Raw genomic sequence first — 69,896 nt, forward strand, 5'->3', positions numbered from 1 at the left:
ATGCTTATTTCAGACAACACTGTAACTAAGACAGAACCCGTTCAGAACATTTTTCCTTCCCATGAGCCTTTGCACAGCTTCAACGCAGAACAGTTCAAATGACCCCGCCCCTCCCACACAGAAACTTAGTTATCTCTGCTTAACATGATCTGTGCACTGCATACTTCAGCTGATTATTACAAACAACTAATGTGGTTTAGTAATGAATATGGTTTTTAACCCCTAAAAATTACATCATTACAACTGAATGTGGGTTTACAGTGAAACTGCAACATGGCAACCCAAAATATGCCCTTATTACAGTAATGGCTTAAAATTATTTATTTTAAACCCTCCATGCATGTTCCTGTGATTGACATTCTTCAAAAGACAGCCTTTCTAAAAAATAACACTTCCTTACTGAGACAAGATCAGAATCATAAAGAGCTGCTGAAGTGCTGCCATCAATGGAAATTAGTTTTTCAACACCATCTTCATAGAAGCATGTCCCATCGTGGTTGAAAAGCTGTGCAATCACAATTACTTCTTGATGTGTGAATGCAGTTAGTTATAAAATGAAATAATGCTTATTAAAACGTGCTGACTAGCTTGATCTGTACTACTAAGGAAGAAGACAATGCATTATTGCATGGTGTCACTGTGTCTTGAAATGGAAGACAAACCATAATACTGAATGCTGTCAACGTTTCCTGATGCATCATGTGATTTCCCCATTTCTACACAGCCCATATTAGCTGGATATAATATTAGAAACCGGTCCTGACAGATAAGGTGTCTGGTTGAAGGTCATCGGTGCCCTCTTGAGTGAACATAAGAGCCTTTTGTGGTTGGGTTAAATGCACATGACAGGCTGTTGGAGCACAATCACCCTTTTTAATTGTCATGTAACGGTTTCATGTAGAGCCAAACTGTCTGCAACACTTCAGTGGTTGGAAACCAGAGCCTGGTCACACAACCACAGATGTGGTTAACTGGGCTTTTGCTGGAGGAAAAAAAAAAAAAAACCTGGAGAGAGATTTGTGAACACAGGCTTGGAAGAAGACGCAGATAGCTAATGCAACTGCAATTTATGTTTAAGGCCTTAATAAACCCTTTATAGGGTCGCAATAAAAACAGATTTTTATTTGTAAGTCTTTGCAAACTGTGTTAAGGTTGCAAAACATACATATTGCTTTAACGCAGTTGACAAATTGGCCGCTAAATTACTTTTTCTTACAAAACAGCTATACGATACAGACAAGAAAACTTCAACCATTTTAATGCACACTCAAAGAAATCAATTTTCCAATTTGGCGGAAGCCAAAGATTACAGTAAACAAGGTAATTCACTGTAGACCCAACAACAAACCCCCGGCCATTCTCCACTTTATGGGCTGTAATTATGTCCCAAAATGAATGCCATTTCATATTAAGCTGCAGTCATAATCTAACGTCAGAGATGGACTCATTATCAACAATCATGGGAATTAGTTACATAATTTACCAATCCGAACTAATCATTTCCAGGATACCGCAGAAGCAGATAGACCCATTAGAAAAAATTGGAGCTCTTAAATAGAATAATTGACATCTATATCTTCTCTGCTGCTTTGGCTGAAGGGCTGCAGAAATTACATTAGTTACAATTGAAAATCTGAACTGAGGGGGGGAAAAAAAAGACATTGCTTAGACTTTTGCAGGGCACTGCTCTGCGTTCACTGTTCTCATTCATATAATGCTGAATACTGCATTAAAAAGGTCTGTGTCGCATCCGACTCCATCAGCAGTGTAACAGCAGCAGCAGATCAATTCAGCGATAATGATGAAAAAGTTGTTGGCCCACTGAAAGATCTCTGCCATTACATTTGTATTTTCTATTATAATAACTTAGTTCAATGTTTATGCATTAAACGTTCTTTCTCTGTAAAGACTTCTCAATAAACAAGTTAAAAACAATTCAATCACACAGTAACGCCATCAAGATGGATAGTACTTCGGCCTGATAAACCTGAAATTACAACCCAGTGTACTCAACTGATAATACACCATTAAAAAAATCTAGAATTGAGCATCATGATCATTTTATTTTAGCGTGTGCCTTCGCCCTCCTCCTAACAGATGCAGACGGATCATCGAGTTTGGTTTAGTTTTTTCTCCCAATTTCCCCCAATAATAAAGCCAAATCTGGTTTAGGCCGTAGACCTCTGATGTCTATCCACACAGGTCACCGTCTGGGGGCAAGTGGAGCCCTCGGCAAGATGAGCGTATCATCGCTTTCCCTCACCACATCAAGAGAACAGCCTCTTCTGCCCCGACACATTTCTAGCATTTCTCAGGATTCCGTTCGCAGGTTGTACATGTGACAAAACTTGAGATACAAGTGGTTTTATTATTGCGTAAAAGTGTCAAACTCCTATCAGTTTTACAAGACTGATTCAAGGACAGCTTAAGTGAAGTGAGAAGTAACTAGAGTCAGTCAACAAATTTAAAACCAACGATACATAGTTGATGACTCCAAAATGACCACGTAGAAATGTCTAAAAAAAAAAGGTGTATACAAAATACATTTTAGTCAAGAAAACAGCTGGTTATCATAACATACATGAAACAAAGAAATATTTAACAAGAGACACAAAAGAAGAGAAAGGTTATCACATAAATTACTTACAAGAAAGAAAAAAAAATTGGAATGGAAAGAAATGAAAGCAAACAATATGGTAATGGTACACACTGGATGCCAGCAGATAACCCAAATGTGATAAAAGGCTTCATACGCAGAGGGAACCATTCCAAGGCGGACTTAGGTTGACCTGTAAACCAAAAAACAGGAGAGAACGGATACAATCAACTCAGGAGCAATCACTGAACTAATGCATGGGAGACAAGTGATATCCCATTCACTGAATGTTTCATACTGTTAGGTTCAACACAGTCTGAGTAAAACAAAAATCTGCAAAAACAGATGTTTTTAGCAGTTTATTACACTTGGATCAGGAAAAAGAAGGTAATTTAGTCCAAAGTCGCTATTGTGACATAAGTGGGAACATTTTATTCGGACATTACAACAAAATTCATCCTAAACATTCTTGGAAATTCAAGTCAACCGCCACAATTTGAGTGAAAACCATTTAACCAACATTGTGTTACTGTTTTGAGTCCATTTCATACCATATACTCCATACAAACATTTTAAAAATAGGTATTACTATAGTTCCTGGTCAAACATGGATTTAGTTTCACAAAGATAGTATTTATTACAGGACTATTGTTGTGGATTGCATTACATTGTACAGCAGGTTTCCATTTGTCTGGTCATTGAGTGTATGTTTACCACAGCATAGATACACAAACTGTTTTTTTCAAGGTCTCATCTGTCTATCTTTCAACTGTCGGATATTGAAAAGTGGACAGGCAGAGATACAGATCGGCGTGTGCTGCAGCTGGACGTGCTCCTTGTAAATGCAGCTGCATATATGATTCAGTCATACTGAGGACGCAAGAGGTGAGGAAGACTCACTTGGGTTTCGTCTCAGCATCCGTGACTTGGCGGATGAAGATGGCGTCTTCGGGGTGGCTGATGTCTCCCCTCTCGTGCATGTAGGAGGAGGCGATTGCAAGCATGGTGCCGTCGTTATTGAACGCCAGTGAGGCGATGCTGGTCGGGTACCTGTGGAACTGACACAGGCGCTTCTTGTTGAACGGGTCCCAGATGTTTACAAAGCCGTCTGAGCCACCTGGAAGAAGGAGAGGCTCAAGGTTAACCACAAAAGATTCAGGCCGTGTTCCTGCTGAGATATGGATCTATAATAACTGAGTGTTCCTCATGCAACCTTGGCAGCTCAATGCTAAATGTTATTGGAAAAATCTATGAGCTTTGCCCTATTACAAAAAACAAACCACGGTAAATGGAAGACGAAACCAACGTTGTCTTTTGTCAAGTACTAACTAGCCAGTCATACCTGTGGCAAAGGTGTTATGAATACTGTGGAACGAGATGGCATTGACGGGGTAAACAAACTCAATTCCCTCCTCCTTCAGCCTGTGGCATTTGAAGGCATACTTCTTCTTCTGGACCTCCTGGCTCGGGTCCAGGTACTCCACAGCTACACGTCCCTCGATTGAACTCAAGACGTAGCCCTGGAGCCAAGACAGAAAATATTCAGTTACTATCCGACTTCTTTTCATGAACACAGTGTCTGTATCTTTCAGCAGAACTGTACACACTTTAATTGATATAAAAAAAAAAAGTTTATTCTAATTTAAAGTGTACCTGTTTGTTGGGGAAGGCTCTAATGCAGCGCGTCTGATACTTGAGACTGGACTCTCTTCTTTGCTGTACGTAGCCCATGTTCCTCAAATCCCACACCAGGACTCGTCTTCCAGCTGTGCCAACGATCAGCCTATCTCCAGCCACAGAGAGGGTATACACCTTTCACAAAGACAAGAGACAAGATGAGAAAAAAAACTGAGACACAACCCTAGCAAAGGTCTTACTTGACACCTATACAAACACATGTAACAAGTCAAACACCTGTCAAAATGAACACCTTCACCAAAGTAATATGCAACTAGTTGACTAGTAAACAAAATGACAAGGTCTACAATTCCCTGTATATATATATTCAGGCCAAAATCCATCAATTACAGTACTTTCTCAGAATCAGTGGATCTTCATGGCTACCTCTTTGTGCACCAGTCATAGCTGTTCTTGAAAACACCTTGATTTAAGCAAAAAGCTTCTTTTTTTTGTAATGGTGTTCCTGCAGGAAAGTCACTCAGGAAATAATGTACACCTTTACAGGATTCATGCGCATTTTAACCAATACTTTTCGGCAAATTTCCATGACTATGTTTTCCTGAAAATGTCAGTCGACATTATACAATAAGAATACAAATCTGTGTTAAAGTTTTCCCCTTAGAGGTTTAACAATAAAATGAATGATAATTTATGTGGTTCATAGTGGGATTCGTAATATCGCGCCCCGAATAGAACGTTGAGGTTAAGACGACATGAAATACATTTATTAATCACATATTATGCTGTGTTTAAAAAAAATTCCATGACTTTTCCAAAACTTTCTGGGTCTTTTTAGGTTTCCAAAACCTTTCCAGGCCTGGAATTTGCATTTTTCAAATTCCATAACTTTTCCAGGTTTTTTTCAAAACATATGAACCCTGCTTTAATAAATTGTCTGACTATACTGGGTCTCTTTTGCTCTACCTTTTCAGGCTGGGTAAATGTGCCAGCATTGCAGGGCGTCCTTGGGTCCCAGAGCCGAACTGATCTGTCCCAGCTACCCGTTACCATGACATTAACCTCTGGGCAGTATTCCACACAACGAATGGCAGCATCATGCGTTCCAACTATTGTATCTGTTTAAGGATAATTTGAAAGAGCAGCATAAAAAAACACATACAGGGAAAAAAATTGCACAGTTATGAAAATCTGCGACAGGTTTAGGTAATACTGCCTGAAACCTTTTATTAGTACTTAGTTAGCAGGTTTGTGACATACCTTGGTCTGTGTTCAAATCGTGAGTTTTTAATTGTGCATCTAAACCTCCACTCCAAGAATGTGTTGGGTCCTGCAAGTAAAAGAGGAATGTTATGTGTGCAGCAGACTTCCAGGCTTTGACAAGGAAAAATAAAAAAATCTGTGACCTACATAAAAAGCACAGTCCAAAACTGGAGCTGTGTGCTGGTATTTCATCCGCATGGTGTTGGCTGTGACATCAAAGAGACGAACAGTGCAGTCCCAGGAAGAAACCAGCAGGAACTGGGCTGTGCTGGGGCTGAACTTGACAGCAGAGATGCCGTCCTCTGGTCCCTGGTTTAGCTTGTACTCGTTTGAGCCCGTCATCTGCAAAAAAGGAAACATATCATAGGTCTGAAATTAGAGACAAAGTGATGCTCCAAGGTGACTTTAATGAGTCTAATTTATGCATAAATGACATGTTCAAATATAACTATACTTCAATACAAACAATATGGACACAGCAACATAAAAACCTTAAAATAATGTGCACTCTAGTTCAACACCAGCACAAACTAGAGCTCCAAAAATGTCCATAGAGTTTAAGCAACACCTCTTTGACATGGCTGAAACAGTTATTTACATAATATGGTTCAGGAAAGCAACAATTGTTGCAGATACATAACATTGAATTCCTACATATATTGTTATTGTGTTCATCCCCTCTATATTATTGGTATAATACCATCCAAAACCAGATGAGCTGAAACTAAACCACTGCTGCCACTGGCAAAACAAATTCGTGGCTATTATTATTGGATTATAGACAGGATTATTGACTGCTAAATGTTCAAGACTCACATTCAATTACTTTAACAGTCATAATGTTAGATTAAAACCATAACACACGTTTGTAATAGCAAGTGGCTCCCTCCTCATCTCTGATGAAAAACGTGTTTTCTAAAACCTTGCCACATTAGATCACGTTCACTTCATTGACTTATGAAACATGGGTGTCATGCAGTTTTTTCTGTCTGAAAACATCTCTCAAAACTAACGTACGTTTTCCCAGGGAGTAACCCTCACCAAGGCAAATTCCATGTAGTTCCACTCATATACATGTCTATGGTTACACTAACTGTGGCAATAAACGGCTTTCTGATTTTAACCCTTAAGCTTACGTTACTGGCATAACGTAACGTTATTGGCATAATGTAACGTTACTGGTGGATCACTGGCTTTCCAGCTTGTTATTAACGTTAGCTAAATTAGCTCACTGACAGTACCTGTGGATTAGCTAGCTAGCTAGCTAATTAAACTAACGTTAGCCACCGTACTTAGCTTGCTAACATACAAGCTGAATAACATGGTTTTCTATTGCGAGGGCTGGTGGAATACCTTTACTTTGTGTGTTTTCGATCATTTGTTCTTTTTCAAGCTGACAACACGACTTGTTCCGTTAACGTTACATCCAGCAACTACACTAAGCCCACTTCTACTACCCCCGGTGTTTGCTAACGCTAACGTTAGCTTGTAACAGCAAATATAACGCAGCTAACGTTACAAACCCTGGTGTTAGCCATTTCACTTTACTTACCGCTTCGGGTTGGTGTCCTTCTGGGCGCGACTGATTTTTTTCTTTAACGAACCTAATTATTATGCCTTGGTTAACAAAAAAATACAGAATATATAACGTGGAGATATGCTACAAAGCAATGTGGCTGCGTATCCACAAGCGCCGCCGAATCCGATGCTCCAGTGAATAGTGGATGGTGATTGGTTGAGACGAATGTTCAAATTCCCGCCTGCGATAAGATTGGTTGATTCAACCCATTTCCGTAGTCTCAACGCAGATCACGAGACACAGGTCGGTCTCTCTCTCTCTCTCTTTCTCTCTCTCTCTCTCTCTCTCTCTCTCTCTCTCTCTCTAGATAGATAGATAGATAGATGGATAGATACATAAAAAATAAAAACGCTATAATACACCAATTTAAAATAAATACACATCAGCCCACAGTGAGATTAATGTTGCCTACTACAAACTATAGGAAAACCTTACAATAAGAGTATAAAGGGATTTGTCATCAAGTCGACTGGTGATATTGAACAAGACTATGACATTGTATGATATAGCCTACTTTATCTGTAGCCTTAATATTATTTTTTGTGGTTTGAGAAGAACTTTGCCCACATAGGTCCAATAGCCTAGGCCCTCACAGTCTGCCTAGTGCTTTTCTCAGACTCCAACAAAAGAAAAGAAAAATAAGCTTATTTAATAAATCAGCCTCCTTAACATAATATCAAATCGTTAACATTTGGGAAAATGTAACGACTCCTAGACCATCTCATCCCTTGATTTTGCCGTGTAATTGTGACTATGGGCTAATCTATCGTTTTGCACAGTTAGCTATTGATTATTTAAAGAAGAAGTGTTAGTGTGTAGTCAAATAGTCTATAGGCCTAAAACACTTTCAAAATTCCAGGATAATGGTTCCTTAAATGATGTTTAAAATTAGGCTACCATTGCGCAAAATGTATCAAATTATCAGATTAAAAATGACAGCCATCATTAATTAACTGTTAAAATTATCCAATTTTAATATTTAATTTTGGAGAGCACGATCTCTGCAGACCCCCAATGTGCCTTAACCTCGTTTCAAAAATTTAAAAAGATCACTCCATCCTCACAAATGTTTGAAACATAGGCTATATAAAGACACATTTCTTTTTGGAACGAAATCTTTACTGAGTGTAAGACCATAATAATATACATAATTTCAATAACAACATCAGAGAAAAAACATACACAAAAACAGAGGCTATTTTTGGCTCTTGCATGGCTTTTAAATTACCGGCAAAACACCTGCAGTTTTTCGGGGATTGTTTTAAGGATCACATGATTGTCCTCACTATTACAAAGAGAAAAATGTTTTGTTTTGTTTTTTCTGAAAAAGTGAACTATAGGTGACAAAGGCTGGTAGCCTAATGTGAAGCCAAAATTATTGCACAATATTGGAAAATATCAAAAAATCAAATTCCACGTTTTGCTACAAACACTGACACAAATCTCTGTAAAATACATATGGATAGTCAACCCTGTTCAAAACAAGTTATTTTTTGAATACATTTAAATATATTCACCCACTTTTGAGCATATAACAATTTCACCAATAATAATAATTGCTTTGTCCCTCCTGTAACACCATATGGAGCCGTAGTGACTTGCTCAAGGACGCTTCAGCAGGATAAAGGATGATTATATAATAATAATAATAATAATAATAATAATAATAATAATAATAATAATAATAATAATGTGTGTAACATTGTGTCCATTGAATCTACAAAATTTACAAAATGTTATTCTTGAAGGTCACTCTCATTTAAAAACATACAGTATGTACAGCGCATCATGACACAGTCAGTGTTAAACAGGCCTCAGCAATGGGACCGGGTGGGAATAGTACATGTGGTGGGGAAAAGACAGGAGTGACTGGCTGCCCGGTGAGTTTGCAACGGGGCCCCCGGTCGTTTCTGGGGCTCCGTTCTCGTGGTAAAGTATGGGAACCCGCACAATCCTCTGCGCCGCAGCATGGCTGAGGTTGGCCGCCTCCAGCTCCGCGGCCAACTGCCTTTTCCACTTATTCCTCCGGTTCTGAAACCAGATTTTGACCTGCGTCTCTGTCAGGTGCAGGGACGCGGCCAGGCCGGCCCTCTCCGAGCTGCTTAGGTAGCGCTTTATGTCGAAGGTGGACTCGAGCTGGAATACCTGACTCCTGGAAAACACTGTGCGCGTCTTCTTCTTCCGACAGGGCTTCCTCTCGGAGTCCAGCTCGTCCGTTTTCCTCCTCCAGTCGTCCTCCTGGTCTTTTTCTTTCTTTGGCTCTTCCGAGTCGCTTTCCTCCAGCGCGACATCGTCATCGGCGCTTTCCTCTCTGGCATCTTGGTCACTTTTTTGGAGATCCGGTGAGCGCCTGTCCGGTGCCGGGGATGCTTCCCTCAGCTTGGCCTTCTCAGACCCTGCAGGAAAAATATATACTGTATTCAAATTTTATCTAAGCCAACAAACGTGTGATCTAAACTGGCAATGATCTGTATTTTAATTGATTCAGACATTCAGTTTATTGGTGAAATATGCGTTTTTCTTTATTGTTAAAATACTCATTTAATAGAGTTTAGGGGCATAATTCCTCATAATTCGGGGTATATTTCAAATCCCTTATTACCCATCCCTTCAAGATATAACATAGGCCTTTTACTGTAAAAGCATTATCTAAATTCAGATTATTATTATTTTTTACCAGCAGAGTCAAAGTTAATAATATTTACCTCCAGTCCTCAGATGAGTCCCGAGCGAGTATGGGTACCACCAGGTAGACGCTCTCTCCAAATATTGCGCTGATAGTCCAATTCTCTGTGTGGGCAACTCAAATCGAGGGAAAGACAAGTCACCAAACCGAGAGAAGAAGCTGGCTTCAAACACTGCTTTGGATGAGCCGAGGAAGCTTTTGGGCTTTGTGGGTTTGTCTTCGATGTTTAGCAGGTTCTTTATGGAGAAGGGAGAGTCTTTTGCAGGTTGGCGAGTCTCTTGCGCATCAGAGTCTGCCATCACCGTTTAGCCTGCTGTCCGATGTGGATCACCATCAAAACTTATCTAGGGGAAATACCTGAAAAAGATAATCTGGTTTTATGTCTGTTAAAACTATACGAGAGAAAGAGAGAGAGCGAGAGAGAGAGAGAGAGAGAGAGAGAGAGAGAGAGAGAATCAGCTCCTGAGGATGATCAGACCGAAAGCTCAGATCACTGCGTCAAACTTGCGCTGGATTGTAATGATGAAATACAAAAATGCCATCCCACTTAAAACGCGCTCGGTCTCTGCTATTGGGCAGGTACAACAGCAAATGGGATTTGAGATGAAACCGCGAGGGGCTGTGACGAGAATAGACTCCAAAGAAAAAAGGCCGCGCGAGCGTTTTGGCTTCGGGCTCAACAGTACGCACCCACTTATCATCCAATTAGATTAAAGAGGAGAATGTCCCGGGGTTTTTGGGGCGTGCACGAGCCGCAATCACCTGTCACTAAATTGAATAAACGGTCCAGGGATTATCACACCTCAACGTGAAGCTGTGAGCAGCTTGGCCTTGGCACAAATATTGCGCAAATTACGCATATTTTCCGCAATAATGTAAGGCACCCAAAACACATAAAACTCTAATAAAAAATAGTCGATTTCGACCTTAAAGAATTTGTATTCCTTACAGCACAATAAAGACAAATTATTAAAAAAGATGATTGAACATTTTGTTTTTTTGACTGCACCTGTTGATGTTGTCTTTGAACAGGTTGAAGTGACCTGCTGAGGATCAACCTCATTCATCGGTTAAGTCAAATATCCTCTGTTCCACCTGTGTGTAACAGGAACGCAATATGTACCTGCACATCTCCTGTACCAGAGCTCAGTGACTTCAATGTAATTTTATTAGTCAGGAAGTGCTACAGGCAGACATCAAAATGAATGCTTACCACTGTGATAAAGGCTTTTCAAATCAGCTTTGTACAAAAGCCTGCAAACCCAGAGGGACAGCAGGTGATGTAATGCATGAGGATGACACAAGTCTTGTTTCTGTCACATATTATAATAACACTGGTGCTTGGAAGCAGCAAATTATATTTGTATGTGTAATGAGACATTCATATGATCAAGTGTGGTCAGATTAGATGAAAATTAGATAGATAAAGACACAAAATGAACAGGAGGGAGATTGAGTTAAACCGTTTTTCTCTTAATATTTAGGGAACTATATGTTTGAGACTTCACCAGGGAGAGGTATGAGGAATTTTTGAAGCCAACTGCAATGTGCTTGTACATCGCTTAGAGAATCCTAAAGCAAACGCACAAAACCCACAGCCTGTGGATATAGATTGTTTTGGTAACATTTGGCTTAGACGTATTAGTACACCATGGTAACACCATGGGATGCATTTAAGATTCATCATTTATACCAGACTTGAAGCAGATGCAGAGAACCAATCAAACCAATTGAATTTGCTCAACCTACAAACATGCAGCTTGTCCTTTTAGCTCACGGAGCGCTCTCCAGCTCTAAAGGACAACACTGTGTTTTGTGAAAAGCTACTTGAATCCCTGCATAATTAGAGGTCTCATAGCTGTGTTAAAGATGGGGGCGGAGAAAGAGGCTAGTTGAGCTGTGTTTGCCAATGCAAAGTGAAAAGCAGATAGCAGTTTTCATCAGATTATGTTCATTAAACAGAGGCTTGAACAATGGATGGAACAAGTCAGAGTGCATCAGAAGGGGAAACTAAGTACACTCAATCAATGATGCAAAAAGCAGGCCTGTGTTTCAAATTTGTTGTTAAAAATGTCGTTAGTAATGTCTGGGCAAAACATGATGCTGATCTCGTTAGTAACATGTTGTTTTGTCGGTCTTCATTTTGAACCTCTCATGTTCATGTTTATATCTACATCACACATAATAGACAGACTCTACTCATGTCAGATCCCCATGCCTGAATGATACTTTATATTTTGTTGTAAAATATCAGAACAACTGTTGTGTTTGATCTGGTGTCAACAGGTGACCTGTAATTGCCCATTTTTGGGATCAATAAAAAATCTATATATCTATAGTCAGTATAAATGAATGGTTACAAACAATACTTAACAGAATTAGGTTAGACAACATTTAGTTTTTTTTGTAAGCGGAGTGATTACAAAAAAGGAAAATTGGACACTTTTAGCTCCTGTTGGAAAATATTTTATCAACAGAAGGTATCTTTACATATTTGTCAGTATTTCTTTTATAGACCAGTTCACTTTTCTCTGCTCTCTTCTCTGTGTATAGTGTTAAAGACTATAGTTTTCAGGACACCAAAGAGAAAGACAGCTTTGTTATTTCCCTGTTAAAATAAGATATAATCAATGTAATGAAAAATTATACAATCTAGTATGGTAAGAGTGTATGAAAACGCTGTTATCCATTCACTTCACAGGTATCTGAACGTCTACGTATTTGGCATCAATAGTGTCAATATCTACCATTGCAGTGGGTATGAATCAGACCGTTTCCATCCCTGTTAATAAATATTAAGTACTGTCAGTGATTAATGGCTTTTTGTCAAACAGATACCTTGCGAGATTCATTTTTACAAGGGCTCATCATGGGTAATGGCTATTACAGGTCTGTATACTTGGACACAGCTTGTCTGTGTTGTGTAAAACAAGAGACCTCATTTTACACAGCACATGTAGGCTGCGGAAATGTAATCAATCTCACCTGAAAAAGGATCAGTGAGTCAATTATGCAAGACAGGCTCTTTTTATCTGAAGCACCAGCATAATTAAATTGATATAAAATATCATTAGAGGTGACAGGCTGTGAAATGACATGGTAACTGACTGTTCTCTTAATGAGAAGCTGCCTCTACTCAGTAGTGCTGCTGTCACTCTGGAGAAGGCTGCCATCTAGTGACACAACTTGGTATTAATCTGCCTCAGTCACACCAAAGAAAGAGGGTTGATTGCACTACAGCACACTTCACATTTATTAATATTATATAGTTATTGACAGATCGCTCAATACAGAGAATTTCTTCATATGATGTGAAAAGGAAATGTACATATAAGTGAGGGAAATGTTACAATTCACCTATTTGAGAGTATCCTGCGAAGAAGACACACTTTTAAGTTATTGAGCCGAGTGATAGCAGACTCTGAAGGCACCGAAACATACAAAGACAATACCAAACAATATCTTTCAAAATTCTCATATTGCACCATATGGATCAGTTATGTTATGCTGACATGATTCATCACCATATCGCAATAAACAGAAGAAGTGTTTCCTGTTGAGCTCTGGGACGAGCAATGAGCCCACTTGTAATGTCTTGAATCAGTTAGGTGAACTCATCTGCTCTGAATCAGTGCTCTTATAACTAGGAGGGGGCCATTGCTCTGTTTTCTCTTCCACCAACCAGACCTGTGTTCCATTACGCTTGCTAAGTGTCTAAAAGTGATATATTCTTTAAGGTGTATCAGTTTGCCTTCCATTTATGACGGATTCCAGTGTTTAACTGATGTATTGTTTGTGTTTGTTATTATCTAACTTTGTTCATAGCCAAAGAGAATTTTAGTTAGATAATTAAGAATATTTAAGATGAGTAAATACATGGTACTGATCTTTTATGTCATACATTTTTCTCTGTTTGTGTAACTAATACAGACCCACCACTTGACGAAGTTAAATAGGAAGTTCATATAATAAAGTCAATAAAGTCCCTTTTTTGTGGAATCTGCTGGCTCGCTTTCCCTAATTCTGGCGCCTCATGTCCGATATTTAATGTCCAGGCTCCAGCCCTCTCCAATTAGGTTACACCTAAAACAAGAAATATGGACAAGAGGGAAGTGGTAGAGCTCTACATATGACAAACACCGTCTTATAGACTTTCGGAATGGTCTGATGGAGAGCAAATGGAAAAAAAATATTACTGCCCCAGAGCAACTTTAACCCTAAAGCTGGGGAAATGTAACCACAACATCAGTAACATCAGTAGTGCAAACTACTTAACAAGAGTCAAAATTGGTGATATCGAGAACAAACATCTATAACTGCAACAAAACCCTAGAAACACAAAAGCAGATCTACAGCAATGCATTCCCCCAAAGTCATTTGGGAAGAAGAATGTGGAGTGAAACACAGCAGAGTGCAATCCATCAGGCTCCGGTCAGATAGTTTCAGTGATCATACTCCTTATCAATGAACTTGGCGATAGTGGATAACTGGACATTTGTTGTGCCCTCATAAATGGTACCTGTGCATGGAGACAAAACAAAGCATTGGAATGAATTCCTGCTGTACAAAACAAGGTCATTTTTTGTCAAATTCCCCTGCACAGTACATTAACCTGCAGCTTTCGCTATCAGAAGACAAGGGGGTTCATTATGCAGCTCAGTATAGAAGAAGAAGAACTGGGGAGCCAAAATGGTGGTGATGACAGGAAAAGTGACATTTTGCCCTGGCAGCTTCCTTGGCTGTGTGTTGGTATAATGACACACCTCAACGGGGGGGGGGAATTCCTGCAGAGTCCGATTACAGCCACTGCTATCAGCCCTTCTCTCCGCCCCACTCTGGTCCAATCACAAACAGCTATGCCTGACCTTCCTGCAGCCCTTAAGAGTTGTGTCCTTTTCCCACATTGTAGCTTTAGTCACAGTTACCTAAACCAGCTCTGCAAGCTCTCAGGAAAACTATCTAACAAACAGTGTGCCAACAAGTTAATATTTGTCTAGTGGTGCTCATTTGTCCAGTCATGCTCACCAATTTTACAGTCTCTGTAGTATTTCTCTATGGGGTAGTCTTTGGTAAAGCCTACCCCTCCCATCCATTCGATGCATTTCGATGTGGTTAGGGTTGCAACCTGAGGAAAATAAAACATAACAGATATTATAATGACCAGGAAGGTGTTTCACCAAGACTGTAAATATCTTCTTTACAGGAGCTTCCTTGCCCAGATAGCAGGACGCGATATTACGAATCCCACTATGGCCACGCCAAGACCTGCCCTTCAATAGCATTTATTGGCCAGGCGTCCATGCTTACGCGAGGTAACGTAACCCCATTTGTTCAGGTCCTATCCCCTGACCAATTGGCTATCCTAACCTTAACCACTCGAGATCAAATGCCTAACCCCAACCAATCGAGCTGCTTCGTAGGGCGGGTCTTGGCGTGGCCATGGTGGGATTCGTGATTTCGCTAGCAGGACAACATAAAGCATAAAAAAAACAGATAACCCTGATGATCAAAATATATCCTAGAAATACATTTTCAAAACCCTCTGCAACACCATCCTTGTGTTGAAGTGTAGTCAGTGAATCAGGAAGCTCACCTCTGCAGTGAAGTATTTCGCCATGCAGGCCTCCTTAATGAAAGGTCTCCCAGCTTCCTTCAGACGAGCAGCGTTGTATGTCAGCAGCCGGCCGGCTTCAATCTGTGTTGCTACGTGGGCTATTTGGTGCTGCATGCCCTGGAAAGCACAGAGTACCATAACGATATTAGAACCCATTGAACAAAACACTGGCCACCAGAATAATGTGAATAATCACACATGTGATATGTGAAAGAGTGGAGTCTATTGTGTTTTAACCTGGAAGTCAAAGATGCGTTTTCCAAACTGCACTCTCTGTCTGGTGTAAGGAATAGTGTGGTCGAAGCAACCCTGTGCCAGCCCAAGCATCTGAAACACACAGAGACAAGAAGTTAGCACATGCAACATTTCCAGTTCACACTTTGTAATCTTGAATAGAGCACATTTAACTTGTTTTAAGTATATCATTTAAATAATGATGGTTTACCTGAGCGGCAATTCCAATCCTGCCCTCATTCAACATTCCGATAGCATACTTGTACCCCTGACCAGCCTCTCCCAAAATGTTCTTCTCCGGTACCTACAATATAAAGCAGAATGTTTGTAGCCACAGTGTGCATTTGTTTCATACTGGTCCGGTGCTGTACAAGCCGTTTGGTAGTACCTTGACATTGTCAAAGTTAAGAGGGCAGGTGGAGGACGCACGCAGGCCGAGCTTGTTCTCCTTCTTGCAAATCTCAAGTCCCTCTGTGTCCCGGTCCACGATGAAGCATGTGATGCCTCTGTATCCCTGTCAATCGAAAAACGAGTTTGTCTTTACATTTCTACATGATAGAGGCACACCTTTGTTGAGACTGAGTTTGAGAGACAATTTTTGGGGTTTAGAATTTCTGATGTTGCCATTTTGGATTACATATTTACGGTATTTGGCAGCTGAATTGCAAATATAAGAAAACAGGAAAAATTTGATTTATTGCAAACCATCTTTGTGATGCAAGATGATGAGATGAGGTATTTTTTTAACAATAGGATTCCTAGAGAAAGAGAAATACTATAAATAATTGAGTATGTTGTTGATCTTTTTTTGGCCGAACAAGAATAGAAAGATGAGTAGTTACTCACAGCAGAGGGGTCTACATTGGCCATCACCAGGAAAACACCTGCATGCTCTGCATTGCTGATCCACATCTTGGATCCATTGATGATGTAATAGTCCTTGTGTTTTTCAGCACGCGTCTTCAGAGAGAAGGCATCACTCCCCGACTCTGCTTCAGAGAGGCAGAAGCTTCCAATCTGTGTGACATGACACAGGTATATAAGGAAGTGCAGGAACGCATCACAGTAAATACAGTGCAGAATATACACGAACAGTCCAGAGATCTAGTATCACTTCACTTGTCATTTCACTGAGTATTTGTATACACAGAAGAATCAGTCACAGGGCATTCAATAAAAACATTCATAAATCCTTATTACTATTACTACAGTATTATGTGGTTGGTCATCTAACACCATCTTTCTGTCATAGCTGTTTTCATCTTCAGATTGCAATTTGGTATCTATGTCACACTAGCAATGTAGTCTTTTATGCCATACACTGAGAGACAGTTTGTCAAATTGCTCACCATGTCAGTTGACAGTCGGCTCAGGTACTGCTCTTTCTGAGCTGCTGTACCCAGTTTGGCAAACAGTGTGTTGATCAGTGTGTTCTGGATGTCACAGAGCACAGCCACAGAGGGGTCCACCTTCGCCAGCTCCTCAATGACCAGAATTGAGGAGAAGAATGTGGAGCCAGTGCCGTTGTACTCTGGCTCAATCTCAATGCCCATGAGCTGTAAAAAAAACAAAAACAAATTCAATATCAAAGTCACTACTGATAGAAGATAGACACTGACTTTAGTGTAATAAATAAATGAATTACATACACCCTGTTCAAAGAGAGATTTGAGCACTTCCTCGTCCATGGCAGAATTTTCATCCATCTTTGACACAAACGGAGCAATGCGCTCTTGTGCATATTTTTTAACTGTCAAGGAACAAGACATATGATTAGTGTTTTAGGATTTTTTGTCTTCAGCTGTCAGCAGCAGTTGAACATAATCTCACTGTAAACCAGTCAAGTCTCACGCTTCCCACTAACAGACTAAAGACTGATACAGACACTCTCATCCTGGACTCTTGCACCTTTTATTCTAACTGCACTATAACCTTACAGTAAAATTTGCATTTGATTTTGGACTATGTCTTCCTCACACGTGTCATCACACATTTAAGTTACTGTTAATAAGTATTGCACATTGTTGATACGTATTGTATATTTGCTTTTTATCTATTCTTATACTCTAAACTGCGGTAACAGAGGAATTTCCCCCTGGGAAGATGTCCAACTCACCTGCTTCCCTCATCATGCTCTCCTCCTCTGAATATGTTTGAAGGGGAGGAAAGAGCAGCCCAGCTGGGTGGTCTGAGGCCGTATCTGGGGCAGGAGTGGTGGACCTGCTCCTCCATCCAGCCTGGCATGCACCCCATGGTCGAGATATCTGTCTACATGACTGAAAACAGGACAGACAACAGTGGGAATGCCTATCTGCGTATTTGGGTGAATGCACACGTTAAAAAATAGTGCTAGACGGTCAAGCTGGGCATCATTCACCATTAAGTTTAATCACTTCTTGCACTGATCAGCTACTGCCGAGTTTACGATAACGTTACAAGTTATAACTAAGTTCGTTTCATGCTCGCGTTAGCTGCCTGTTATAATGGATAAGAATTCCCGGATACTCTAGCATTGATATAGAGGAAAATATATTAAAATAAGTGCAGAAATCCGGCAAATGCTACTGTGACAATATTATTCAGTCTCACCTTTGAGAAAATCCTGACCAACGGTGCAGCCATGACTTATTACAAAAGCTGTGGGATACTCACAGGAACAACATTGGCATACTCATAGACAGTTAAAGAAAGGGCAGGCGACAAAACACAAACTGAACCGGATTTCCTTCTACGTCCCAATGCTGCCTTCAAGTGCCCCTTGTGCGATTCACAAACTCTTCGCTATGGTTGTGTATTAAGCATAGGTATTAACGTTCTTGATAAAACTATTAAGTAAGCACAAGATAAATTCAACCTGCCTGTCTTGATGCTCTTCATGAGTAGGTTTAAACAAACAAACAAACAAACAAACAAACAAACAAATTGAAAGCGCTTTGGTGTATGTAAAAGCAAGTCATATTTATTTTTGAAGATGTAACTTTTATACTTAATTATATACTGTTGGCATATGGCGATTGAATTAATGGGACGCACTTGGGCTTCTTGGTAACCCCAATAAAAAAAAAAAAACTTATTTGAGAAGCATTCTTGAGACTCGTTTGTAAGTGCCAAATTTCTGCTTAAATTTTTCCGACAGTATCCGAAGGCAACAGTTGCGTTTGGGGTAACACAGAATATAGACGTTTCACCCAAAACGGAAGCGTTCATTTGGTAACAATTCTAGCTGGATAATGTATCCCAAATATTCACACTTATCTTTGCTTAGCGATAACATTACTTAGACGCTGAAAGCCACGATATGAACTGGTGGTGTTGAATAGTCGGTGTTTATAATAATGAAAATTGATGTAACGTTAAGGGTCGAGCTCGCTAGGCAACGTCACGTAAAGCATTGTTATGAGCTAGCTAACCATCAACATATAAAAGCTAACTTAGGTTACTGTACGTTATCAGCAGTCATAAGTAAAAGCAGGGCTGACACACGTCTGACTATCAACTAATCTCCACTGGATCTTTTCAGGTTCAATACAGAAGAAGGACAATGGAAGATATAAAGACCGAGCCTGTGGATTTTGTGAAGGAATTCCAAGAATACCTGACACAGCAAACCCAGCACGTCAACATGATCTCAGGCTCTGTTTGCGGAGAAAAAGAGACAGGGGAGCCGTTTCAAGCCGGTGGGAATGGAGTACAATAAATTATACAGCAATATATCTTTGATAAGTAAAGAGTCAAATCTTAAAGTCATTGTGCGTTTGGTTTTAGTTGCGCCCAGGAGTGAGCAGAATGGTCTGGATCCTCCGTCTGTGGAGGTGAGCCTGCCAATGGAGGATGGGTCAGATGTACAAATGGACGGCCTGGAGAGGACCTGTGATGGAAAGTACAAGTGCAGCTACTGCAGCTATGCCAACAAGGGCATGGCTCGTTTAATAGAGCACATCCGCATCCACACAGGTCAGTTACACTGCATTCATTCATTAAGGCAACACTGCTGGAAATCCAAACACACTGCTGAAGATGAAGCTGTTATATGCCAGTGGCCCTCTGGGGTCACTAAGAAAGTTGAGGGTGATTCCCAGCCAAATTTCACATTTGGACAATGTACACTTTTTTCCCACTGAAAATAGTGCCAATCAACTACTGTTATAATTGTACCGTATATATTAGCTTCATATCAGTTTTCTCACATTGACTAGACAATCAAGGATGACATTTTGGAGGATTGTTTATATCATCTTGCCACATTTTGTATAATGCCTTGTGCAGCACACATGCTACATTGTACCTACTGCCTCATAGCCGTTAACAGTAAAGTATGCTTGTTAATATCCATATTACAACTGCAATTATTTCCTCTCTTGTTTGTCACCCAGGAGAAAAGCCTCATCGCTGCCAGCTGTGCCCGTTTGCTTCAGCATACGAGCGCCACTTGGAAGCCCACATGCGCTCGCACACAGGAGAGAAACCGTACAAATGTGACCTCTGCGCCTTCCGCTGTAGCGACCGCAGCAACCTGTCGCACCATCGTCGCCGCCGCCACAAGCTCCTGCCCACCAGGGTTGTCCGCTCTCCTTTCTCCAACAAGAGAATGTTGAGCTCCCTGCAGAAGAGAACAGGCTCACTGGGCTTCAGTAGGCGACTACTCATCAACTTCAACCCTCCCTCCATGGTGATGCCAAAGTCGGATTATCTGAATGACTTGTCTCACAAGATCCACCACCATTTGAATAGCAGTGAGTATAAGAACCATCCCAAGGTAGATGAGAACGACACTCGCAACAGAGGTGCTAATGGTTTGACTTTTAATAACCCACTGGACCAGCTGTCTACACTTGCTGGCCAGTTAGCCGACCTTCATCCTGAGTCCCAGACTCGTGCATCCCCAGACAGGGAGTCCTTAAAAGATGAGAAGCCCATCCTCATACAACAGGTCTCTAGTGAACATGTTGCTATGTGTTCAAATGAAGCGCAGACTTTACCACCTAAAAATGAATCTCCCACCTCAGGCCATGGGAGTTGCAGTCCTGTTCCCGGCCTCGGTTTTGACAGCACTCTTACTGCAAGTCGTAGCAACAGCCAGCCGAGCACACCCACCCCTGGCCTGAACACACCGGACCAACAGCTCTTACAGAAATGCCAGCACTGTGATATTCACTTTATGGATAATATCCTCTACACCATTCACATGGGCTGTCATGGCTACGAACATCCATTCCAGTGCAACATCTGTGGTCACATGTGCATAGACAAATACGACTTTTCGTGCCATTTTACCCGTGGGCAACATAAAAAGTGATTCCATGTAGCAACATAGATGCATATAAAGTCTTAGGTTCTTGTGTTTTCAGTATGTTGATTGTACAGCATCTAAACATGGTGACACTGATTTACATTTTTGTTATGTACGGTTTACTATTCCCTTTTTCCTTTTATACTCACTGTACTGCAGTTCTATATGGCTTTCAGCTTTTCCTATTAGTTTTGGATTGATACTTACAAAGGGTGGACAAAACAACAGAAACATCTTGCAACAGCTCTGCAGTAGAAATACTAATTGAAGCTCACTAAGTGTCATTTCAACTCATCCTACATTCAGTATTAGTTAAGACATTGTTACTAATGTCCTTCTTTTCCAATGCAGCTGCTTTTGTTTGACATATTAGCCTGACATTACTTTGCAGTGACCAGGATTTCACTCAGCTCCTGTAGTAAATCACAATTACATAGACAGCTTTATGTGAGACATTTAAAATAAATACCAAAAGTATTTAAACATAAATTAAAGGTAAACATTATGAGCTTCTCCAGCTCGGTATTCATAATAGGTCTGTACAATTTTTGTCCAGCATCTGTACATGGCCTTTTAGTCTGAATATACACCAAAGTTTCCACCTCAGTTAATATTAGCTGGATACATTCCGCTGTGAGAAACTAAAGTGGGATGTTTAGAGACTGATCGCTTAATTGGCTCATTTTCTGTTCAAATCATGAGTTTGTGTCCAGCCAGATTTATTACAATACTGCCTGCTGTTCTATTTATTTATATCTCACTCCGTAGACTGCAGCAGGTGTCAGCCAAATCAATCATCAATATTTTATAGATTTCAGTATTGTTTTTTTCTTACTAATTTATACCCATGGCGCAAGTCTACATTTATAAGATGTCCTGAGTAGTTTTGTGGTACCAATTTTCAGTACAAAATCCAATTTCAGTGTAGCTACTTTTCACGTGTATAGTAGCAGATGTTGATACACTGTAGATCACTGTGACTCTAAGATGTAATGTGTAAAGTAATGTTACTTTTTATTTCAATTAATAGCTTTTGATTTATGTAAATCCTGGTCTAAAGGAAATGCTTGTTTGTATGTAATTATCTTATTATGGACAAAAAGTAAACATGTGAGATCAATGAGCTGTCATCTCTTTCGTGTACGTACACCAGATTGGCAGATACCGTGTAGATGACCACAAGTGTATCACTGTATCTTAAGTTTAAAATGAGTGGGTAAGGTTTGGCCATTAAAAAGCTTTTAATTACAAGATAAAATAATAGGGTACATACATTTCCATGTTTCACCAGCAAACTAGCAAAAGTACAATTTATTTACATTTAATTAAATACAATGTCATGCATTCGCTTGTCACTTTTTGATGCAATTAAATCTGTCTTCATGAAAATTCAAGAAAAGATTCAAGTCAGTTATTTTCATTCATGATTCTCAACAGAATTTCCTTTTTCTCGACATCAAAAACGTCCACTGCTCTTTTCACCACACGTTCCACATCAATGTCCTCTTCTTGAGCGAGAGACGCTTCCTGGAGCAGCTGTCTCCGCAGGTTGTGAACAAATGTTGCTTTGGATTCATTCAGCTGAGCGGCCAAAGACTTCATGTGCTTAGGGGCTACTTGATTCTCTAAAGTAAAGATGACAAAATTATTACGCTGGGCTTCAAATGACAAGTAAAACTGTGAACGTTTAGTATTAATAATGAAGCTCACAACAACTGACCTCTGGCAGTCTTCATTGCCTCAGATATATGGCGTCGACAGGCCTGGTCAGTCTGGTGAACCACATTAGTGGCGCATTTCAGGCGGTCCGCCTCCTGTACATTATGAAAACCACAACACAAATACAGTCTCCAGTTTCATCTTTAAAGTCCACTATTAACAGATTTGATGGGAGCTGACGCACTTTTTGTTTAGTGTTGTCCTCAGCCGGGCTCAGCGGGTTGCTCAGTGCAGAGGAGATCAACTCCATCACCCTCTGGCTAAGGATAAGCCAGACAGAAAGAGAAACAGAAAGAGGCAAGGCATCACATGAATACCTGATTTATGCTTGTGAACATCAGTAATTAAGTTTCAATAACTGATTATTCTGCTGTCTTACATGTCACATTTGGACAAATCGCCTGTGGTGTTGAGTGAAATGCTGTTTGTCTCCCATGAGTTTTTCTGTGGATTTGGAGACTCCAAACGCTTCACCATCTCCAATATTACCTCAGTGGGTATAGGTTCAGACCTGCTCTGGTTTCTGCTGATGCAGGACTCCAAATCACACTGCAGGTACACCTGGCAGAAACCCAGGGAATCTGAAAAGACAACAGACAAGTTAGTTCAACCAAATGGACACTGTTTCAAGGACTTAAAAAGTGATTTTGCGTGTTTTATCCCAGAGTTTTTTCACTGACTTCTTATCGTCCACCCACCAGTATCAGTTTTTTTTCCGGTATACTAAAACAAATTTACTTGCAGAGAATTGAAACCAAATGGTCCTTTATGAACATAGTGTCCTATACTGTAGACAGAAAATGGAGTGCTTACACTTTCTTGCAAGTTGGTACATTTCATATCTCATGCTTGGATAGTAGAAATTGTCATCCAGTAAAAAGAGAAGTGGTGCCCGTTCAGCCTGTGAGCGGTCCAAAGCTTCAGGCTGCAGTAGAGCTTGAATGCATTGTTGCCATACAGCACTGTTGATCTGACAGCTGACCGGCAGCTCTGCCAAACGTTGAGGTTTCTCGAAGAACTGCTCAATGCACTGCAAAACTGCTTGTCTGTGTGATTTCCATTCAGTGTGCTAGAGAAAAAAAAGGTTAACCAATCAATAAAACATTTCAGTGCAAGCTGGAAATGTGAAATTGAATTTACAGTGTTATGGCACAAAACTATTCTTAACATATCACTGAAACCCAAATGAGGAAAATGACTCTGGAACCTTATAGTGAATACAGTATGTACTTATTCATGATTTGGTCTATAAAATGTCATAAAATGACATGTTTACAGAGCCTGATGGTCATATTCAAATTGCTTGTTTTGTCTGACCAACAGTCCAAAACCTAAATACATTCTGTTAAATCGTAAAAACCTAGAAAAACAGTCGCATGTGAGAAGCTGCAACTAGTGATTTTGTGGCACTTTTCCTCAAATAACTCACTTACTGAACTTTTTTTCTCTTTCTCTCCTGTATAATAATGGCCCAAAATAATTACTTGATTATGATACAACACTTTGAACTTCTGAGCAATTTAAATACTAAAATCGCAGAGGACAATCTGCCAATTTAGCTCAACTGTGTTTACTATTTCTTGCCTCCTCCGCTCTGGTCTGAAAAGCATGTTCGGGTATCAGGTCATCATACGGCACAACAGTGGCTCTCCATCCGTGTAGTGCAGCGGTGCGGAGGACTTTGCGGGCCAGCGTGGACTTCCCAGCAGCAGGTAGCCCGCAGAGGACACACAGACAGGCCGGAGACCGGCCGACACCTCCGGCTTCTTCTGCTGCCATGTGCTACCATAGACCCGCTTCAAAACTCAGCTTTTATATGGTGTTTCTGTGGTGGTTGCAGCAGGGTTGCAATTGACAGCTAACTTCCGCATCATGCCGCGTCAAAACAGGAGTAAAACACGTGACTTCCGGCCATACTCTTTTCAGAATAAAACCCCACAAAGTAAAAGCGAGGCAAGTGAAATCGGGACATGCAAGTCCCCTACCTATGGTCCCTAAAGATGATCTTTTCCCGAGAGCATTATATTAATGGGGTGTCAGTAATTCATTCTCTAGGCAGGTAGAGCAGTGATACATGCATCTAGTGTCAAAAGCAAGGAAAGATAATTTTTACTTTAGGGCCATTTCCACATTTTCTTGCTTCATGCATAGTTATGCCACTAGTTTTTGCCTTATAGTGAAACGAAAGAGGGCTACACAGACACGTTACTACTGTTCCAAGAAACACACATGCACTTACAATTAAAAAAAAAAATTGGAACCCATTGCCTGATACATTTCTTTATTACAATTGACATCCATTAACATATTTTTAAACAGACATTTTTTAATTTTTAAAAATATGATTAAGAAATACTTAGCGCATGTATTTCCAATGAGTATTTCCAATAAGTGATGAACAGGAATCTAATAAAACACATATTCCAATAAGTATATACATACTCCTATACCAGCCTTATCCACCATGTTACTACAGTCAACAGCCAGTCTATTGTGAGTGTATTGTTATCACAGTGTTTTAAAAGTGTCTCTTCATATAGTGTCAAGCTCAAGTAAACTCCATACATTCACAATACAAATTAAAACATTTTGTATAAAAATAAAATCAACATGGTAGCTGCCTGGGTGGGATTGGTTTCGGTACTCCAGGGCCCTGTTTAGGAGCTGGGGGTTGTGCAGGGGCAGTGCTTGTTTCTGCATTCCAATAATCCAGTTCTCCATACCTGAAACTGACAGGTTTGTGCAAATTGGGTTAAACTGCTTATACAGGTTTGCTTGTGCATTTAAATCCTTAATCTGAATCTGTGTGTGAGGGAGTTCAGTTCAATAAAAAAAAGTTCATACCCAGAAATTGGAACTGAAGTAGCCGGTGGATATTCAGGCTGGAATTAAAAGGAAAAAACAACTTAAAATCTGCAAAGCTGAACATGTACCTCTTTTGATTGATTTACCCCTTTCCTTTTGTTTGACAATTTTCAGGTAATAAAAATAAAAAAAATTGCACTGCCTTCCCTGCAAGTGATGATCATTAAGAAAAACAACAACTATTTACCACATTAGAAGGAGCCTGTAATGGAGGTTGGGTTGTGGTACTTTTCTGAACATTGCTGTTTGATTGCCCGTTTGTATTTCCATTTCTAGCATTATGTGACCTGTAAAAGCAGAAAGCTTATGAATAGTAAGGATATTTTAATCAAAATATAAAACACTGCAACTGTACTCTTTAAAATATATCGTTCTATTTTTAATGTGAGGTAAGGTTTACTTGAGGCGGCTGGCGAGGCTTCCTTTTAGACATGGGTCAAGTGTGTCTCTCCTGAAAACGTAGAGCAGCACCAAAATGAGAAGGACCAGAACAGGAACCACCAACAGGAAGAAGATCAACAGACCGTTCCTGAGGGAGTAGTCTGAGGGCGAAAAGGTCATGTGTGAAAAAGAAAGAGTATGTTAAATAAAGTATATTTAAAAACTTAAAACTAAATACATCAGGAGGCCAGCCAGTGTGCGTAAAAGACAACTTAGATTCACCATATATATCTAATGCTAGTATAACAGCTAAAATTATCTGGCTTCTTCTAGTTCATTATGAGAAGCATCGCATTCTGAGAAGACACTTAACAGTGAATGAACACATTGTTTCTGGTTTCTGATGATATACAGTTGGGGAAATGGACAGTTTGGCATAATACATTTTCAATATTATTAAAATGATCCAAGACAAAAACACATTTAGGTCTGGGTGCTACAACAACAGATGCAATAAGAAACCACTGCTACCACGGTTATGCCAGCAGAAGACAGAATGATTAATGTATGAGTAATATGAAGCCTAATAAAGGACTACTGTATTAGATTACGGTGTATCTAGTGATGCATTTGCAGAACTTCATGGCTGATTTCCACATTTTGCCCCCATTAGAGCTTATGAGTTTGCATTAGGTGAACTGTACAAAGTAGAGTGCCTTTGACTTTTGGTGTACTATATCTTGAAATGTAAATGAATAAAATAAATTTAAACCTACCTATCTGAGCAGGACCACTGTCTATGCTGCCACCTCGCCCCGACTTGTCACAGTTAGGTGGGGCCCACCCGTTTTCACAGTGGCAGTGCCCTTGGTCATTACATACCTGAAGAAAACATTATAACCACTAAATCAGACTTGTCATTATTTGCTGGTAATTGAGCAAAAAAAAAAAAATAAATAAATAAAAAAGTAAAAGACAATTCCAAATCACCCCTCGGCTGTTGCAGGTGGTCTGGGCACCACAGATCAAGTTGGGCAGCAGATTAGAAGCATTCACACACTGAAAGTCTATGCAGGTCTGAGAGAGAAGACTTATAACTTAATGATGCAATCAAAATGAATCGTTAGGCATCATTATTTCCACTTTCACAATGACGGTACTGTCCTGGAACAAGTATAATCACATTCCTGGTTACATTCTCTTTGGCGTGTCCATTTCTTAAAATAGTTTGTCTGCTTACCTTTCCTTTATCACAAGGGCTGCCAGGCTTAACATAGCCAGGATCTCTCACATCTGTGCCGAGGTTGAAGTTTGCATTAATACACTTTGACCCTTGGACTATTTGGATACTGACTTGGGCACCAGGAGGGGGATTGTTGACGTCCACGTTTACACACTGCAACTTTCCACACATGGAGTTTCTGCAGTGCATCAGAACACAGTCAGTTCCCACAGTTGTTAATGAGTTAAATGTTGGGGGGATAAAGCAAATCCATCTTTAAACTTACAAAATAAAGTTGCATCTCATCATTTTGTCTAAAATGACCATCCTACGTATAATAAACTGGAAGGCTTTCTACAACTGTGATAAAACAAACTTAAAGAAAAGGACATTGGATATTACATGGATTTGCCAAGCCAAATTCTATTTAGAGGACGGATGATCAGATTTTTGGCCAGATGATCATAAGAATAATATAATAATCTACATCATCTTTACTCGTGTGTGTGTGTGTGTGTGTGTGTGTGTGTGTGTGTGTGTGTGTGTATATTTTATACAGTCAGGTCCATAAATATTGGGACATCGACACAGTTCTAATCTTTTTGGCTCTATACACCACCACAATGGAGTTGAAATGAAACGAACAAGATGTGCTTTAACTGCAGACTTTCAGCTTTAATTTGAGGGTATTTACATCCAAATCAGGTGAACGGTGTAGGAATTACAACAGTTTGTATATGTGCCTCCCACTTTTTAAGGGACCAAAAGTAATGGGACAGATTAACAATCATAAATCAAACTTTCACTTTTTAATACTTGGTTGCAAATCCTTTGCATTCAATTACAGCCTGAAGTCTGGAACGCATAGACATCACCAGACGCTGGGTTTCATCCCTGGTGATGCTCTGCCAGGCCTCTACTGCAACTGTCTTCAGTTCCTGCTTGTTCTTGGGGCATTTTCCCTTCAGTTTTGTCTTCAGCAAGTGAAATGCATGCTCAATCGGATTCAGGTCAGGTGATTGACTTGGCCATTGCATAACATTCCACTTCTTTCCCTTAAAAAAACTCTTTGGTTGCTTTCGCAGTATGCTTCGGGTCATCGTCCATCTGCACTGTGAAGCGCCGTCTAATGAGTTCTGAAGCATTTGGCTGAATATGAGCAGATAATATTGCCCGAAACACTTCAGAATTCATCCTGCTGCTTTTGTCAGCAGTCACATCATCAATAAATACAAGAGAACCAGTTCCATTGGCAGCCATACATGCCCACGCCATGACACTACCACCACCATACTTCACTGATGAGGTGGTATGCTTTGGATCATGAGCAGTTCCTTTCCTTGTCCATACTCTTCTCTTCCCATCACTCTGGTACAAGTTGATCTTTGTCTCATCTGTCCATAGGATGTTGTTCCAGAAATGTGAAGGCTTTTTAGATGTTGTTTGGCAAACTCTAATCTGGCCTTCCTGTTTTTTGAGGCTCACCAATGGTTTACATCTTGTAGTGAACCCTCTGTATTCACTCTGGTGAAGTCTTCTCTTGATTGTTGACTTTGACACACATACACCTACCTCCTGGAGAGTGTTCTTGATCTGGCCAACTGTTGTGAAGGGTGTTTTCTTCACCAGGGAAAGTATTCTTCGGTCATCCTCCACAGTTGTTTTCCGTGGTCTTCCGGGTCTTTTTGGTGTTGCTGAGCTCACCGGTGCGTTCTTTCTTTTTAAGAATGTTCCAAACAGTTGATTTGGCCACACCTAATGTTTTTTGCTATCTCTCTGATGGGTTTGTTTAGATTTTTCAGCCTAATGATGGCTTGCTTCACTGATAGTGACAGCTCTTTGGATCTCATATTGAGAGTTGACAGCAACAGATTCCAAATGTAAATAGCACAATTGAAATGAACTCTGGACCTTTTATCTGCTCCTTGTAAATGGGATAATGAGGGAATAACACACACCTGGCCATGGAACAGCTGAGCAGCCAATTGTCCCATTACTTTTGGTCCCTTAAAAAGTGGGAGGCACATATACAAACTGTTGTAATTCCTACACCGTTCACCTGATTTGGATGTAAATACCCTCAAATTAAAGCTGAAAGTCTGCAGTTAAAGCACATCTTGTTCGTTTCATTTCAACTCCATTGTGGTGGTGTATAGAGCCAAAAAGATTAGAATTGTGTCGATGTCCCAATATTTATGGACCTGACTGTATATATATCCATTCAATTATTAAAAAAGTATTGTACTTACGCTACACTACATGGGATAAGGTTTTTGCCATTCATTCCACAGTTTCCAAATTCGTTTCCCTTCATATTTGCAGTCGTAAAACAAATATCCGCTGCCTTTGTTGCTGGATCTGCCCAAGATAAAATATGAATGCCAAGAGAAGTGAATTAACATTTTGCCACGGGGGCTGATGTATTCTTGACTGGATTACCCATAGTTAGAGTTTTACACAAACAAATCAGAAGTTACATGTTTGACTGGCACAGGGTATAACTCGCAGCCAAAAATGATGTCATTGATGACAAACCTCATAGTTCTTGGGGTTTATTTACCTGCAAAAGACTTTGTATCAAGTATTATTGAATGTACCTGGTGCAAAGAGATGATTGCACTGGAAATCGTATGTCTGGCATTGGCCCTCATAGCAGTACGCAGCAGCCTGACGGTCTTCACAGGGCAGGCCGTCCATGACATAGAAGTTTCTGGGACAGAATGCAGTCGTCCCGTTACAGTATTCAGGAAGATCGCAGGTGTTGACGGACTCTCTGCATGGAGTTCCAGATACTCTGATCTGAAACAAAAAATAATCACATATTTTACATGTGCAAAGAATGTTTTACCAAGTACAGTTGATTTCCTCTATTCAGTGCATTCATAAGCTACATGACTCTGATCTTAAGACCAACATAATCCTGACCTGACAGTTTTCACAGCAGCCACCCTGAGCACAGGCAGACCCGCGTGTAAATGTGCAGGTGGCAGCATCACAGCATTTATTGTTGCATTCCTGTATACAACAGAACAAAAGAAAAACTGCTCACCACCACATTAAAAAAAAGTACAAGAATGTAACTTTTTTTATTCAAATGTCAGTGAGGTTGTAACATGACAATGTGTCTAGTGTCTGTAAAGCTGAAAGCAAAATGTGTCTGTGTTCTTCTTGATTTACAAAGAAAGTGATTACAACTCTTAACATCATTCATTTGCAAATGTCAAAATTGAAAAGTTAATTACAAAGATATTCTCTACAACTCAACCACATAAGTGTTTCCAAAAACGACGACAGAAATAAATAAAATAATTGTGAAAACTACTATCAGTTACATTACAGTAAAATAACCCTTTGAAAAATACTTATCCAATACAATTATGTTGAGTGTGTGTGTGTGAGTTTATCTGGCAGGCAGGACTCTACCTCAGGTTTGCCACAGTCACACTGCTCTCCATTGTCCAGCCGGCCATTGCCACATACAGCAATACCAACCACATCTGATGGGGCTGGCGGGTTTTTCAGACACAAGCCTCCTCCACGAAGGATCAGCGTCTCAAAGTGTTGTTGACTGCAGTTGCTGAAAGTGGTGGAACCACTACGGAGTAGCAGTGCAAACCATTCATGAAAATATCCAATTGGACAGGCCTCACATCACTAAATCTTTGACCATTGAGCAGAGGACGTTTTTCGTATTCAAAGTTAACATTAACTTGTAGTTTTTTTACATGACGTAGCAGTTTGTGAGCCTATACAAAAACACAACCAAATTATATTAATTAAGTATGAAGCCACCAAAGTCCCAAAAGATGGTAAAAAAAAAAAACTTTCATGGACATTGAGAGCTGCGTAGCAAACAATATCAGCACAAAGTGCACATACTGTTAAATAACATTAGGCTACATGATCTCTATCCTACCTGATAGAGAAAAGTTAAACATTTAAAAGATAATTTATTTGTTTGTTATTATCCCAAGATGAATGGAGTGCATATGCAACTGTAGTTGCATAGGCTATAATTATATCAGAAGCATATTGCGCTTGGCAGGTTAAATCCTGTACAGTAAGTTCATGGACCAACTTAATTGAAAACATAAAAAAAAAAAAAATCATCTGCTAGATTTTCACATAAGACTTTTTTATTTTCAGGGCAGAAAAGCAGCCTGTAAGGCACTGTGGCAGGCACAGATAATACTATACTCTGTATATATTTACCACACCAACATTTTTAACTATTGCTGTTTGATTTCATGACAAGGGGTAAATAAATATTCTGTGGAAGATATGTTACCTAGCACCAGCTGCCATGATGCAGCTTCCTACACTGCAGCAGTTCGCAGTATCGTGATTCATGCCCAGGTTATGGCCCATCTCATGGGCCACCACAGTGGATGCAAAAGAGAGGCCGTTGTCGCTGAACTGTGAAAACACACATTCTCTTAAGTTAATATACCTAAATATATGATCAGGAAATAAAAACCTCAGTTATTCAGTCATATAAAAAAATATATGGCTACACATGAATCTTCCATTAAAAAAAAGAAAAGAAGGAGCACTTTTCAGTTACAATGAAAGAGATTTCACTTGATTTGTATTACTCATCTACTGTTGAATCAGGATATTCGAGGACAAAATCTGGCACTAAAGGATGTTTGTTGGATGTTGAACGTGTAAATTGGATATAGATTGGATAGTTATATGAAGAAAATCTATTTAATTTAATTTAATAGGGGAAAGAATGGCAGCACATGTTCAATTATATTATTTGATTGAATTTTGCACACAAGTATACTATTTTTGTCGATTAGAATGTAAATATAATTCACTGAACATGTCGGAAACTAAAGTCAGATGTTACATAAATTGTCAAAACTTACCTACGATACATTTAACTTACCTAAAAAAAGTATTATTCCAGTCAGAGTGACTTCCAATGTATATTAAAACATTGTAAGGCATCAAAATGCAAAAGGATCTAAGTAATTCAATGATCCAAACAAAGTTGCCTGGTCATGGTGTTTCATAAGACCTTTTTCAAGTCTTAATTCAATTCAATGAGGCGTGGTTGGCCTTAACGTTTCAATAACAATGTTGCCAAAACATCAAAATATAATTTGTCCAAATATTCAGACATACAATAAACAGTAATATGAACATTAACATGACATTAAGATTGACTTATTGATATTAATTATATATATTGTGTGTGTGTGCGTGTGTGTAGTTTAGGTCTTACTAGTTTTAACTCCTTTGTTATTTAGAGCATGTGAGAATGAGCTGCACTTATATAGCCTACCATAAATAATGCAGAGAGTATCAGTTTCAGCTCAAACACTCATGCAGCCAATGCACTAAGTAGTCAGCTGGTGTTAGAAGTTAAAAAGAGAGTTAAACTAACCACGTTGATCCCTCCAGAAGTCGTAGCGGAGCAGACTGTGCCCACGAAGGCCATACCCAATATACTTCCACCGTATGGCTTGGGCAGCCCACTGGTAAACAAGTGGAGATAAGAGATAAGTCACAAACTTGACTCTACATTTTAAAATGATTCCCACTATGTGGCCATCGATGTAATCTGAGGTCATCATATAACTAAAGAAACAAACAAAGAAAACATGTTACTTACACAATGAGCTGACCAATGTCATGCCTGATCTTTGGTAACAGTACAGTCTTCCTCCACTTGACAAACATCCCCAACACATCTCCTGCAGAGCCCTCCACATTAAAGGGATTAACATCCTTAAAAATCACCAGGCCCACCAGCACCACACGGATATTCAGCTGCTTGTAATACTAGAATACAACAGAAAACAAAAGCAGCAGATTATAAAGCATAACACAGCACTATCACAAAACAATATTAGAATTAAAATTAAGCATACATACTTTCTTTCACAAACAACTTAAAATCTCACCGCATCGAGTAGATTGGCCATTTGCACCATTTCCTCTTGTACCGCTGTCTCATTTTGTTTCTTATAAATGTACTGTAAATACAATTATAGAAGATTATTTCGTAACAGTTATTGCTACTTTTGGCACTATATTCCACAGCATTGGAAAATCACTGCAACATTTGAGAGGGAAAAGCACATTCCTAACTAACTTTTACAGGCTGATTTGTCAATATAAGTATGGTAAAAGTGCTCATTTGCTTGCATCTAGTCTAAAAACCAAACCTGTTGCAGCCAATTCATTCTCACTTACATACCAGTGAATTAAGAAACGGATATACTCACTCACCCTGAGATGATCAACAACCAGCACCAACTCCACATAACTGGTTTCAGGTAAATTGCTACTGCGCTTCCTCTGTTGAAACAACAAACAGTATGACAACAGAATGAAATCAGTCCCTTAGACCCTCAGCCACTTTCACGTTACAAAAAATTGTTTCTAAATATAAATTCAAGTGAACGTAATGAGCATCCTAACCCGCAGCAGTGAAGTCAGCGATTTTCCAGGCTCAAAGGGTTCGTGGCTTTGAGATGATGCAGCCTCACCGACGACCCCACAAGTGACGGGCTCGGACTGAATGTCCTTCAGCAGGTACAGAAGGTGCTCGTTGGTAGCAGACTGTGGCACAGGCTCAAGTCCATAGGTCTCATTTCGAAGGAGGATTACACCCCTACAGAGAAGTGCATAGCAGATACACAATTAGATACATTCTTTCAGTTTGTGTCAAAGCCTGGGTGTGGCACTGCATTCCACCACCCTGGCATTATATGGCTGGCCCATCATACTGAGGAACAAAGGCACACATATTGATCACGACCTGTACAAGCAAGCTGTTAGAAAACAAGCAAAAAGTATCAATGCAGACTCTCAACACCCTCTCTTTCCTGAATATGAACTTCTGCCATCAGGAAGAGGATTCCGTGTGCCGAGATGTAAAACAAACAGAGCTCAAAAGGAACGAACTAGAAACAGCAAGAGAGATGGTCAAACCTGAGGCCCGAGCATGTGCTGAGCGCGACCACTGAATCCTCATATCCCTCCACTTCTCCATGGTAATAGCAATGCACCTGGAAAAAGAAAAATAGGTTCAACGGTTGAAGTTCAGCCAAATAAAACAAGTTGAGCAAGTGTTGACTTACATGCTGTTTTGGATATGATGGCTTGTGGTTACCAGCGGCGTCAAGTGAATACTGAACAAAGTTTGGGTGTAAAAAGTCTCTGACAAGAAGAGGAGAAAAGACATATGGGATATTTCATCTGTAGGATTAAAAATAACAATAATGTCAGTTACATTAAATGAAGTCCTAACTGTACATACCTGTTCTTTTTTAGATGAAGGAGGTGCTTCCTGTTGTTTATGTTGAATGCATATGATATTGTCTCCTCTCCATATTTCTGAAATGGATAAAAACAAGAAAGCATTCTTGATGTTGTCATATTAAAAGGGACAAGGATTTAATCAGGGTTGTTTACCTACCTCCTGTGACGGTCTATTGATGGTCCTTGTATATCTCTGGATCACCTGAGGACTTACAATGGAGTACTTCGAGAGTTGTAATGGAAGCCCATTGAAAATGTCTGGAAGAAAGGTGATCATACAGAGAAAATGTAAAAATTGAGGTCTTCTGTGGTTAACTAATGCTGTTTCTTCTCAGGACATAAAGCACACACAAATAAATTAACCACATACAAAAAAGGGAAATTAATTGTGACATATTGAGGTCTTTGTATTGGGAGTTACTGTATTCTTAGGAACCTCTTTGTCCTTTTAAAATAGAAAAACTGTTGATCATAGCCTACACAATGAAATATCTTGTGTAGACCACAAGCAGGCTTGATTGCAAAAAAAAAAAACTCTCAAAAAGTCCAACCATTGTTGTCGTTGTTTACAAAAGACGATACACTCTTTTTTTCGAAAGACTACACAACTCAGATCAGCTGTAGGCCTACCTCACCTATGTTGTCAATCCCAGAAATGTAACACAGCAAAAAAACAGCGAATACGATGTATTTTCGGATCATGGTTAAAGTATTAAGTTTGATTTCCCAATTCGGCCTACGGTATGCCTACTATTAATGACTGCAAAGTTCTTGTGTCTTTGTTTCCTTGTGCTGGTCAGGTGTGTCATGATGGGCGTGGCTAACGACAGGCGAGCTACGCGGCTTGAAGTACAAAGGTGTCTTCTTCTTCTTCAGGATTTTACGGTAGTTGGTGTTAATCGCCTCGCCATCTATTATTTTATCTGATTACAACTTTTTAATAAGACTGGTGTTTTTCAAAAATGTTAACATATTTTTCTTCCATTTCACGGTGTCGTGCCAAGGTACTTAACAGCAGTAGAAAACAGCAGACATCTCCATATTATCTCAGGTTGTTCACTGTGACCTGATAAAGACAGAGACTAACACACATGAGGACAGGACAGACACTTTGCAAGTTAGGGGAGGGGATACACATTATATCAGGTGAAATACAGCCTGATATTTTGTGTATCCACTCTGTAACTTTTGCTAGAAAACAGCAGACATCTCCATATTATCCCATGTTGTTTATTGTGACCTGGTAAAGACAAAATAACACACACGATGACAGGACAGACCCTTTGCATGTTAGGGGAGGGGATACACATTATATCAAGAAAAAAACGGCCTGATATTTTGTGTATCCCCTATGTAACTTTTGCTAGAAAACAGCAGACACCTCCATATTATCTCAGGTTGTTTATTGTGACCTGGTAGACACATATAACTCAACTAACTGCGTATACACTTAAAAAGCGTAAAAAGCTGTAGCCTACATAATGCCTACACTGTAATTTCTATCCTTAAAACTGTAGTATTCTTGAACTAGATCAGCTGTTTTATGTCTGCACCTGATATTCAGCAGCTCCAGATCCACACTATGCAGCGGCCTCACAGGCCACAAAACATGTGGACAAAATTAAATTTGTTGAACTTCTATCTGCTATGTTCTTGCCTAAAACTTGTCTTTTGTGCTTTCCCAGCAAGTCTCCAAGACAGAAATGCAAAGGGTGAGTGATCATACTATAATTGTTTGTGAGAGTAGGCTATTTAACATTACAGTTACACCAGTACAGTTACGCCATTACAGGCATGGGCTATAGCTTTGTAGGTGGTCTGTTAACAATACCTACTTTAGCCTAGCCTATCTAATACCTGCTTTACTAGGCGCTATGGGTTCTGTTTCATTCATTCGACATTCATTCTTTCGACATTCCTCCCTCCATCGGTGTTGTAAACAAAAAGACAGAGTTTCCAACAAAATCAGAATTTCGGAATAGGCTACTAAGTTGGTTTTTTTATGGCACAATTAAAAAGCCACGTCATATTCAGGAGAATACAGATCACAAAAAAACAAACGAGCGGGCGATATCAATATTCAAAAGGAAATCACATGACAGAGATAATGGTGAAATTAAAAAAAAGAAGAAAACGCGATACGTGGTCAGTCAGAAACTATAGGGTAGCCTATAAATATTCATACAGATACGCTTTTCGAATTTTACAGAATTTTACATATTTTTGTATAGTATTATTTCGTTTAAATATGCAGAAAATATAGGAGTAGGTTAGTAAAAACGACAATTGTGTAGGCCTATTGTCTACACTAATTCAATTGATTTTCCCTAACTCTGCTTTCCAATTGGAGACCAAACTTATTTTATACTTTTTTCATATTTTCATATGTTAGAATCGGTATACTTTGATCATTATTATAAGTCATCATATTGAAAAGTATCCTAAAAGCTCTTAGTTAATCTACTTTAGAAGTTAATCTTCTATTTTAGACGTAACGAGAATTGCTTTGGAAATATCGCGTTATTTTAGTGCGGAAGTGTTTTGGTGTTACGGCAATGTTATTGTAGAATGGTTCAGTGCACAGTTAGAAGTTAAAACTACTATTGTACGTTTTAACATAAACATAATACCAACAAATGTTCTTACAGTCTACGCTATTCTAAATTATATTTTTGGTTGTAGTCCAAATGGTAGTTAGCTTTCAAGCGTTAGCTAATAAGCTGTGGTTTGTTGATAGTCGTTTCTAGACAGTCTGTCAACCTATCGTTGGACAGCAACTAACTACGACCGGATGCATAAGTCTGAGTAATATAAGACAAAACAGCATTTTACTGCATCATTAGGTACGTAGCAAACACTTATTAGTTAGGAAACGTCACTAACGTTAGTCAATCGGTCACAGCAACACGGCGTCCCTAAGTTAACTAAAGCACCGGCGGGCAAACCTATGCTTTGTTGAAATAGATTGAGTTATGTATGGCTGCATACCATCTTTTAAGATTTACTCACCTACTGAAGAAAGGACTGCCCAGGAAACAAGTCTGGAAAAAAACAAATAACACCTCAATCGTGGTGTCAGCTCAAGTTGTGTTGTGAGTATACATTTTGTGTCCTTTCATGTTAATTAAACTGGCAATGTTCACCTCTGTCTCGAAATAATGAGGGAATGTCTTAATGTCTTGCTTTTTTCTTGTGTAGAATTACTGCGCTGACAGACTTTGGACCTTTAGTAAAGACATTCAGTGTTGAAAACAGTGCCCCAACGTCCCCTACATTATCTCTCCAAGGTAATTTAGATAAAATTTTTCTTGTAGTATGCGGCTTCATTTTAATATCTCTCTCTTTGTAAAACAATTTTTTTTTCTTCTTCAGTTTCATCTTTATGTATTCGGAGCAGAGATAATGACACAGTAGATCAAGAAAGGAGGCAAAAAAACCTAGACACGAAGATGGACATACGGCCAAAGACTGGAGCAGATGGATTGCGAGGTGTAAAGACGAAAGGTTACCATCAAAAAAACGGAGCCAGACCGAAACAGAAGTTCCGAAATACTCTTGAACAATGGTTAGTTAAGCCCCCCCAAAAAACATGTACAGCTGAGGTGTGCCAAACCCAAGAGGATGTAGAGATGGTCGATGATGGTGACTTTCAAAGCACTTCAGCTCAGGATCTGTACTGCCAAAATGCTGAAGTATCTGATTCAGATGAAGAAACCAAACCTTTGACGCCACAAGACCTGGATGAAGACAATCCTGTGTCACCAGCATCCAAGGATTCTGCAGAGAGTGATCTCATGCAGACACTGTCCCACACTTATGGTGGATTAGACACAGAAGAAGAAGAAGAAACATGCTCAGCAAGCTCAGAAAGCGCTGTCAAACACAATACCAAAATAACAGACTTCTTTTCAGGGACATCATCACCAGGTTTACATATGAGACAGGGCAAGCCAGATAAGTCTACCAAGAAACAAAATGCAGACAAGGAAACTACATCTGCTGCAGTCAAGCCAGATGTCAAATGGCTGGGGACGCCAATCAATGAACTAAAGAGAATGCCCGAATGTGGTGGGACGCTTCCTCCACTGAAGGATGTTCCTGGCCAGCACACTGTGATGATAAGGGTTTGAGCAATTATTTATTTTTTTTAAATACTATTCACACAGCACTTCCAACATCATAGAAACATACAGTATTTGAATTGGCCAATAATATTTGTATGTATTATTTCAGAATAATTTGTAATCATGCAAAGGCAAAGTGTTAACATATAAAAACATGATCTTTACTATGATGAATTTTCTTTTAAGTTTTTCAAGGATCTATATTTTATTGTCAATAGGACAATTCAGTACACACACACACACACACACACACACACACACACACACACACACACACACAGGTATTGCATAACAAAACAACAAAAAACTTTATTCTTACTCGTCACATGCATGTACACAGTACATGTAGCGATATTCAATTCTGCATTTTAACCCATCCTAAGTATTAGGATCAGTGGACAGCTAATAGCATCTGGGGAGCAACTTGGGGTTCAGTGTCTTGCTCAGGGACACTTTGACATGTGGCCTTGTGGTTATGGGGCGACCATTCTACCTCAGAGCCACAAGCCACCCCATGTATCTAATACCATTTGTTTTCATTCACTCCCGTTGACAGACAGACCTTCTTCAGAATGGTAAAGTTCCTGTTCCATATCCGGCTAAGTTTAAGGATACCTGGGATGATGTCCATGTCAAGATGCCCTGTTCCAGTTGGAACCTGTTTCCTGTACAGGATGAGGTGATGGTCCAAGTGTTTCTAGACCTGTTAGTATAAAAAACAAGGTGTAGTAATGGATTATGTTAAAAAGATATATGGCACATTAAAAAATGCGCTAGACTGCTTTTAATTGCACTGATTTTACACCAGTGGTTGAATATGGGTCATGTAAACAGCCTGAAGCCATATGACTCTATTATTGCTACCAATGAAGATGATAGGATGAGCACTGTGAAATTTAAGTTGAACTGTATTGAAATGTCACTTTAGGTAAAACTGTCAAGAGTTTCTAGAAGTTAGGAGGCGTATCCATCCACATTCACTTTTCATGTCTCAAATATGAATATGCATTAATGAAACATGTATTATTTCATTAATTCATGAAATCACTGCAAGAAACAGGCACAATGACACAGTGTTATTATTCTTTGCATATGAAAAGCTAAACTGAGTTCCTCCTACAGAGACTTAATATAAGTTGTGCTTCCACAGGAAACACTTGAGCTGCAGAAGAGGAGTCGGTGGGAGCTGATAAAGGAAACTTTAAACAATGCATTTACAAGTCAACCCGAACTGCAGGCAAGTTTTATATCTGTGTCCTTTTATTGACCCAATGTATTTGACTTCATAAAACAAGGGGCACAGTGCACTGTAGTTGTGGTTACCATACTATGCCATGAGATGGCGTCATAGGCTCAGAAACTGAGAGGCATGCAGTCTCACAGAATGATGCTATTTTGACTATTTGTTGTTTTAATACACAAAAAGTAATTACGACTTAAGATGGCCATTCAGATTCATGTTGCTTCTCAATTTTATAATATAAACGTACTTGTTTGTTACAGAATGCAATATTGAAATACAATGCCTCGGGGGCCAAGAAATGGGACTTCACCGCATTACGTTTGTACTGCACTAAGGTAAACAATACGATTACTGATCTTTTTACAATCATCACTGAACCCAGAAGTAGTGAATGAAGTTTCTTTGTTCTCAAAAATCATGGTTTGGCAGAGTGATTGAATTAATTCTGGCATGCAAACATGTAGACACAGATGGACACACATGTTGGAGATGTTAGAGGGTTAGCTGTGGACTAATGAAACATGAACTGTCCAATCATGATACTTAATTGCCCAACAGAAGGCATCGTAAACCAGTGTCGGTGCTTCTCACAGAGCTCGGGTCAAAGAAAGTACAGATGTCTCATTAGTTAGTGAGGATAATATCTTCAGTTTGTGGAAAACACAGTGATACAGAAGTTTCATTTGACACCAGATTAGATTTAGCCTGGTATAATCAGTATTTAAGTGGCATTGTGAATCAATATAGATAGATAGGTCAACTATGCAGCCATTTTTTTTTGTTTCTCTACTACTTGAAAACCCAAGTTATGAATTCATACAGTATAACAGTATGATGGCCTTGTCATGAAGAGCGATTGAGAGTTGAAAAACATATTTTTAAAGTATGGGAATAAAGTTTTAATAGGATGTGTGAAAAGATTTGTGCATTACATTAATAAAGCCACAATACTTGCTCACAGAATGTGATTCATTTGTATTTATCTTCTTGGGCTGTTTAAATATCTGTCTGTCTGGAGTTCTGAGGCATAGATTATAAGGTTGTATTTCAAAGGTGTTGTGATTTTATTTTTATTTATTCTTTTACTGTCGGCTAAGTTATTTTCTTTACAGGCCAAGGCATCATGATGCCCAAAGCACCGTTAGTGTATTGGTTGTTCCTCAGAGTTGTCAGTGTCTTTTCCAGCCTGATTTGGAGGCCATCCATCATCTTTTGTCTTGATGCGCTCTGCGTCATCCTCTGTAGAGAATTAGGGAGGGCTATACTACTCCCTGGCTCAAGGAGCTGGAAATATTCCATTTAGAGAGATGGACCGTGTTGTGACATGAGTGTTTGATATAAGAAATCCTGAGCCTGTAAGACTAGACAAATAGTAGGCTTTATTTTCCTTTATAGTAAGACGGCACTCATCCGCTCTGTGCACGCCATTGTCTAGAATTAAATAGAAAAAATAGAAAAATAGAAAAGTAATGCTTTTTTTCATAATGCCAGTTTGTCAAATGTGTCTCTGTCATTTTGTATAAGAACAGTAATGGATTTCTCACAGTAGAAGGTTCTTCAAAGTCAAAGTCAGAGTCTAGAGAAATAATTGAATCTTTTGCCAAAAGGTCATATTTAGTAACTTGTCAGAAATGAAAATGGCTGACATTACATCCCAGACAATGCTTTACTCCAGCCTTTTACTGTTGAATCAATTGTGTGCCATATGTATGTCATAAATCATGTTCAAATCGGAATTTTATTAGATAAATCTGAAACTGTTGAGAGGCTTCAGCCGTAGGCCAGGTTTTGTTGTTGGATTTGAATTGTGTCAAGTCTACTGGAATGGCAAAATTTGATTTGGTCTGATTGCAAAATGCCCAGTACCATGAAATATATAACATTTAGAGTTGGATTTTTATGTGAATTGTCACAAAAACGGTAACTAATTACATCAAACATTTGATCACACCTTTTTGTTGAAGTGAAGATGGCATGTCGAAATCATTGATTGGTTGTTCAGTAAACACTGTAAAACCTGTGACGTTTTTTTAGAGCCGCATATTTCATTGTAGCTCAATTTAAATACATTTGCTTTATTTATGTTCTATATTATTGCAAAGTTGACACACACAGTTCCTCTTAACAAAGACTGTTTATTGCTTCTGTCCCTTACAGGATTTATTCATAGCTTGACTGACTGAGTACTAAATCTGTGTTTTAATAGTTGAATATGCAGAAGGGGCAGTAGCAATTAAGCTACATGTACAGTGTCTTTAATACATTTATAGAAAGCAGCTCATATAGCCCTGTTGGTGTTAAACATATTTCATTTTAAAAAACAATCACAGAGGATGCTACATCTTTAATTTATTTCCATTGCAACACAAGCAAAATGGGGAATGGCAAACAATGCAATGCAATGTACCCCTTTTTCACTTTGTTACTTTTCCAATGGAGATGCTAGATTGTTGACAATGGAGCAGGCTTATTTTGAGTGTCAGAAAAAAGTAGACATGAATGGCATAGAGTGACGGGCCAGGCACCCTCATTGAATATTCATCTGTTCACGCACACCTTATGAATAACTGAAAAGCTGTTGACGGACAGCATTGTTTTTTGTCAATTTCTCTTTCTACAGCCTACCCAGTGTTGTATTTACGGTTATGAGCACACAAGTGTTTTATTTTTACATGGTCACACGTCCACAGACACAGTCAAGCCGATTGCTTTATTGCTCAGATCTGTGGGGAATAGGAACAGGAGCATCAGGAGTTGTGTTAAATCTGAATGGGAGTTCTGTTTCTCACTGCCCACACCCTGCATCTTGCTTGATTACTTTGTCAGTTTAGTGTGATGTACAGACCTGTATCAAGTCATACAGAGTGTTAGTTCAGTTGATTTGATGCACTGTCTTCTGCTGATTTAAAGAGCTTGGCTTATACTACCTCAGCTATATCCACCGTCTCACACTGTCAGCTGCCTTCATTTATTACGCCCATAGGAGCAGTTTATGATGTCAACCAGGTGATTACTTATGACGGTGTTTAGTCAGGCTTTCTTTGCCATAATACTAAATGTCCTTTGCTAAATCAGAAGTCAAGGCTCCTTGTCCTGGGAACACTCTGTCCTTTCTATTTCAAACACTTGGTCATTTGCATCTCTTCCAGGAAGACTGTTTAATCAGCTGGCATGGCCGTGCAACCTTGATGAAATTGCTCTGTGATTGATCATTCTGACATTTTGTTGCCAATATGGGTGTAAAAACGGGTAGCGGATACATTACTGCACTTAAGTAGTGTTAGATATCATGGATGATTTGTTATGTTACTTTGATATTTGTTTCTGGTGATATTTTTAATGACAAACTATCCAGCTAGAGTCATATGAAGCCATATATTTCCCAATCCAATTTAAATATCCAATATAAGGTAATAGTCAGTTATTCAGGTTTTCATTATCCACGAGCTGTTATGCATCTGCGTACGCAGTATTGTAGGTTGGATAGTGCAATTGTACTCATTTACATACATACATACTCATTTTTTCAAAAAGAGGGTATTGCCATTTGATGTTCTGTATTGATTATATTTAATTAATCTTTGTTTCGCCGTAAAGTTTTACATAAAGCCACAACATTCTGACATGGATCAGAACTGTTAATTTGATATGTCCTCTGTCTTAATCAACCAAAACAGCTAATAATGTCACAGCTGAGTTTTGTGGCAAAACAACAAACATAAACAGATCTCTTGCTCTCTCCAAGGTCCTGGAGCCTGATGCTGCTGAACATCTGTTTGACTCACTGCTGCCAGACATGGTGCAATTAGCACTGAGAGCATCTGAGCTCTGTACCAAGGTAACAGCCATCACTTACCGACAGACACACGTCTGTGACATAGTAGCTCACTGCAGCAGGTTGATCCCAAAGGTCACGACATGACAAATATATTGTGAAATGATGCGGTCAAGGCACGTAGCTATTGATGGTCATTTGTCCAGTGTTTTATAGTCCTCTTGGTTATCGTCTTTGGCGTGTGGATGATGAAGAGCAATGTGTGTTTGCAGCTGAAAAAGTCTCATTAACAGGTTTTTTGTGTATTCGTTTTTATTATTTTTATTTCTAGTTTGATTAATTTAACACTCAGTGTCCTACACAAGTAAAAGCATCATCATCAACATCATTATCAGCAAACAGCATTTAGTAATGAGTGTAGCAAACTCAGTAGTAGGTCATCAAAATTAAACATCAGTCTATACGTGAGTAGCATAGAAAGTTGTGTTGCAGTGTCAGAGTTAATTTCTGTCTCCTATAATATAATATTTTTTTGTCATTTTCTAATTTTTTATAATGGATAGAAAATTGATTAGCTAGTCTAAAATTGTTCCAAAATTCTATTTAATCTGTTGAAAACTGTGGTCTGTGTTTGAGGTGATTAGATGATGATATCCATACTAAAGTAAACTGAATGTGCTCTTACATTGCATCTACTACAACATAAAAACCTGTTCAACAGCGTTTGAATTAAATCCATCATACATTTTTATTGCTGTGTTCTTAAATTGGTAATTCAAACATTTTGGCTGTGCAACTTGTAGCCAAACAACGTCATTTTTCCTGTTTGTCTATAGTCCTAATGCAACAAGCTCTCCCCATTGTCATTGCAGAATTGCTTACACAGATGCACTGTTCATTTATTAACCCATAGCCTTATTGGGAGTATGGATCTCTTGTGAGCAAAGATGGATGTTGATTGTGATTATGATTGCTGATTCAAGAAGCAATGAGTGGTTTTAAATTAGTACAGTTCTGCAACATACGTCAATGTCTCGTTTGGCAAATTGACAAAACAAAAATTTTGACCTTCCTCACTTGTTCCTCCTCTAGCCGATACCCCTCCTCAAGAGAGGCATGAACCACTCCATCACCATGTCTCAGGAGCAGGTGGCATGTCTGCTCGCCAACGCCTTCTTCTGCACCTTCCCCCGACGCAACTCCAGAAGGACAGAGTACTGCAACTACCCAGACATCAACTTCTTCAGGTAATACAGGGATGTGATAGTTTCATACATAGTTACATAATCTAGTTGTAAATTATGCTGCTGTGACAACTAGTTTAGTTTCATTTTCATCAGGGGGGTGCTTCTGTATATGTTTTCCTCATTAATCATTTTATCTTCCAGATGGGTGTCAAAACAAACATTTACTTTGTGCGTATATTTAATTACACATTAGCAAACATCTTTATAACTGGAGTATATTGATCACAGATGTATTTACACACTGATCTGAAAGATTTTACTTTTTTAAATGTGTAATGACATTTTAAGCACGGGGCAGATGTTTCCTTTAGCCAGCAATATTTACCAGAACTATACACTACAATACTATTTGTTGGTCATTCTATCTTTCTCTGGCACATAATAGATGCCTTTCTTTATGTGTAGTTCAGAGCCAAACCTTGTCCTTCAAAAGCATCAAATATGACAAAGAGGAGGACAGGAGGGTCTCTTCTTTAATCCCTGCAAGCTTTCACTGTGGAGATCGTCTGGGTGGTGTAATGCAAAAACAGTCTGCAGGTCACTGCTCAGTCATGTCCCCCATCTCTGTTGGCATCACAGTGTAATTACCTAAATGGAGGCGGGAATTAGATTAACATTGACTCAGATGGCTGCTTTTGACAATGGAGAAAGCCATTGGCTATGTTTGCAGAAGGCTGTAACAGAGTTCAATTGCATCAGCATTTCATTCACGTAAAGGTTTTGCTTTGATGTGAAAGGAAAGCCAGTGTCATCTTTTTTAGACTGCTGCTAAAAATTGTCCTGAAACACCAATTTGGTGTGAGCCAGCTTTGAATTATTATTTTTTTTAATCAAAAATGCTTATCACCATGGCCACGATGCAGCTAAGACATTTATTTTATTTATTATAATTGTATTACCTTTGATGAAGATATGTCAGTTTCAAGCTCTTTTTTCTGCATTTTTGTTTTCACAGGAATAGGTAGAGGTAAAACAAAAATGGTCCGTCTTCAGAGCTTCTTTTATCTCAATGCAGACTTCTTATTTGCATTGAGATAAAGCTTACTATTAAGACTGTTTATTTGTTTTTTCTTGGCATGATTGATTGTTGGCTCTGTCATTCAAAGTATTCTTCAGAAGCAAACTTTATTATTATACCATAAAATGCATTTAGCTCAAACAGTGCTTCCAGACTGGATGTCCCTGTTTTTTGATAAATGTTTTCTATGATGCACATACTGTAGTCACTTATACCCCTTTCCTGAGTTACATCATAGTTTTTTCACATCTGTGGGGGGTATATTGATGTTATATATTTGTGTATTCATTCTCTATTCCCCAAAGACCATATTGCACTTTGTTACTAAAAGCCCGCTCTCACTAGGGTCTAGCTTATGTCGAAGACATTTGCCCTGAGGACTACACGACCCACGATTGTTTCTAGGGGCCACACTGACAAAAAAATGCAGGGGCTGACTTGGATGAATACGTTTCTCAGGCCCTGAAGGGCTTTCAGTGCATCAAGCTTTTGTCGTTATTTAATTTCACTCACATGAAATTCCCTTCTCTTTATTGTGGCATGTGCGGCAGGCTGTGGGATTCTTTATAGAGCCTGCTCGAGACGGAGATGGGGGGCTTAATGGTAAAAGTGCATTCAAACCCGCCCATTGCCCCTCACTACCAGCAGCTTTGTGTGTGTGTGTGTGTGCGCGCGCGTGTTTGTGTGTTATTTTCCAGGGGGATTGACCTTTTACCTCCTGAGAACTCTGATGCTTAAAAGGCACACAGGGCTTCTTAATGTACCCCCAAGGAGGGAGCCCTGTTTCCCTCTCTGTTCCTTTTTTGTGTGAGTGCTGTGAAGTGGCACACGAGTCCGACTCCGTGATGGCGAGCCTGGGGCAACTTCATTGTCCTAACAGCGAAGGAGCTCCTACATAATCGGCTAGTGACTGAAAGGGAAGCCGAGTGAGAGATGAACCAATTCATATCAAAAGTTAAAGCATGACTGAACTCACATGGCCAAAGTGTAGGTCTTGTGTCTCAACGTCACTGGAGAGTCATTTTTCCTGGTCTTGGCTGCAGTTGTTTAACTGTTGGCGGACTGAAAGAGTTGGTGGTTGGCTGTGATGCAATGTTCAACCTGCTTTGCTTAAAAAGTGTGCTTCATGTTTAGAAGAAGAACATAATATGTAGTCAATAACTAAATTAAATCTGTAATCTCTTCTTGCCTTCAGGCTGTTTGAGGGGCCTTCTTCAAGGAAGATTGAGAAACTGAAAACCCTGATGTGCTATTTTAAAAGTTTGACTGAGCAAAGTAGGTGTTCAGATTATCATTTTCAAGTTTTTGCAGCAATACCTTGTTATTGATGTAAAGTACAATACTGAATATTTCTTACTTCCCTTTTTTGTTTTTCAGAGCCTACTGGACTTGTGACATTCACACGGAAAAGCTTGGATAAACCTCTGAATTGGAAAAGGTGTAGTGTATTGACACTGTAATCAAAGAAACGTAGTAGTATGTCAATTGTTTCTGCCATAATCCCTGCAGTTTGTTAAATCCAGTAGACAGTTGGGAAGCAAGCAAGGATCCATTGTCTCAACTGTAGTCGATAACTGGAAAACATCATTCATTCTTTGTGTTTCAGCTCACAGACTCAGCTCACAAACCTCCACATTACTTGTGAAGGGACCATTGAGGATGATGGTTATGGAATGCTTCAGGTAAGCCACAGAGGAGGAGAAGTACACCAGTGATGTTCACTTGTGGATAGACAAAATGATAGTGTGAGAGGTACTTAACCTTGCAGAATCTATTCTTTTGCTTGAAGGAGCTTTTAGTTTAAGGGATACTCCACTTTGTGCTTGGTTCCCATCCTCTTTTCCCTCTGTTGTAGTCAGTCACTGAGCTACCACATTCTGGAGTCTTTCACCCAGAATGCTTACTACTGCCGAAAAGGCCTTTGAGGGAGCCCGTGACACGTCGGAGGAAGTGTGTGCTGGGACTGGGGTCGAGGCCTCTGAGCCTCCTCTGCTCTCTGTGTCGGCCATGCTTCCTGTACACTGTCAGGATGGCCCGCTCTGCCTTTCACCTTTTGTTTGCTTTCAGTTGCCACAAGCTGACAGTTGATGTGCACACATGACCAGCTCCGGGGCACGCTGCGGCCCGGATTGATGGATGCTCTGCTGGGGTAGGGGGGAAGGGGGTGCTGACAGCCTGTCAAAGCAGACTTTGGAGTCTGGCTTGCTGTCCCAGGGTTGAATGACCAGTTTGGGGAGATCTGCTCTCAGAATGCTGCTCACCCCTTTGCAGCCTCTTCTTAGGGGTTGTGACGGGGTTGGTCTTAGCTGTCTTTAGGCCAATGAGCAACAAATGTCAGTTCGGAAATTGCATTGTATGTTCCACATGGCTGTTTTCTGACTGAAACAATGAGTTGTCACGTCTGTGCCTGAGCTGAAACGATGAGCTGCGTATTTTCTAACAGACCAAAAATATCAATATCAAAATGTCACCCATAGATCTGCCCACAAACCTTAAAATCACACAGTCAGCAATATATATCACAGGAATCAGTCAGCAGTCAATTTAGCAGCATGTTATGACTGGAAGGAGATGTTTACTTTGCTCTCTTGTTTTGATATTTGCTACTGGCAGCAGCACACCTAAGTGCTGCTCCTGGGGAGAGCTCATTTTGACATGGGGGACAGATGTCTGAGTAATGCGAGCACCTCAGGCCACCTTTCTTAATCAGCTTGTCAGGGATTCTGTGACAAATAAAAAGGGCTGAGACCCTTTCATGATGTGCTTTCTTCCTGTTGTCCAAGTTTAGGAAAATATACATTTCACAGTCAAACTAAATGTATAGTTAAACAAATGTGTGCACTTGACTACAACATTTAGTCGATGCTGTAAGGGCATCGATGTTCCAAAGTGCTTTCTTCATCATCAGTCATCTGTCTTGATTTGCAGGTGGATTTTGCCAATCGGTTTGTGGGAGGAGGAGTCACCAGTTCTGGTTTAGTCCAAGAGGAAATCCGTTTTCTGATCAACCCGGAGCTTATTGTTTCTCGCCTCTTCACTGAAGCCCTGGATCATAATGAATGTCTGATCATCACAGGTCAGTGATAAAAAACCTCACCATGTTTTAAAATGATTTCCACTGAATTAATCCTACTATTCAATAATTCATGATTTAGTCAGTTCCGATGAGATCAATAATGCCCCTGGGTTCACGTTTCTCATGCTTACCTATAATTTGACAGAAGAAGGCTTTTCTTGTAGTCACACACAGCATGAAATACACACTTTCAATTTACCCCACTGTGGCCCAGCAAGAGGCTAAAGGATGTTTGTGGCAATTGCCCTGTTTTCTGTATCTGTCCTTGTCACGGTTCCTTTTGATTGGCTGCAAAGGGGAGAGTCGCATCAGTCGGGAGTTGTAGATTGGGCTGTCCTGATTGCTCTGTTGGTGTCTTCCTGTTGAGTAACTTCCACTGACTGTACTTCAACATTGAGTGGTTGTAACAGAAAAGGCTGGGACAGGCCAGTAGACCCAGTAACAAGAGCTAGACTTCAGGAGCCCCAGCAGGAGGCTGATGGCTCGTGACTGTTTTTCCTTTTTTTCCCCAGTCTGTAGAACACGGTTTGTCTGGACTGTTGTAGCTGCTTGATTGTCTTTGATGAAGAGGTTAGAAAAGTAATGTTAGTATAATAATAGCTTATCAAAACTGGCAGAAGCCTACACAAATCCAGATGTCATTCTGCAACAATAAAACTCATTTAAATTTGGGTTACTAAAAGTCATGACTACTTCTATTTAGAAATATCTATTAAGCTGCAAGTACACCATGTGTGCATACATGTTATGGCTGAAATGAAATAAATAGATGTGTGTAGGAGCAAATGATAGTTATTTTCCTTGTAACTGTTAAATGTATTTAAGCCCAAGCTTCTGGCATGAAGTTCATGACGTAAACCTCTGTGACAACGCAAATATCCGCCACCCATAAATAGATTGACTGCCTTAACATTGCATTAACAAGTGGGTTAGAACAGGAAGGGGGCAACAGAGCCTCCGCCCTCCTGATCAGCAATCATACCGCTGCATCAGGTTTCCTCGCTTTGGCAGAGTCACCTTCAGACTTTTGCCGGCCATCTCTCCCTCGCCTCCACTTACGGCACTTAACTTTATTACTGGGGCCCAGAATTAATTATAGCTGGAAGACCTGCCCAAGACCTACTCGCTAATGGACTCTTCCATTCCATCATCTTTATTAAACCCTGCCCATATCTCTTGTTCCCCATTGTAAAATTAAAGTCCAAGCCTTAGCTGAATTGTGGCCATGTGGTAAAGTATATCCCCTTGATATACGTCTTGGCATACAGTAGCGAAGCTAATGGATCTTACGTCTGCACTAAAATTTGTGCTCAGGCCTAATTGAATTTTCCTTGAATTTGTAGGTAAGAAACCGTGTTATTCTTGTTTGTTCACATGCAGACCTTGACAGTAATAGTAGTAAAACCTCCTCAGTTGCCCACTTTTGCCTGGACGTGGGAATGAGATGCGCCTCTGAACTTTTACACTCTGTGGACACTTTGTTTTCATGTATTTACACATGAAAGGAACAACCTTCAGGACTCAACCAATTTGTTATATAGAAATAATTTCTAATAACCAGACACATCTTTCTCTGGCCAAGATTGATCTGCTTCACACTACAAATAGTTTTTGAATGACAAGCAGATTGCATAAAAAAAAAAAAAAAATCTAAATCATAATTCGTATTGTTCCTGAAGGTTGTTCCTTTCAAACGCAAATATGGTTGATCATAGAGTTTGATATTCTTGGAGAACCAGTAAAGGTCAGGTGTATGCATACTTTCCAGGTGCCAGGATATCTTGTTTTATGGCTGGAGTGTCTAAGGCCATTTCTGTATCTAATTTCTAACATCACTAGAATATTTTAAAATATTCTCAAAGTAACTAATATTTTTCTTAATATTTTAACTATTCTTTTAATCCAACGTTTTAATGCATTTAGTCACACTTTAAAGCTAGAAGCATAATATTGATCACATACCCACATAATGTTTGCCACACTCAACATTGTGGCATTGAATAGCACAAACCAGCAAGCGATTCTGTTGTCTTCTGAGTGAAGATAATTTACCGTGCCGTGATCTTCCATTTGTGCCAGTTAAGTGTCCAGAAGTCTTATGAATCAGAAGAGTATACAACTTCGCACAGCCTTTTGTGCTAAGTTGAGCTCTCAATTTAGTGTACGTTAAAATGTTTATTTAGCTCTCATGTTGGTGTTTGAGGCCTGTAGTTGGATTATAAAATGCTTTTGCTCTGGTTGTATGACTTGGCCAACCACAAAGTAAATATAAAGTTAGGTGTGTTATATTGCCCATTCTGCTTTTTGCTCATCTATTTTGTTTTAATGGCATACTAGTGAATTATGTTAGGAACTTAAGTTTCTTATTTGGGCAGTAATTGTGCTTATTACTTAAAAAAGTGAGAGGCAGGCTGATTATTAGTGAAATGTCTGTGTCAAGTGGAGAGCGCTCTAGAGATTCCCTCCCCCCGTTGTGCACCTCCTAATACCTGCTGACCAAGGCCCTACTACTAATCACTTGGTTTATTCACTTTGCACCATGAAGCATCTCAGCGAGGGCTTTCGACAGCCAGGTACTAATGAGCGCTAATGATTGGGAAGTTAATTTGTGGCCTCGTTTGTTTGACTGTGCTGTTGCCTCCCCACCCTCCGCTCCCCTTAAACTGGTGTTGAGTGTTCCCCTGTGGGCTGGCGGTCAGTCGTTGCTTCTCACGTCTTTTCAAGGGGGGTAATAACTTGACCTTCCTCTTGTCAGGAGACAGCTGCTCCTTTTTCATCGCATCAGGCAGAATCCCTGCAGAGACGCCCCCTGAAAACATTTTGTCATTACAAAGATTTTTAAAGCAATTTCTATTGTTGGATGTTTATGCACGTTTTAAAGAGTAACCTGTTTTAGATCATTCGTTAATGTTTTTTTTTTGTTTTTTTATCGTCTGTATACGAATGAATGTTTCAACATATTTATATGGCTCTTTAAGAAGCTGCTGTTGGTTTTACATTATGTTATCTGGCCTTTTCAGATAATCCATCCACCACTTATAGTATGAATGGCAGTCATAACTTATAGCAATAATAATAAAACATAGCTAATAGTTTGTAAATCTCTGTTGAATGAAAAACACATTGATTTTTGCAAGATTAATGTGTTAATGCTTTGCAGTAGTGTGTGACTAATGTTTGTTATTACCAGGTACACAGCAGTACAGTAAATACACAGGCTATGGTCAGACCTACCAGTGGGATGGCAGCCATCAGGACACAATTCCAAGGTATGTATTGCACCTAGCGGCTTTAAAGAACTTAATATCCTCAAATGACAACAAAAAGCTTTGTTCAACCCCTTCGTTACAATCATTTTTAGCCATGCTAGGTCATGGAGAGCAACTTTGGTCAACTATTAACAACAGTCTATCAACTATTTGATGGACTACCATCAAATTTTGTACAGACATTCATGGTCCCCAGAAGTTGAATCCTATTGACTTTTGGATACTATAGTATAGTACCACCATCAGGTTGAAGTAAAAAGAAAAATGCATTACATACATTTGGTTATCCCCTGACCTTTCATTAAGCGCCATCATCATGTAAAATTCAGACATGTCTTTTAATGTCTTCCCAGAATAAAACAGTCACAAAGCATGCTTTCTGTCAGGTTTTATTGACTTTATTTTGTTGAACTTCCTATTTCCGTCATGGATGTAGCTACGAGAAATTATCGCCGTATTTGACTAAAGCCCAGTTGTTTTGTTGTACGTGAAATGGCACAAAACCATTTCTTTGACTTGTTTCAGTGATGGCTGGCAGAGAAGATGCACTGAGATTGTGGCCATTGATGCCCTGCAGTTCAAGAACTTTCTTGAACAGTTTCGCCCAGAGAGACTTAACCGAGAACTCAACAAGGTTATCTTTTATTTTTATCATCTGCATTTTCTGCCTGCTTTCTTTGAGTGTTTTTCTTTCTTCTTCTTTTTGTTAACAAACCATAAATACTGGGTTGTGCCTACTAGAAACTATTACGTGAGTGCTGCTGTAAGTGCTTTTTTTGTTTTGTAGACAAAGTGTGCACAGTTTGTATAATTTATGGCAGTGGAAGTGTGGAGGCAATATACCACTGCTCTTTGATGTTAAACTTTGATATTACATAGTCATGTCTTTTTAACAGTGTATGGCTGCAGTAATGTTGGGTTTTAACTTTATTTGACACTTTTAATTTGACATTGATTCAGTGACTTTAGTGCCAATCCATTTGGTTGATAATTGGTAAACAGTTTCATAGCAAATGTCAGCTGAGATGACATTGACCCATGTTTACTTTATATTCTAGGTAAAGAATTATAGATAAGCCTTATTCATGCAATACAGACTGATTGATTGTCATATAGAGAATAAGCTTTAGCTTATTCATTACACTGTCCATTAGGCCTAGAATTCATTTTAATGAACATAATTGAACTCAGGGTGATCAGTCACAATTATTTCATATACATCACAGATTTGATTTAAATAGGAATCCTTCCATGTGTGCTATATTCCCAGTCAGAGATGTCCATTTGTAATAGAAAATAAAGATGTTGATGTTGTCAAGTCAGAAAGCATGAAAGGAATTTGACAGCTCTGACAAGTGTGTGAAGAATGCACCAATATATAGATCAATCCTGTTATTGTTCAGCTAACTGTCACATCTGCCCTTTCATAGAATGAATTTATGACTGGTCAGGGGGAGGGTGGGCGCTCACAATTCATTTTCACTATTCACTTAATTTCCAATGTGAAAAATAACATCCAGTGACCCTTCAGATCTTTCATTTAACATCTCCAGCTTTTGGAAATAATTTCCGATGTGACATACGTACATCTCACCTGACATGTTGTCATGTCAAATGCTCTAGTCAGTGCAATTATTAATATGTCAAACCCACGGCAATTTCACACCAATGGCCATTGAATTGAGAGAATAGGTGTGAAATGAGACACAATGTTAAAAAATGTATGTTCAGCCGGGCCAACCAACTTCTCTGTGTTAATGCATTGAATTATGTTGCTTGCACAGGCCTGCAGGCAAATGGAATTACTTTGCTGCTTTCCATTTATGTTTGATAGTATGGAGCCGTTATGTAGGCCTGGTTCTTATAAAACATACCAGTGATCTGGAACAATAAGGTGATCCCAAGACCTGAGGCTCACCAGAGCTGATTCTGCCTTTTTGTACCAAATGACATATCATTCTCCACTTACAGTACTTGAACGGCTCGGCCTCGTCTGGCTACGACTTAATGTAATGTCATGCCAAAAAAAACCTGATGCATTCACAATTTTGATGACGGAAGCACTTTGCTTATCATGAGACAATGGCCATATCTGAAATCAGTCCCTATTTGATACCTAGTGCTTTATATTTATATTCTGCCACTTTATTTGAGCCCTCAAAAATTCCCACAAGTGAACAAATATGCAGTATTCACAGCTTGCATAACACTTTTTGCAAAAATCCCATAGTGCAGTTCTTTGCCTTTGAATAACAGTTGTATGACACTACGTAATGATAATCATTCATAGGCGTATACAATCTCAATGTAGTGCTCACTATAGACTAAACTATTTATAAGTTTTAAGTTTACTATGTTTACTTTTTTACTATGTCAATAATAGTGAATGATTTTGACACAGCAAATGTTTACAGTGTACTTATCTCCTTAGCATCTGCTACAGAACACTTATATTGAATTTCTTTGTGTTTACATTTCCTTTCCTAATATTGTCGTTGATCTTCCCTATTGCTCTGTCTTCATTTAGGCCTACTGTGGCTTTGCTCGCCCTGAAGAACAAAGCAAAAACCTTGCGGCAGTTGCTACAGGGAATTGGGGCTGTGGGGTTTTTGGAGGTGACACACGTCTGAAAGGTAAGCACTGATGTAACGTCCCCGTCAGTAGCTCTTATGAAGAAAATGTGCTCAGATCATCTTTGTGCACTTGGCAGTCTAAGTGGACTCTCTTACTGGATATAACGGAATACATTTAAGCTTGAAAGGCTCCAGTAAATCGGCGTCGGCATTCATTTGTCTTCCGGGAATGCGTTCATTTAGTTAAGGCCTATTCATCGCCTTCCTTCTATTGATCAAATGACACAGTTAATATGTTTCATTAATAGTGAAATTGATTGCTTGCTCAAGTCCATCAATCCGTCACAGCTTCTGGCTCAGCCTTGTATCATTGTCACTGAGCAGGGAGCTCCAGAAGAGTTTATGCTTACTGTTTACAGTAGTAGCTCTGCTTCATGCTTTCTACCTGAAACTATACATACATTTGTTAATTAGCTGTAGCAAGGTACAACCCCCCATAGGCACAATCACCTACTGTCTGCTTAATGACATGCCTTCTAGGAAGAGCTTTGTAATATAGATGCTGTTTTCTTCCTGGGTTTACCGTCTGTGGCCTCAGATAGACACCTATTTTTTAATTGTCAGACAATTCTTGGGAAAAGCAGTTGAAACAGAGCAGGGGAGAGAAACTGCTGAAGTGTAGGTATAATCTGCTTAGCTCTCTTCTGAAAATGTTGATTCAGTTATGCTTGTTAACTTGCCACTGTTCCAACCTTCATTAATCAGCAGATATATTTCCAGTCTTTTAAAATATTCACAACTCTCCGGGGCCAGATCTGGACTCTCTTTGTAACTAATCCAGAGTTATCTGTCGGGGTGAGACCTATTCCCCTGATAACAGTACTTGCCTTTTACTGTACATGCCACAGAATAAATGGTAACATCAGCTACTGGATGACTCTTTAGACTTCTGTTTATTTAAAATTTTTAAATAAGTAAGAAGATAAGTGTGTAAACAAACCTGCAAAAAACAACAACTTTAGAAGCCTTTATTTTATTGAAACAGACTTTGTGCGACTCTTACTGTTAAGGTTTAACACAGGCTTCTTTTCCTCCAGCTCTGCTCCAGATGCTGGCAGCTGCTGAGGCGGGCCGAGATGTGGCCTATTTTACCTTTGGTGACAGCCAGCTCATGACAGATGTCCACAAGATGCACTCTTTCCTAACTCAGAGGAAGATCAGTGTCGGTAAGGAAAACAACAACCCAGCCTGCTCCCTGTTTATATGCAACTGTGTACTCTTTTTAGATTCACTGTTAAGGGTGCGATAATAATGAAATATTCACATTGATTATTATGTTTTGGAATATTTCCTCTCAGGATTTTATTGTAAACAATGTGATCTCATGATATGATATGGCTAATTATTATCCCTGAAAACTCATTTTGCTTGCTGTGATACGAGTCCACTCTAGAGACTAGATAACATATACAGTCTCCTTGTCTCCATCGTAGGGGAGGTGTATGATCTCCTGGGGCAGTACTACAGTTCAGTGTGCAAGAGCTGCCTTGGCCGGCGCCCTGACGTCAGCCTCTACTCCTTCATCTACCAACAGGTCAGCTCCTCCCTGGCGCCAGATGACTCCGACAGGGGCTCGGCCAGACATCACGTCCCCGCAGACTGCCGTTAAGGTCAGGTGGCTGATGAGTCACCATGCCTTATCTTCTGAAAACGAAACAAAAGCTAGTTAAAACATTCTCCGTCTACCTTTAAGCTTTTTTATTTTTTTTCATAAGACAAACTTTTGGTTAACAGTGGTCGATATACCAAATGTGGTCTCCACCACTGGCAGCTGAAAAAGGACAATCTAGCATGCAGATCCTTTTCACAAAGAACTGAACTGCAAAGGGTGATTAGTTATGATATATGTTATGATATTATAATACGCCGATCCATTGAGCTTCAATACGACACAATTGTGATTTTAATGGTGAAGCAAAGGTTGCCATCCATCTTCTGAGTTTGTCATGTTGCCTTTTTTTACACCCACACATATCCGGCCTAATTGAATTGGCTGTCAGAAATCAATTTAAAGGAAAAGAATAACAAGAACAGGGTTTTTGAAAGCTTGGAATGGTCTCAGGAAAGCAGTTTGATTTAAAGAGCAGCCTTGCTCTTTGGGAAATAATTTCTTACCTTCTGCATTTACAGCAAAATTCTAGAAAAATCTATGAATACATTTTTCGTGTTCTTTGCTGAATGTGATAGACACTCCAAAGAACTCAGTTGCACTTACAATATTAATTTGATTGGTTTGGTTCTGTATTTTACAACTCATCAGTGTGAATCTGTTGTTTGTAGGCTTTCTTAATAATTGCTGTATAGCTGCACTTGAATGAAAAGTGAGATTTTCTGACAGGTTATGTTTTTCAAACAGCCTAAATAAAATCAGTTTAAAGTAAATGTAATATTCAAATTATTAATATAGGCTATGTTTCATTCTGAAGCACCATTTGAATAGAGCCACAAATGTCAGTAATACATCTCTGAACAATCAGAATGAGGCCCTCTTGTCCCATAAATGTTAAAGGCAAATGGGTTTCTATACAGCCTTGCCATTTATTCCAGCCTTGCCCAGCAATTGCTTCATCCTTTCACTCACAGATTAATAAGGTCATACCTTATATATATATAAACTGTACATGACACCTCATTAAGTAAAGAGTAGATCATAGAACATCCAGTCAGAGGAGAGAGCCAGGCAGTGGGGCTCCTGGCTGATTTCTCTGTCTGTCAGATGAAACACTGCTTCATTTGCATCAAGAAGAAGCTGCTTGACACAAGATTCAGAGGTTAGACCTTTGGCCCTTTGTATTTATGTTTGGTATTGTGGTATTTGTAGACATGTAAAAATAATCTTGGGCACACAATACAATTTCACATATGACACTGGGTTCACAACATTAAAAATGTAAGTTGATATGTATACTAACACCCTGTTTAAAACTGATTGAATGTTTTTAGCCACTTATGGTTAGTTGATTATTGACACAATGTTTGGTATTTCAGTGATGCGTGTTGTGACTTTTTCTCATTGTGTGATTATTTAGTTACAGGTCTAATAAGATGTTATCTGTCAATTTACAGATTACCCAGTCAGCAGGAGTTCATTGACTAAATACTTTTAGTTGAATGTTAAATTAGTTTTGTCCCCTCACTAAATAGACTCGTGGGACCCTGTATACTGTAAGTGTAAGAATAAGCTGGAGCTTGGTGCCTTCATGGAATCAGGACTTGAAGTAGGTGGGTCTCTCTTTGTAGCTTGCTGAGTTCAAAAAAAGCCTTTGGTGGCGTCTCTCCTAATGGGATCCATCATAGACACACAGGGGTATCCTACTGGATTGATCCCTTTGCAGTAAGCCCCATGTGTGTCTTTGACCTTTTGGATACCATCTGTCATAAAGTCATGAACAGTGTTTAGTCTCTTAAACATGATCACACTTTGACACATGACTGTACTGCAGTTTGGGGTGGAACAGTTAGATAAATAATGCAGTTTGCAGATAACACTTTGAATTTTATAAGCTCAGCGCAGAGCGGTAGTTGGAAAAACTACTTTGTTTTGTTTGTTAGTGGGCAAAACATTTACCCAAATGACAAATGCTACACTTCAAGTGCTCTAGTTCTAGTTGGTATTGTAACATTTATTTTTGGCATCCAGGAAGATTGTTGCTGATTTTTGAGCATTGTGTTGAAACATTAATTAGAAAGATCAGCAGTCAACTGCTTTAGTGGCAAATTTGGGTTTGAGTTAACATTTGATGTGGTGAATCAGGGGATCAAGCAACCTTTAACAGGTACCTTTTTTAGGTACAGTGCACTCATACATTTGAATTGAGTAATTACACACTTAAAGCACTACAGTACACGCCATGTATTCTTGAGTCTGTTGTATTAATTACCAATGGACCCCAGAGAACATGAAATGCATCAAACAGTTCATCATTAGCTTCTTTTTGAAGCTGGAATGACATTGATGTAGAATCTTTACACTTTTGCTTTGTTTCCATCCAAGAAGGTCAGCTCTGATAATGTAGGGTGCTGTATTATAAATGGGGAGGCCTATTTAAATTCATCATAAGCTATTTACTTCATGTTTTCTTATCATTTTTGATCATTAGGGGAAACTATCTGTAGTGTTTGGAGGAGTTATGCCAGGATCTCTTGGCCACAGATTAAAGGCATTATCAGCTGAATATTGATATGTTTGATGGAACCCTGGGAGCTGTGGCTTACATTTGTTTGGACTGAACACATAAGACAAAAATACGATTCACTGTCATGAGCTGTCTTTTGTTAAGCATTCATACTTTGTCCTTTCCATGAGAATACTCTTATTTTATGAAAAACAAAATGGATGCTGCACACACTGCATATACATACAGTGGCATTGGAGTACATTTGGGATGCACCTTATTTGCAATGGATTCTAATCTTAGAACATCAGTCATGAATTACCATTTTACACTCTCTTGGTGAAAGTCAGAAGTTCTAACATCAAAAGACAAAAAAAGGTTTAAACATTGGATTAGGTTCCCCAGTTTAACATCAGGGCAACATTGTCTTCCTGTTTGCCTGTTTATTTTCCTTCCATGTGTTCCTTCACTTTGGGTTAGCTTCAGTGTATTTTTTTTCATTCAAGTTCATTATTAAACCTCCAGTATGACCACGCTATTACAGAAGTCACCTGTTCAAAATTAAAAATAAAATTTTAGACATCAGAGAGCTCCTTCTAAGGTGGGTATATGTCTTGTCTAATTTAATTCTCTTATTTGGCAAGACCCTCATTGCAGGTGAATCTTGTTACTAGCTTGCTGGAGCGGGACGCAGTCGACCAAGCTTAACAATAAATCTGGCACCCTTATCTGTAGTTACAGACTTCAGCAAGACGCATAAAAGCAAAATGTAATTGTAAAGCTGTAGTTATGAAAAAAAACAGTTGCATGGTCCTAACTGCTGAACACTTATCATTATTGGAGCAAATGACAGCCACTAAGATAAGAGACAATATTCTGTTACACACCAATCAGTATTTTCTCCCTTAACTACCTTAATGCTGCTTTGTAGACAGAATGTTTGCCTTGTCGTGGTCACATTCTTCTTTTAAATCAATTTTGTGCTATCACAATCAACAAATCTTGCATGATCTGTAAATGTCCTCAGCTCTCATTGCTGTAGCTGTTGACATGTCTGAACTTGGTGCGACCTTAATGTTTCACCACTTCCTCTGTGTCCTGTGTGGCGCCTCAGCTGTGTCATAGCCGCTATCGTTTGATGGTAATTGTGTCTCTCCTCCGGCTCTACACGTGCTGAGATAGTTCCTCGTCCAAAGGCAGTTCCTTGAAACCTGCTTGCATTGTCTTTTATTTGGTCTGAATAGCCTGCAGTCAAAAACACTCTTAAATGTGGGCTGCTCTAGAGGAGGCGGCGGCAGTGTATAAATCCATAACAATAGCAATTATTTATAAGTGACAGCTTTCTGGCCATTTTTGTTCAAATGTTTACACTGCAATTGATCCGAAAGGAAAAAATCAATTTTTATGTGATAGCTGTAGCTTTTAACCAAACTGACTGCTCGCTCTGTAAGGTCAAGGTTGAGTGAGTGAAGTTATTTTTGCTCCTAGTGTTATTAGATTGCCTATCTATCATTGGAGTGGCATGTGATTGATACTGACTCGGCTTGAATGAAAGACGGAGCAAGGCCATTGTTGCTCCCACACAAGAGTAGGTAGTAGCTTGATTGACCCGGCAACTTATGTAGAAGAGGCCCTCGAAGGATATACAATAACTAGCTAAGTGCTTACTACTTGTGCTGCGTCACTTCTCACTAAACTCATTTTCTTATGTTCGTACAGACTGTTTTTATTCATAAAACTTACAACCTCAGCATGTATAGTGGAAATAACAAACACCTGGGCAGACAATTGTGGAAGGATGATTACCACCAAGTGTGTATGTTAATTTAGGGACAGTCCACATATTGCTGCCCACTTATAATTGCATGAACTCTACATTAGCTTTCATGTATAATAATAATAATAATAATAATTTATACTTCAGTACTTTATTAATCCCGCAAGAGAAATTACAATGTTTTCACTCTGTTGTGAGACACACACATGCTCAGGTCCTATACATCAGCGGTCCCCAACCTTTTTTGCGCCACGGACCGGTTTCATGTAAGTCATATTTACCAAATGACCCACGGACCGGTACTGGTCCGCGGACCGGTGGTTGGAGAACACTGCTATACATGCACCAATGGAGAGATGTCAGAGTGATGGGACTGCAGCTGTCGGTGGACAGTCGCTCCGAGCAGTTGGGGGTTCGGTGCCTTGCTCAAGAGCACCTTGGTAGTGTCCAGGAGGTGAACTGGCACCTCTACGGCTACAGTTCAACACCGTACTTTGGGCCACATGGGGACCAAAGTAGCAGCCAACCCAACTCCCTACAGACTGAGCTACTGCCACCCCAAAATATGCATGTTGATTTCATTTTCATTTTTACCATATATTAGGATTGTAGATGTCAAATGTAACTTTCCAAATGCACCAGGTATGATTTAATAGTTTTATGCTAAATTGGTTTACTTTCCCGAGTTTATCGGTTTTGAACTGAAAGCATCTCTTCAGGCCTTTAATTGCACACTTGTTGCTCCTTCCACCCACGAGGTAGATAACACCATCTGCTCCATGTCCGCACAATTTCAAAAAGAGAAAAATATATTCTGTTCCTTGGCAAAGATTTCTGAGTGCCACAGGAAGCCTATTAGGGAATATGAAATGCATGTTTTATTTTTGCTTTACAGATATTTTAAATTACACCATTATTTACAGTGTGTGTTATTATGTGTTGGAATTAGATATACTATATATATATATATATATATATATATATGTATATGTATATGTATATGTGTGTGTGTGTGTGTGTATATATGTATGTGTGTGTGTGTGTATATATACAGTCAGGTCCATAAATATTGGGACATCGACACAATTCTAATCTTTTTGGCTCTATACACCACCACAATGGAGTTGAAATGAAACGAACAAGATGTGCTTTAACTGCAGACTTTCAGCTTTAATTTGAGGGTATTTACATCCAAATCAGGTGAACGGTGTAGGAATTACAACAGTTTTGTATATGTGCCTCCCACTTTCTAAGGGACCAAAAGTAATGGGACAATTGGCTGCTCAGCTGTTCCATGGCCAGGTGTGTGTTATTCCCTCATTATCCCATTTACAAGGAGCAGATAAAAGGTCCAGAGTTCATTTCAAGTGTGCTATTTGCATTTGGAATCTGTTGCTGTCAATTCTCAATATGAGATCCAAAGAGCTGTCACTATCAGTGAAGCAAGCCATCATTAGACTGAAAAATCTAAACAAACCCATCAGAGAGATAGCAAAAACATTAGGTGTGGCCAAATCAACTGTTTGGAACATTCTTAAAAAGAAAGAACGCACCGGTGAGCTCAGCAACACCAAAAGACCCGGAAGACCACGGAAAACAACTGTGGTGGATGACCGAAGAATACTTTCCCTGGTGAAGAAAACACCCTTCACAACAGTTGGCCAGATCAAGAACACTCTCCAGGAGGTAGGGTATGTGTGTCAAAGTCAACAATCAAGAGAAGACTTCACCAGAGTGAATACAGAGGGTTCACTACAAGATGTAAACCATTGGTGAGCCTCAAAAACAGGAAGGCCAGATTAGAGTTTGCCAAACAACATCTAAAAAAGCCTTCACATTTCTGGAACAACATCCTATGGACAGATGAGACAAAGATCAACTTGTACCAGAGTGATGGGAAGAGAAGAGTATGGAGAAGGAAAGGAACTGCTCATGATCCAAAGCATACCACCTCATCAGTGAAGTATGGTGGTGGTAGTGTCATGGCGTGGGCATGTATGGCTGCCAATGGAACTGGTTCTCTTGTATTTATTGATGATGTGACTGCTGACAAAAGCAGCAGGATGAATTCTGAAGTGTTTCGGGCAATATTATCTGCTCATATTCAGCCAAATGCTTCAGAACTCATTGGACGGCGCTTCACAGTGCAGATGGACAATGACCCGAAGCATACTGCGAAAGCAACCAAAGAGTTTTTTAAGGGAAAGAAGTGGAATGTTATGCAATGGCCAAGTCAATCACCTGACCTGAATCCGATTGAGCATGCATTTCACTTGCTGAAGACAAAACTGAAGGGAAAATGCCCCAAGAACAAGCAGGAACTGAAGACAGTTGCAGTAGAGGCCTGGCAGAGCATCACCAGGGATGAAACCCAGCGTCTGGTGATGTCTATGCGTTCCAGACTTCAGGCTGGAATTGAATGCAAAGGATTAGAAGTATAAAATATACTAATAGAAGTATTAAAAAGTGAAAGTTTGATTTATGATTGTTAATCTGTCCCATTACTTTTGGTCCCTTAAAAAGTGGGAGGCACATATACAAACTGTTGTAATTCCTACACCGTTCACCTGATTTGGATGTAAATACCCTCAAATTAAAGCTGAAAGTCTGCAGTTAAAGCACATCTTGTTCGTTTCATTTCAACTCCATTGTGGTGGTGTATAGAGCCAAAAAGATTAGAATTGTGTCGTTGTCCCAATATTTATGGACCTGACTGTATGTGTGTGTGTGTGTGTGTGTGTGTGTGTGTATATATATATGTATGTGTGTGTGTGTATATATATGTGTGTGTATATATATGTATGTGTGTGTGTGTATGTATATGTATATATATATGTGTATGTACACACACACACACGTTGATCTTAGGGTACTTTGGGTATGTTACCACATCAGACAGATCTCTGGGTTTCAAAGGTGCCAGAAACAGATGCTTCCCACACATTTCAAAGGAGACATTTTTCTGGTTTTTGGCCTTGATCATTTTCAGGCTTTGATTAGATCCCAACACATGGCAACAGTCATTAACTGGGAGAAAATCAAAGTAAAGCGAATAAGGTTGAATGTGTTTTACCTTATATATAATGCTGAAACGATTAATCAATTAATTGATTAGTCAGTTGTCAGAAACTATTTTGATGATGGATTAATCGTTTATGTAATTTGACAAGCATAAATGCCAAAGACTGACTGACTGGTTTCAACTTCTCAAATGTGAGGATTTGTTGCCTTCCTCTGTTTTATATCATTGCAAATTTAATATACAGTAGTTTGGGCTTTGGACTGTTGATCGAACAAACGTGCAATTTGAAGACATCTCGTATTTTTCATTATTGTGACATTAACTTAACACACAAAACTAATCAGTTAAGCTAAAAAAAGGGATTAATCAATGATGTAAATAATCTTTAACTGTAGGCCTATAATTGAATGGTCAATACTTTTTTCCTGACATCTCAAAGTGATTGATATGTTGTTTGCTGCATGTATGTGAGGACTTTGTGACAGTGGACTGTGGGGGATAGCAGAACAGAGCGACTTGAGGCCAGGGCCTGTCACGTGTCGCAGGTTGACTCTGTGTGTGTCTGTCCATTGAGAGAAGGGAGCTGTCTGCATGTGCCTTTAGTGCTATTCAGAGTAGCTATGGCAGAGTCGACCTCTAGGCTCTGCCATGCACTGGGCTTGTTATGGAGCTGTCACTGTTTAGGGTGGCAGCACACAATGCAACGGCCCCTTTTGTGGAAGGTGGACAGGATGTATGTGGAGTGTAAAAGAAAGGCACAAGCAAATTAGTTCGATTAAGACATTTGCTTGTGCTTCCTTGACTGTTATTCACATATAAATTAAGGAACCAAACTATTAGTATGTGACTGTTTTTCTTTGACAAAACTGTAATTACAGTGTTTTGAAAGCACAGTTGACTCACCAGCAAGGCTGCACAGGGGGTTGAGGATTTCCTGGTTAGAAAGTGAATCCCTGCTGGGCCTTTTTACTGAATGTTAATTGGATTTCATCTGTGAAAAGCCCTCCAGTCCTTACAGAGACATCCTTTTTAATCAAGACATAAATGAGACATGCTAAATTGAGTATCATAACTCTGGAGGGATTTATGACTTGTAATTGTGAACATTCTTTTATCTTTGCACTTTGATTAACATCTTATTCATTATTAAGTACTTAACTTGTGATTAAGAGGATATATTAAAACACAGTAGCTGATTTAGGCCTGTGTAAAAATTAAAAGAAATAAGATTTTTTTTCAATATTGAGATGTTAATCTAATGATATTATGCCATGTGTGCAAATATGTTTTAAGATGTCCAGTAGTATCGTATTGTGGCCCAAGCACCTTGACGACCATACTGTGATATCTCCCACGATTTGTTTCTTTCTACTTCTCAGTATTTAGTTTGATAGCGGAAGTAAAAGTCTGACTTTGCAGTGGTTTTATTTTATACTGTAATGTTTGCAAAAGCAACAGCCAGTCTGTGTCGGCTGTTATTTCTCTGAGTCAGTTTAGAGACTGAAAATGCTATATTGCCTGTCCCTTTGTTGGGTAATTGTAAACGACAGAAACAAAGCCTATTTCTCGTTCCCATCGGAGCTGTCTCATGTGCCAGTTTTCTTGACAAGTGTTGTTTGAGGGGCCATAAAGCGGCACTGCCACCATCCCTCAGTCCTCTCCTCTATTACATGTGAACGAGTGGCTAAACAGACAGGCTCATTTGCACCAGGACACATGTAGTCTAGATGACACCATTGCTCTGGTGGAAAATATCACTGGTTTACAAACAAATCTCATTGACAAACTGCTACTACGACTGACATGAGTACAGAGGAGGGTTAAAGAGAGAGTGCCATTATTAATTCACCAGTCATTTAGTTTGGATACACTTACTTTATGGAAGTGGATTAGATATTTTTTCCTCCTGCTGCTCAATTACCCAAGCACCCATAAAAACCTACGGTTCTATCTCCGGAGTGAGATATAGTTGCGTTGCTCACAGCAATAAGAGCGAGATTTAGGATGAGCCTTTCCACTGTGACAGAGACTCGGCAGAGGAACCCTCTCTGTCACCAGATACTGCGGTCCCCAGCCGCTCATTAAAGATAAAACCATTACTTTACAGCCCCGGCTCGCTTCTCTCTGCTCCTCCTTCATCTGCCTCACAGCCTCCTGGAAGTAAATAGACACAAATGAGCTCAAGAATGTACAGAAAGCACATGAGCCAAACCAGTGAAAGGTGGCCATACAATATTACTTACCAACTGTGAGGCCCATTAAGTTCCTAATGCCTTTTACCATATTTCTCATAACATCTCTTAAGTGGTCGGATTAAGTTTACTTCTGAAGAGACTCCCTTGTGAACTATGCAGCGTAATGTGTTTGTTGATCAGTGTGTGCGTTCCCCATGGTGTGGTTTGGATTTCAACTGTGTTGTTTGCTTCACCAGTAGGGGTGGAACAGTCACAGAGCTCCTTTATGATTTCTGCCAGTTTAGGTTGTCATCTCAGTATTTTTAATGGTGAAATAGTGGATGTATTAAAAGGTATGTGGAAAAAAAGGTATGTGGAAGGCTCTGTGGAAGATTGATTGAATGCCATTTAATTCTCCTGATTAGCTGCAATATGAACAGCATAACCTAACTTTATGGAATAGCTAAATAGTCTGTTGACTTAAGGTAATGCAAAGGCAATTAAAAACCTCAAATGTATGATCTAGGTCTGTTTTTTTATTTATTTATTTTTTTTACATTTATTTTATTGAAAGACAATCAGGCTGATACATGTTTGTATAGGAAGTACCAACTTATGATATAAGACTTTCACATGATCTTTATACCATACTAAAATACATACAAAACTATGAATGATCTATTATGGAAACTTTAAAAAGTCACTTTTGGTCCCTTTTAGACCAGACTCCATCAGCATCAAAATAGGTGTTCTTTCACCAAACAAGTGCATAAACACACATCTGTTCTCCCATCGGTTGGAGCTGCGTATGTTCTTCTTAATGGTTCACTGTAATTGGCGGAGTCAGGATGTGGGCGCTGCTCCATGGCGTGTGGTTTAGTTACTAGAGTCCTGAGAGCGATGGAGCCGTTGGCAGCTGTGGGCTTGAGGATGCTGCTGCTCACTGCAGACCTCTGTTCGTCTGCACTCCACACCTCCACAGGGACAATGCTGCTGGGACAAGTGGCCACCTGGGAGCTGAGCACGTAATGGAGCACGACCCCTCCATCTCACATCTGGCATGGCAGCAGAACAGATCTGTTGGGGAACTGAGGGAGTGAGGGAATTGCTTTTTACAAAGTGTGTCTCTCAAATGACCAGAGCCACAAAGCTTACATGCATGCAAACTCATGCCTTTTTATTTGCCCTCATGACAGTATAGCTATTAGCTGCCTGGTGGCGGTTTTCACTTGTCAAGCATTATGAGATTTCCTTCGGAACTCATGGCCAGTTCACAAATTTTAGATGGGGTTTGTGAGAAGAGTGCAGTGCTCTTAATGAGTTCCTTCCATCTAACTTTTATCCCTCCTGTCGCCTTGGATCCATTCATATTTAGCACTTATGCAACCGGCTCTGAGTTTCTCTCATGCTGAACTGGGAGGCCACGCATGCGGACGAATGGTTGTTACTCCGATGTGAGGAGAGCATTTAAGCGATTGTCTCTTTGCAGTGCTTTTGTGGATGATTGACTCTGGTCTTAGGATGATGGCCTGGCACAACCATTTACCTACTCAGCTCACATCTAGTTATGAACTCTCACTTTCTCCCTCTTTTTCTCTTTGTTTATCTCTGCTCAGATCCAGTAAGTACATGTGTGTGCTTGAGAGAAGGCATTTATCCTGCTGTGAACTGAACAGTGTGCTTATGATAATGATTATGATGATAAAGCTAATGATTAATGACTGTTGAGATTGTTGTCCTCCACACCAATCATAACCTACTGCACTTTCTCTAATCGTAACACCCTGACCCTTTCACTTACCAGCCCCACTATTCACCCTGCAAGCTCTTTCTGTGAAGCCACTCAAATTAGCTCCGGCCATTCGGTTAGAGCCCAACCGCTACAGGACATGTTGCAGGACCAAGGCATAAATCATTCCCCAGAGCAGGAGCTGTGGCAGTCCTAGGCGCATATCCACCACCCGAGATTTACGCTGCACATCGAAGCACAGCCCCGCAATCTGGATCCTCTCCACCAGGTCATCTTCAAATTGGTTATTGATCTTCCAATCCCAAAATGAATCATACGTTGCCAACACTGTATAGGTACTATGTTTACAGTAGCGTAGCTTGCGTTACTGCTGATATACAGCCTGGGGATGGATTATTGTTTAGAAACCATGGGAAACAAGAACCTGCGCTGAACAGAGAGTAAATAAGAAAAATAATTAAAAGCATTCTACCTTGAGATGAGTAGGTGTCATGTTGTCATCCACCAGAACCTCATTATAACATATATAAAAAAAAAAAAAACTCTTGACAGTCGTTCAAGTAAAGAGCTTGAAGTTTGCTATTCTGCTGTGGTGATGTGCAACAATATGTGATTCTGGCTGCAGTCATTTTAATATTTTTGTTTAAATAATTGCAGTGCCTATGATATTATTGTTCTGCAGTTAATGCTGTATTTTGGCAATAATGTGATAAAAAGCCATAATGGAAACCAGTCAATTACTATATGATGCTTAAATACACAGGATGCTGTCATGGCAGTATCGGTAAGTTATCTAAGTTAACATCTAAGTTAAATGGGACAGGTTCCATGGAAGTACGTCATTTCAGCTCTTGGCATATACTATATTGTAGCCCATTTTTTAATGGGGCTTCACTTCTTGCCCAATTAGGCTTCAAGATGGTGTGTAAATATAGCTTCTGCCCTGGGAGCAGTTTCCTCATAAATGCCAGAATGGCCATTATCAGAATTCCTTTGTGAGTGAAAACAGACAGCTATAATATAGACTTCTGCCTTAATCGAAAGATTGTAAGAATGGAAGTGGTACTTTCTTTGAATTTCCTCCTTAAATGTCAATGTCTGAAACACAAGACAATGGGACATTTATTTCCCTTGTATCATTTTGGAGGGAAAATGTCAAGCTCAGTTTCATTTTCAAAGATGGCTGCATCATTGCTCATGGCTTCTGAATTACCTAGTGTGTGGAACACACATGGATGACAGGATCAGTGTAACTAATTGGATCTTGAGTGAAATCAGATTGTAATCTTGTAGCTGTTATTTTTGATTCATGTGCACATGTTCAATTACAGAGGCTCATTATGACTACATGGTGATTAGTGATTACAGCACATGACATGATTTGTGAGAGCTGATGTGCTGTTGGTTGTGAAGCATGTCCACTGGTCAGATAAGGACAGAAAGCTATGTTTTTACTAATAGATGCCTTCTGCACTCTTTTTAACAACTATTGTCATTGATATGTATGTGTATGTATTTGCTGTTTACATGTTTAATCTACAGTAATTGCAGTTCTGAGTGAGTTTATAAACTCAAATCATGGTCTTGAAGCTACTTATCATTTCCTATCTGTTCCTCCTGAGATCATTTTCAAAGTCTCATTGCACAGCGGCAGATCTCTTTGTAACTCGCCTTACCCAGGCATCCTACTTTTTGAAGAGGTTATTGAAGTTTCTATGTAGGGGGTTTAAACTTACATTAACACTGCCCCTGCTTTGCTTTTGTCATTCTCAGTTGAGGTAAACATCCATCTTCAGTGGCCTTTCATTTTTTTTGGACTCTGGCAGGCCCCTAGCCTGAGAGGAGGGAATCTGGATGGACAGCTCTGCTCCCCTGTGTTCCCTTTTCTAGTCGATAGCAGCCAGCAGGTAAGACTCTGTCTCCGTCTGCAGCGTGGCAGACACTTATTAGTGGTAATGTACTCCCATCATCCATCTCCAGGTGGGCTTCCGCAATTGATCTCAACACCAAGGCTTGTCACTAGCTGCTCCTCACACAGTGAAAGTGCTGGTCGCCGCCAGCACTGGCTTTAGATGACCCAGCTTAAAGTTCTGTCAATAAATTCGCTGCTGGACAGCCGGTGTTAGAGCTATGAGGTGACTTGCACAGCTGCGCGAGATGTTTTCCTCACAGTGCTCTTTAATACCTAAATTCAGCCTGGACAAACAAAGTATATATATATATATATATATATATATAAACAAGTATATTTGTATAGCAGTGAGTTCATATGACATCGCTCAGTAGGATCATTACACTATATTCTTTT

General features: G+C 39.5%; 7 protein-coding genes across 9 annotated transcripts; 2 read left to right on the plus strand and 5 right to left on the minus strand.

Moving 5' to 3' along the window:
- Positions 1-2,348: 2,348 nt before the first annotated feature.
- Positions 2,349-7,213, minus strand: bub3 (BUB3 mitotic checkpoint protein). 2 transcript variants are annotated; one of them, XM_078279560.1, is made up of 8 exons: positions 7,050-7,213; positions 5,645-5,839; positions 5,495-5,564; positions 5,201-5,352; positions 4,250-4,408; positions 3,939-4,116; positions 3,497-3,713; positions 2,349-2,789 (listed from the first exon to the last, which is right to left on the minus strand). In XM_078279560.1, exons 2-8 carry the CDS (start codon positions 5,837-5,839, stop codon positions 2,780-2,782), a joined length of 981 nt encoding a protein of 326 aa, XP_078135686.1. In that variant the 5' UTR covers positions 7,050-7,213; the 3' UTR covers positions 2,349-2,779. The 2 variants fall into 2 exon arrangements, with proteins under 2 accessions (XP_078135686.1, XP_078135687.1); XM_078279561.1 differs by lacking the exon at positions 7,050-7,213 and adding an exon at positions 6,851-6,935.
- A 975-nt stretch (positions 7,214-8,188) lies between these two features.
- hmx3b (H6 family homeobox 3b) lies at positions 8,189-10,271 on the minus strand. Its single transcript, XM_078279302.1, has 2 exons — positions 9,782-10,271; positions 8,189-9,472 (listed from the first exon to the last, which is right to left on the minus strand). Exons 1-2 carry the CDS (start codon positions 10,059-10,061, stop codon positions 8,880-8,882), a joined length of 873 nt encoding a protein of 290 aa, XP_078135428.1. The 5' UTR covers positions 10,062-10,271; the 3' UTR covers positions 8,189-8,879.
- Positions 10,272-12,991: 2,720 nt separating this feature from the next.
- Positions 12,992-18,323, minus strand: acadsb (acyl-CoA dehydrogenase short/branched chain). Its single transcript, XM_078278741.1, has 11 exons — positions 18,200-18,323; positions 17,727-17,886; positions 17,260-17,360; positions 16,960-17,166; positions 16,457-16,627; positions 15,999-16,124; positions 15,822-15,914; positions 15,614-15,703; positions 15,356-15,493; positions 14,788-14,887; positions 12,992-14,281 (listed from the first exon to the last, which is right to left on the minus strand). Exons 1-11 carry the CDS (start codon positions 18,230-18,232, stop codon positions 14,205-14,207), a joined length of 1,296 nt encoding a protein of 431 aa, XP_078134867.1. The 5' UTR covers positions 18,233-18,323; the 3' UTR covers positions 12,992-14,204.
- A 449-nt stretch (positions 18,324-18,772) lies between these two features.
- Positions 18,773-22,015, plus strand: LOC144535937 (zinc finger protein Pegasus-like). Its single transcript, XM_078278742.1, has 4 exons — positions 18,773-18,820; positions 19,131-19,287; positions 19,376-19,564; positions 19,984-22,015. Exons 2-4 carry the CDS (start codon positions 19,152-19,154, stop codon positions 20,904-20,906), a joined length of 1,248 nt encoding a protein of 415 aa, XP_078134868.1. The 5' UTR covers positions 18,773-18,820; positions 19,131-19,151; the 3' UTR covers positions 20,907-22,015.
- Positions 22,016-22,122: 107 nt separating this feature from the next.
- pstk (phosphoseryl-tRNA kinase) lies at positions 22,123-24,505 on the minus strand. 2 transcript variants are annotated; one of them, XM_078278743.1, is made up of 6 exons: positions 24,204-24,505; positions 23,433-23,688; positions 22,999-23,200; positions 22,804-22,879; positions 22,621-22,714; positions 22,123-22,525 (listed from the first exon to the last, which is right to left on the minus strand). In XM_078278743.1, exons 1-6 carry the CDS (start codon positions 24,396-24,398, stop codon positions 22,308-22,310), a joined length of 1,041 nt encoding a protein of 346 aa, XP_078134869.1. In that variant the 5' UTR covers positions 24,399-24,505; the 3' UTR covers positions 22,123-22,307. The 2 variants fall into 2 exon arrangements, with proteins under 2 accessions (XP_078134869.1, XP_078134870.1); XM_078278744.1 differs by having other exon boundaries at positions 24,194-24,327.
- A 378-nt stretch (positions 24,506-24,883) lies between these two features.
- adam9b (ADAM metallopeptidase domain 9b) lies at positions 24,884-35,163 on the minus strand. Its single transcript, XM_078279323.1, has 22 exons — positions 35,001-35,163; positions 34,523-34,623; positions 34,364-34,440; positions 34,185-34,263; positions 34,036-34,112; positions 33,523-33,715; positions 33,331-33,399; positions 33,003-33,074; positions 32,711-32,880; positions 32,483-32,573; positions 31,376-31,503; positions 30,511-30,682; positions 30,013-30,102; positions 29,685-29,886; positions 29,337-29,445; positions 27,106-27,286; positions 26,856-26,942; positions 26,642-26,747; positions 25,885-26,026; positions 25,672-25,771; positions 25,464-25,501; positions 24,884-25,348 (listed from the first exon to the last, which is right to left on the minus strand). Exons 1-22 carry the CDS (start codon positions 35,065-35,067, stop codon positions 25,225-25,227), a joined length of 2,475 nt encoding a protein of 824 aa, XP_078135449.1. The 5' UTR covers positions 35,068-35,163; the 3' UTR covers positions 24,884-25,224.
- A 1,736-nt stretch (positions 35,164-36,899) lies between these two features.
- On the plus strand, positions 36,900-59,450 carry LOC144536111 (poly(ADP-ribose) glycohydrolase). The gene is made up of 17 exons (XM_078279053.1): positions 36,900-37,457; positions 37,564-37,652; positions 37,738-38,489; positions 39,046-39,168; positions 39,640-39,726; positions 39,993-40,067; positions 43,478-43,570; positions 44,600-44,754; positions 46,968-47,047; positions 47,150-47,210; positions 47,379-47,454; positions 48,701-48,848; positions 52,039-52,117; positions 52,643-52,751; positions 54,645-54,750; positions 55,788-55,916; positions 56,184-59,450. Exons 1-17 carry the CDS (start codon positions 37,342-37,344, stop codon positions 56,357-56,359), a joined length of 2,454 nt encoding a protein of 817 aa, XP_078135179.1. The 5' UTR covers positions 36,900-37,341; the 3' UTR covers positions 56,360-59,450.
- The last annotated feature ends 10,446 nt before the right edge of the window (positions 59,451-69,896 follow it).

The sequence above is a fragment of the Sander vitreus genome, chromosome 21 (genome assembly GCF_031162955.1).
Source record: "Sander vitreus isolate 19-12246 chromosome 21, sanVit1, whole genome shotgun sequence".
Lineage (NCBI taxonomy): Eukaryota > Metazoa > Chordata > Actinopteri > Perciformes > Percidae > Sander > Sander vitreus.

Excerpts from the sequence above, each read along its gene's own strand:
- acadsb (XM_078278741.1), bottom strand. The coding sequence starts at position 18,232 with ATGGCTGCACCGTTGGTCAGGATTTTCTCAAAG. Across the intron at positions 16,125-16,456 it reads CCAATGTAGACCCCTCTGCT|GGATACAGAGGCATCACATG; the intron begins GTGAGTAACTAC and ends TTCGATTGACAG. Across the intron at positions 14,888-15,355 it reads CGAAATACTTCACTGCAGAG|GTTGCAACCCTAACCACATC; the intron begins GTGAGCTTCCTG and ends TATTTTCCTCAG.
- LOC144535937 (XM_078278742.1), top strand. The coding sequence starts at position 19,152 with ATGGAAGATATAAAGACCGAGCCTGTGGATTTTGTGAAGGAATTCCAA. Across the intron at positions 19,288-19,375 it reads AGGGGAGCCGTTTCAAGCCG|TTGCGCCCAGGAGTGAGCAG; the intron begins GTGGGAATGGAG and ends GTTTGGTTTTAG. Across the intron at positions 19,565-19,983 it reads GCACATCCGCATCCACACAG|GAGAAAAGCCTCATCGCTGC; the intron begins GTCAGTTACACT and ends TTTGTCACCCAG.
- adam9b (XM_078279323.1), bottom strand. The coding sequence starts at position 35,067 with ATGATCCGAAAATACATCGTATTCGCTGTTTTTTTGCTGTGTTACATT. Across the intron at positions 34,441-34,522 it reads TCAATAGACCGTCACAGGAG|AAATATGGAGAGGAGACAAT; the intron begins GTAGGTAAACAA and ends TATCCATTTCAG. Across the intron at positions 30,683-31,375 it reads ATCATGGCAGCTGGTGCTAG|TGGTTCCACCACTTTCAGCA; the intron begins GTAACATATCTT and ends GCTACTCCGTAG.
- LOC144536111 (XM_078279053.1), top strand. The coding sequence starts at position 37,342 with ATGGCTGCATACCATCTTTTAAGATTTACTCACCTACTGAAGAAAGGA. Across the intron at positions 40,068-43,477 it reads TACGTTTGTACTGCACTAAG|GTCCTGGAGCCTGATGCTGC; the intron begins GTAAACAATACG and ends GCTCTCTCCAAG. Across the intron at positions 47,211-47,378 it reads AAACCTCTGAATTGGAAAAG|CTCACAGACTCAGCTCACAA; the intron begins GTGTAGTGTATT and ends TTTGTGTTTCAG.
- hmx3b (XM_078279302.1), bottom strand. The coding sequence starts at position 10,061 with ATGGCAGACTCTGATGCGCAAGAGACTCGCCAACCTGCAAAAGACTCT. Across the intron at positions 9,473-9,781 it reads GACTCATCTGAGGACTGGAG|GGTCTGAGAAGGCCAAGCTG; the intron begins GTAAATATTATT and ends TTTTTCCTGCAG.
- pstk (XM_078278743.1), bottom strand. The coding sequence starts at position 24,398 with ATGGCAGCAGAAGAAGCCGGAGGTGTCGGCCGGTCTCCGGCCTGTCTG. Across the intron at positions 23,201-23,432 it reads GTACCAACTTGCAAGAAAGT|ATTCCCTGGGTTTCTGCCAG; the intron begins GTAAGCACTCCA and ends TTGTCTTTTCAG. Across the intron at positions 22,880-22,998 it reads GATTTGTCCAAATGTGACAT|CCAGAGGGTGATGGAGTTGA; the intron begins GTAAGACAGCAG and ends GCTTATCCTTAG.
- bub3 (XM_078279560.1), bottom strand. The coding sequence starts at position 5,839 with ATGACGGGCTCAAACGAGTACAAGCTAAACCAGGGACCAGAGGACGGC. Across the intron at positions 5,565-5,644 it reads TTTTGGACTGTGCTTTTTAT|GACCCAACACATTCTTGGAG; the intron begins GTAGGTCACAGA and ends TTTTACTTGCAG. Across the intron at positions 3,714-3,938 it reads TCATAACACCTTTGCCACAG|GTGGCTCAGACGGCTTTGTA; the intron begins GTATGACTGGCT and ends TCCTTCTTCCAG.